This window comes from Dipteris shenzhenensis, chromosome 8 (genome assembly GCF_047967505.1).
Source record: "Dipteris shenzhenensis isolate YYH24624 ecotype China chromosome 8, Dip_SZ_1.0, whole genome shotgun sequence".
In the NCBI taxonomy this organism is placed as follows: Eukaryota; Viridiplantae; Streptophyta; class Polypodiopsida; order Gleicheniales; family Dipteridaceae; genus Dipteris; species Dipteris shenzhenensis.
Genome location: NC_141603.1, coordinates 3,103,255 through 3,175,343, shown reverse-complemented (window position 1 = coordinate 3,175,343; position 72,089 = coordinate 3,103,255). Strand labels below are relative to the sequence as shown.

The following is a 72,089-nucleotide window of genomic DNA, read 5'->3' as shown; positions in this document are numbered from 1 at the left end:
TTCCTTTTTGTGATACCTGCATACCACTATCTGCATTGCTTTGAGGAGATTCTTCTGATCTCAATCTGCCTGTCCATGGTGAAGTATGTGAACCACTACTAGAGGACACTGCAGGTCCACTAATATTTTGTGATTGCTACTGTGAATTCTGTGCAGCATTACCATTTTGTGCATCTACATCATCAATCACATTTACTGGTTTATACCAGCTGCTCATCTCATAAAAAACATCTTTGCTCACTGTAAACTTACGAGTAGAAGGGTTATAGCATCTATACCCTTTCTGCTACAGAGAATAACCAATAAAGATGCACTTCTCAGCTTTTGGATCCAACTTGGACCTCAACTCATCCGGCACATGAACTTAGGCAATGCAACCAAAAATTTTCAAATGAGAAATATCTGGTTTCCTACCAATATACATCTCCTCTAGCATCATGCCATGTATTGCTGCAGTGGGAGTCCTGTTCATTATGTAAACTGCTGTAGCAACTGCTTTAGCCCAATAATAATCTAGTAGGTCTTTTTCATTTATCATGGCCCGAGATACCTTTCCAATATGCCTGTTTTTCCTTTCTGCAAGTCCATTTTGCTGTGGGGTATGACTACATGAATATTGCTGCTTTATGCCATGCTCCTGTAGGAACCTTGCAAACTCATTTGAGAGGTACACTCCCCCTCCATCTGACCTTAGGCATTTTATTTGCAGGCATGTCTCTTTTCCAACCATAGCTTTAAAAGCTTTGAAATGCCCAAACATTGACTTTTCTTTTCCATAAAATACACCCAAACTTTTCTGCTGTAGTCATCAATAAAAGTGAAAAAATAATGACAGCCTCCAATAGATGCAGCTTTAGTAGTCCACACATCAGAGTGGATTAATTCCAATGCTTCTTACTCTCTTGAACATGTCTAGGAAATGGTTTCCTTGCTTGTTTTCCAAATTGACAGGCTCCACATACCTTATGCATTTCTGCAACCGTGAATTTAGGCAATCCTGCAATAACATTTTGGGCCTGCATTGATTTAAGTCATTGTACATTAACATGACCAATGCGTTTATGCCAAATATCAATATCTGCAACTACACCGGTCCCATGTGCAAACATTGCTGCACTCAATTCAGGCATGTCCACATCCAATGTAAACATCCTACCCTTCTTCTTTCCTTTTGCTATCAAGTGACCGTTATTTTTCATATCCTCAACAAAGCATCCATGAGGATTAAATCTGACCTGCAAGCCTTGCTCAACCATTTGACCAATAGAAACCAAGTTCTTGGTGATATTCGGGACATGAAATACATCAGACAGGTATTTCTTTTTCCCATCCTGGATAGACAAAGGAATTTTACCAATCTGCACAATAGGATGTGCAGTATCATCACCAGTCTCCACAAATCCTAGTCTTTCCATTTTCCTTGCATCTTGCATCCATTCTACATGACCTGTCATGTGGTTTGACGCACCTGAGTCAACATACCACACATCATTGCTTTCTTCTACACTTGTCACAGAATTGGTTATGTGCTGCACCATAAACAGATGCTCATTTCTGTCATCACCCTATCCACTAGAAGATGCATAATTCCCTTGCTGCAATTTTCCATTCATGATGTCATTCTGATTTTTATAGCAGTCTTTAGCCATATGACCCATTTTACCACAGTAGTAGCATTCAACATTGCTGTTTGCATTTTGGCCTCTCTGCCATCCACCACGACCTCTTTGGCTCCCCCTCCCTCTAGAGTTACCACGTCCTCCTCCATAGGACTGGTTTTCTTGAGTTTGCTGCATATTCTGATTTCTACCACGGCCTCCAAATCGGCCTGCTCTACCTCTGCCTCTACCTCTTCCAGCATTTGAGTAGAAGACAGTTTCTGCCTCTACCTCTTCCACCACCATTGCCGTCCGTGAAAAATCAGGAAATTTTTCACGGATGGCAATGGATGTCCGGAACTGTGCATAATCCTTTCCTAGACCATTCAAGGTCACAGAAACTAAATCATCATCTTCCACTGGCGACCCAATGGAAGCAAGTGCATCTGCAATTTTCTTCACCTTCATGTGGTAGTCATTGATGCTCATATTTTCTCTCTGCACATTGTGCAACTCCTGCTTGAGGTGCATTTTCCTGGCTTCTTGCGTATTTGTGCAGTATATTTTTGCCAAAGTATCCCATGCCTCCTTTGGCGTACTTGCATCCTGAATATGCACAATCATAGAATCTGAAATACTGATAGACAGCCAGTACATAACTTTTCTGGCTCTCTCATGCCATCCTTTAAATGCTTGCATTTCTTGTTGATTGGGAACATTAGGAAGAATTGGTTCTTCTTCATTTCCTGTAATGAACTCCCAATAGACTTTTCCCATAAGGAAATTCGTCATTCTAAACTTCCATGCTTGGAAGTTGTTCTTGTCAAGCTTTTCAGTGACAATCTGTGAAAGAGAATCAGATGCCATTACAGAACAGTGCAAAATATTCTATCACTGCAAAAAACACAGCTTCTGCCTCACAAGGGCAAATCCGCAAAACTGACGAGAGTAGTATTTGACCACACAGCCACTTCCTAGTGATGATTTTGCATGAACAGGCAATAAGGATGATTCTGTAACTCCGAATATCTTTGCGCACAGGCATATGATGCAATTTCTGCGGCAACTTTTCAGCGACCTACAGAGCAGTGGTCGCACAACAAAACAGGGCCTTTTTCTCAGTGCTTGCGGAGAACTTCCGCCTCCAAAATGGGCCTCGAAATGGCCACACCGTGAAGGGCATCTCAATCTGAGACAATGCACTCTTGCACTTTCTGACTGTGCTACCTGCAGAGATTTGCTTCCAAACTCGAAAAAGGAAAGCAACATTGGTCCTCTTACCAGGACACCGCGAACTTGGTTTGCTTTCTTGAGCTCCTTACCATGAACCAGGCTCTGATACCATGTGAAGATAGTGGGAGAGAAGGAAGGAGTCTCACTTGTGGCTTTCTCACATACACAATGGGGGAATACACACAAAGGTGGAGGCTGAAAACAGTTTTCCTCTTCTTAGTTGTGAAAGCCAAAAGAACTCTAGTACAAAGAAGTAGAAGAACCCTATATGTGGGTCTCAAACCAAACTCAGCTAACTAAGGTGGCATACTAACTGAGCCACGAACTAGAGTACATAAGGATAGCTGTCATCCAGCTATTATTCATGGGTGGTGTACCAACCACATCTGCAGCTAACAAGTTGGTGACATAAATGCACAGCGGTCACCCTGGTATATCACGAGTGGAGCTCAATATCTCAACAAAGCTTGATCGATAGTGCACTCATACAAATCTTTTTAGTACTCCAAAACAAGGATGTTCTGAGACAACATATGTGTTTCTTTATTGACATTGTGGTTGGATAAGGATCTCCTTGCCTTTCCTCCACCCATGGACACACTAGCAAGAAGATTTGGGTCTTTCCTAACATTTTCTTATCCTTCTTAAGATCCACATGGCCTCTATGAAATCCCACTTGTAAAAGTAGGTCTCCGCCTTTCACAATGCAATGTATAGACACATCTTCTGGCCTCAAATTCCAAGCATAAAGTAGGTGGAGATAGAGTAACTTGTTAAGTATGCATAGTTCAAGATGCAAAGTACATATGTATACTCTCTCCAATAAGATTAGAAAAAAGGGGTTCCACTTTTTTTTCACAATAAGGGATTTCCCTTTGGTCGTAGGAGAGAATGCCATTTCTCCATTGTGATTATTCCTTTTGCATTCTTTGAAAGTGGGTGTAGTACAAGCTTGTGTATTTTGCATTTTCACCTATATGAAAATGATAGAAGCACTTAAGTGTATTCAAATCACCTACAAGATGCCATTCAACTTGAAATACTCTATGCCCATCCATTGATATTGGTTTCCATTCTTCTCATCTTTAAATAGTTTATGGGTTGTTGGTTCAATGTAGAACCCACTACAATGTCACCTTACACTCTTTTGGAGTCTTAAATATAGCAATCAACCATGTTTCATTTTTAGATTGGATTGAGAAAACTTGTATAAGTTTCTCATCCCCTTAAACAAAGGACCAGGGCCCCGGGACAAGGCCTTATTCATAATGCAAATGCTTACCTCTCCAACTTGTGCCCTTTGACCAATTGAGCTTCATCAATTCTGATAACAACAATGAGCTCACCATTGCACGAATAATAAGCTTCTTATGATACCTAAATCAAACTAAGAAAAGTGGATTTGTCTGACATCTGCTCTCATTTTGTAGAATTTGACCATGGCACAATTCATTGTGCTGGCTACATAATAGTATTCTCCAACCATATCTCTGACAGGATTGCTTGTTTCCTATAGAGCAAGATTTACGGCCAAGGTGTTTGTAGTAGCACTATGGACTTCAAACACCTTATTGTAAATATAAGACTTGAAAATTTTGAATGTAGTTGTGTAAGCTTCACAGCTTATGCTAGCAGCATCACGAACTCCAAGCATCTCCTTTGCATCCACAATGCCCTTGAAGTCCTTCATCGCCTCTTGAAAAACTTGCACACACAGGCCTTTGTGTCTTTAGACCTTTAAAATTGCAAGGATGTGATATGCCTTCAATAAATCTCTCTAAGGGTGCTCCCATCCCATCCTCCATGAAGTTTTCAAAGAAGAAGAAAACCAATTCGCTATAAGAATCAAAGTAAGATCGTGGATGAGTCATAATAGAGGGTTTTACAGGAAGAAATTTACACCAATCTAGTAGCCAAAATTCTCCTCTTTGAGCATCATTATCTATTGATAGTGTGTCCATTGGCTCAAGATGTTTTTTCCTATCCTTTACCAAAAGTGTTTCCTTGAGCTTTGGCACTCTTTCTGTCATCTTCTCCCAGGTGTTCTCCAAGGATGCTTGAACGTAAAAATGTTTAGATCTTTCCAAATTGTGTTTTCACATCTCTAATTTTGAGAGTGACTCTTGCAACCCATCTTGCTCTAAGGTCAGCACAATTTCTTTGTCATAGATATCCCTATTCTCTAGCCAAATGTGTTATATGGGCTGTTGCATTGTGACAATTGTACTATTCCCAAAATTGCAAGTTGTTTCACTTGGGCTCTTTGTAATTCACTTGCTTACATAGCCATGGTCTGAGCATCGACCAATTGATTGAAATAACCTAGCAATCCCGCATTCTCGCCCCCAACAAAGTGAAAAAACTCATGCATGGTATGGAATGGAGGGCTCTCCTATGTGGATCTACCTTCTATCCAAATATCAGAATGCTTCTTTCCTTTGTAGACAAAGATTATGGCACTCACTTTTAGCAACTCATTTGACCCCCAAAATCCATGTGCTTTCATATCGAGCCTCCAACTATAGGTTCAAATGGTACTTGTTTGGAGCTTATTTGTGATGTATTTCAATGGAACTACGACTAGATTAAAAGTGAAAAGAGAGTACAGAGGGCCCTAATAGTGCAATTAAATAGAGAAAATAGAAGATAAGAATGCGCAAGATGAGGTTAAGGTAGGAAATGGAGGAGGAAATCAAGAGGTCAAGGCTAGAGGCAACATGTACGAGAGAGAAGGAAGGATCACACAAGTGAAAAGATGGAGGAAGAGGAGAGGAGGAGGATACCCTTTAATACTATGATATACTAGTACTATGTATGGCTTTAAACCATGTCGCATGTTTTAGGTTCTTCATCTTGCATAACTTGCTCTCCTTCACTAGTAGTATCATCCTGGCTGCTATGTCTCTTACTGAGCTTCCTTTGCATGTGTCCAGACTAAGGCTGTCCATCATCTATGCGGACAGTTTCACTCTAGTTTGGTAAAGATGTCTTCAACATTGTGTTTGCTATTACAATGTTGCAATGTGATGTCATGAACTAACAGTATTTCTCCTCTAAAGTGCCTTGACATCAATGTGTTTTATCCTTGAATGATATACTAGATTCGTGGCTACATCTTGATCTGATTGATTATCATAATATATGGTTGTTGGCTTTGTATCACCATACTAATTTATTTTTAACGATAGTCTTATGAGTCATATAACCTGACATGCACCTACTATGAGACCTCTATATTTTGCTTCTATTCAAGATAAAGAAATAGTTGGTTGATTGTTGGACAACCATGATATTGCATATCCTTGTGTGGAACTCTTGGTGTTAATAATCTCCTCCATAATCAATGTCACGCTATCCATGAAACCTCAGATGATTGCGTGTGTTCTTATTCCAAACTTTGTTGTACCTCTAATGTACCTCAAGCCTCTCTTGGCTGCATTCCAATGAGAGTATTTGGGACTCACTATGAATTGTTATAATGAGCTTATTACATCACAAATATCTAGCCTTGTGATAGTCAAATACATAAGACATCAAGTGAGCTACTAATAGAGCTTCTCATTTACTATAGGCCTTTCTAGGTCTTTTGTAATTTTTCCATTTTGCTCATGGGATTGGTTGCAATCTTGCAATCTACTATATGAAACTTCTTTAGAAGACTATCCACATATTTATTCTTGCTCATAAAGGTGTTTTTGGATCTCTTTAAAAACCAATGCCAAGATAATAATGTGTAAGTCCAAGATCTTTCATGTTGGACTCTACAAATAAGTCTTGCCTCAGCTTGATGATGAAGCTCATTTACATACAAAAGTGCAATACTTATGTCTTCCTCGTGAACTTTGTAGTAGAGATTATGATCTGTATTGGAGTTGATGTATCCCAAATCAATAAATGCTTGTCAATTCTAATATATCAACTTCTAGGTGTTTGCTTTATCCATAGAGGAGACTTTTTTTTAGTCAATAAACTGAAGTGTTTTGAGTCAACAAACTGACGTGTTTTGTCATGTTCAACATACTTCTTCATCTAAGTAGCAATTGAGAAAATATTATTTTACATTTAGTTATGTTAAGTGTGGCTAGAGATACCAAATTAATGATGGAGTCTGTCTTGGCCACTAGAACATGAGTCTCATCATAATAAACAAGCCTAGCTTTATATCTCTCAAAGTCACCATCTAGATTGTACTTTACTTAGGAAATTGACGTGTTTGCAATCACATTCTTTCTTGGTAGAAAGACACATAAATCCTACAATTGTTGTTCTTCTACAAGGCATCCATTTCTTCATTCATAATAGCCAACCATTCTGTCTTTTCAACTACATCCTCAAAATACACAGCCTCTTGTATTAATAATAGCCATAATGGTAGTCATGTAGAAACAATTGGTGCTTCTAGTTTAGATAGCTTTGCATTTTTTAGCATATGTCAACCTAGATTGTGGCCTTTTTTCTCTTATAGATCTTTTTTTTTTTTTTGGGCAAAGAACTCTTATAGATCATCTAGGTCGTTGCTCTTCTTGGAGATCTATTAGCAATGCTAGTTGGTCTTCACATCAACCTTAGTATCTCTTATGTATTTGACGACTTCCATTTTTCATTAAACACTACATCTCTAGAGATAATGACCTTTTGATTGATGGGATCAAAAAAATTGTATGTCTTGCTCTCTTCATTGTAGCCAATGATGCATATTTCATAACTTTACATCCAACTTTCGATGTGATCATCATGTATGTCCGCCTATGCTATGCATCCAAAAATGTGGAGGTGCCCAATCTATGGATTGCATCAAGTGAATGCCTCGTAAGGTCATCAAATTCAATGGGTTTGGTTAGAAGCCAATTAAACAAGTAATTAACAATGTGGATTACTTTTTCCCAACACTAATTTGGAAGTTGCTTCTCACTGAGCATTGCTCTAGCATGGATGTGCACATTTTTTGAGCAAAAACCTACGAGCAGAAAAGTCTGAGTGATAATGTTTAACACCAACTATGCTAGTATATTTCTCAAAGGAATATACAATTCTTTCTTAATCTCTCATTTATGGAACCATATACTTACTTATTTATCATTATAACCCTCATTTAAGAGAACATCAACTATATATGAACAAATAGTGAACACTTTAGAAACTCCTATAAATCCCTCCCTACCATACTCTCTTTTGAGGATTATGGTAATTCAATCGATTTAAAAGGCTTTCCCTTAGCTTTAGAAATCCCATATTTGAAGTATTGAGAAGCTATCAGTAACAATGTATACCATATTCCTTCGATGAGTAGGAAAACGATATTGAAAATCTCATAATTGAAGCCATTACTATCGATCATAAATTAATCTCTAATACATTATCAAATATGGAAAGGCAAGCGAGGTATTTTCAAAATATTCCCAACTCTCCAAACCTAAGTACTTTTAAGGAAATGTGGTCCCTACTGAACTCCTTTGTACCATAATATGAATTAGGAAAAAGTTGTAACTCTCATATACATCTTAAAATTTCGAATTTATCTCTTCTATACCTATAAAAATTATAATTTTAAGCCTACCATTGCATAGATCATGAAATTTTGAATATTTTTCCATTTTACAGCTCCTTAATCTGTGTTAAAGAATGTAAGATCATGCTAATCCTAGTGCATCTTATTGAGTAGAAGACTACGGAGGCTCAAAGCATAGAAGAAACTCCATGAAAGAGATGATGAGCAACTACGAATCAATCCATTCCAAATCTATGCTTTTGCAATACAAGAGATAGGCTTCTTATAGAGAGAGCCCTTAGAATAGTCAACACTTGTGTGATCCTCTCATCCACATCTCTCCTTGTGGATATCCTCAATCCACATCTCCACATCATGTAGTCCACATCCTAGGGTGGCTACTTTAATTCTTTCCTATACCATACCTTAGCCTTTAATTATGTGCTCATAGCACCATATCTCTCAACACCTCCCCTTGGTGCCATAATCCTTTGGCTACTATAAGGTGGTCAGATGTGAGTTACATTCCATCACCTCCCCTTAGTACATAAATTGCTACTTAAGGTGGTCAAGTGTGGCTTTTACAAGATCAAATCCTCCCCTGGGTGCTTTCATAGCTACTCTCAGGTGGTCAGGCTTGATTTACAAAATATAGGCAAGGTTGGCAAGGTTTTTGTTTCTCAATACATTTCATTGATGTCACCTTTTGGCTCATGGCTTGATGACGATGCTGTGTAGTTGACCTGCTAGCTCTTCAATCTGCAATCTTCTTCCTTGTGTAGCTTCATGCATGATGCTTTGTTCTTCCATGTGCCTTGATGCTTTATGTGTGGATACCATGCTTCGTGCTATGGTCATCTCATGCACTTGTGCTTTTGGCATGCTTATGACAATGATGTGTGCATTCATGCTTTGATTTGTCATTTGTTGCAAAGGTCTTACCAATTGATTTCTTTCAATATTGGCAGTGTCTAATTGCATACAATGATTATGACTTAACAGGTGCGTAGAGCTCAAAAAGACGATCACTTTTCCCTTTTGGAGCATGTACAAATTCTTCTTGGATTGCAAGTTATAGCTTGTTGAATTTTTGTGAAGAAGAGGTGGCATAGGGACTCACATGCTGAATTCCATACTATGCTTAGCAAGGACCTCTGTGCTTAGGTGGCACTGTGGTGACTGTGCATGCTTATGTGGCAGTCTTCTAACCTTTAGACTTAACCATGGTATAGTGTTGAGTTAACTTAACCATGTTCACATTAAACCATGCAACTAAACCTAACCATACTTCGATTAACTACACTTATCTACCACGTGTCCTTTTTTTTTTAAATTTGCTGCCACGTGTCCTAAGGTCTATACCTTAGGATAAGAAGCTTTGAAGCTTCTATGCGCAGAGCTGTAAGGCTGGTCGGCCGGTGGAGCTTGGAGGTCGAGGTGGGGAATCGGCGTTGAAGAAGGCCTGAAAACATGCTCCCACCTTCACACGACATAGTCAACTCTGCGGCTCGATGGAGTCAGAGGCGGCATCTAGGTCCCATTGAGCACGCTACACTGATGTTTGGAGGAGCTCAACTGTGGGAGAGCCGGCAGCAGCAGCTTCTGTGGACAGCTTCAGGCCGTAGGTGTCGAGGGAGCGCAGAAACTGCTGGACAACGAGGCTGTTGGTGGTTGCTGGATACACAAAAGCATTGCTGGAGCATCGAGGAAGCTTTGGGCTAAGGTTTTGAGGTGCTGCAGGCGTAGAAGCTCGGTTGGCTAGCTCGTGTCATCGTGCGGGGGAGCTCAGAGGTCGTTGCATAGAGGCCGCCTTGCCTTGAGGGTCATACAAGGCAGAGTATGAAGGCTTTGGAGGAGGCTGGTAGTTGTCTGTGATGGTGGAGTCTATTGCCAGCTAGTTGTAGAAGTGTTGTCAGCGCTGAGCCACGATCCTTGCTGGCCGGTGTAGTTGCTAGGCCCTTAGCTTGTTGCAGTCGACTGCATCGAAGTCGATGCTTGTGCTGGCTACTGGTGAATTTGCTTGCTGCATTGGAGGCATTATAGGTTGGCGTTGGAGTACATGGTTTTTCGATGGAGAAGCGCTAGAGCCACTGCTAGTTGGTACTCGTTGGAGCTCTTTGAAGTGGCTGCTGTCGAACAGGCTGGAGGCGGTTGCTACTAAGAAGTAGATGGAGCACTACTGTGGCAGTTATGGGCTATGGAGCTGCAGATAAGTTTTTAAAGTCTCAAGCTCTTGGTCTTAGAAGCACTCCCATTTTAAGAAGTCTGGGATCCGACATGAGCGTGGAGGTGAGGAGTGAGAGGCTGAGTCCAAGACTAGGATGACTGGGGCATGGTCTAAGAGTGTCGTCCCTGGAACCACTCCTGACTCTCCTCCTCTGCCAAGCGCCCAATCGCTGACATAGAAACGGTCCTTGTTGATGGAGAGCCTTTCTTCCAACCACCTCACAGATTAGAGTCTTTTCCTTAAGACAAACACACTCTCTTGAATGAGATTTCTCAAAGGATGGAATGGAATCCTAACAATGAAATCTCAATGCTAATCAAAGAATTTCCTAACTAAGAAAAACATCTCTCTCTCAAAGAACGGAAATCTCTATCTACCTAAGGATTCTTAGATCTATCTCTCAATGACCTTAATCTAATCTAGGCTTAGCTAAACCTGCTCTGATACCATGTTAAAGAATGTAAGATCATGCTAATCCTAGTGCATCTTATTGAGCAGAAGACTACGGAGGCTCAAAGCATAGAAGAAACTCCATGAAAGAGATGATGAGCAACTATGAATCAATCCATTCCAAATCTATGCTTTTGCAATACAAGAGATAGGCTTCTTATAGAGAGAGCCCTTAGAATAGTCAACACTTGTGTGATCCTCTCATCCACATCTCTCCTTGTGGATATCCTCAATCCACATCTCCACATCATGTAGTCCACATCCTAGGGTGGCTACTTTAATTCTTTCCTATACCATACCTTAGCCTTTAATTATGTGCTCATGGCACCATATCTCTCAACAATCTGAGCTAAGGAGCAAAAGTTATGACCCATTCTTTGTAGGCTCTCCAAGGGTATTCTGCCCATGGAATAGTGTTGGGGCAAGCTCTTCAAAACCATATTCCTCTAGCAAAATACACTTATAGGGTCTATTAAAAAGATGTTATATATTGTTCTTAGCTCATCCTGAGGAGCTGTAAAGAGGATATTTGCTCAAAATTTTATGATCCAACCAATGGTGAAAGGAAAAGAAAGGATATTTGAAAGTCATAAAATAAGTCGCCATTTGGACATTATATATGAATATTATATAAAGGTATATTTATATGTATCTCTATTCATCAATATTTCAGATTTACTAACATATTCCTTGAAATAATTTGGAATTTTGTGCTTCCCAAAAATGACTTGAGCCTATATTTTTTGACCCCTCCCACCTTTTTTCCGCTCGTCGCACGGAGGCTTTTGCTCGGAAAATGGAAACCCCCGCTCTAGCATTATTGTGCTAAAGTCCTTTTCTTCCTTTCAAGCATGGCATTCTCTTGAGGAGTCTCTTCACATATGAACTGCCTTTGGATTTCATAACCTTTGCAAAAGTTTATGAATGCGGAAGACATGTGTCCACCTCCTATATCTATTTCATGTTTGTTCGTATTCAGTTCTCTACCATGAATTTGAGCTCTTGAAACCTAAAAAACTTTGAATTTCTCTTTAAGGAAATATGACCCAAGAATATCCATTGTAGTCATCGACAAAAGTTAGATACTATACTAAACCATTTATACTATGGGTTTGTGCACAACCCCAAATATCTAAATGAATAAAATTAAGGTGATTCTTCCAAATCTAGCTCTTGAGTGTATGTTGAAATTTTCCAAAATGCCAAGTACCATATTCTAATTTCTCAACTACATTAGACTTTTGAAATTGAATGCCCATATCTCTTGTGCCATATTGTAGAAGTGCCATACATTGATACTTAGCTAACAGGGTGTCCAAGTTTGGCACTAAGGCTAGCATTATAAATAGGTGCCCTTTCTTTTGATGCTCTTCCAAGCTAACCTCATTTGGATTTTTCTCAACACTCATCTTCATCAAAGATGACTTAATAATTATATTTTGTCATTGTCTAGCTAATAAGATATTCTTGCTGTGTGGCACTAGATCTCAAGTATAGTCTAGACCTCAGGAGGAGGAGGAGGAGGAGGAGGAGCAGGAGGAGGAGGCATATGGAATGAGGGAGGAGGAAGAAGGAGGAGGTGTGTGGTGGGATGGTTGCAACAGGAGGGAGGAGAAGGAGGAGGTTTGCAAGAGCGAGGAAGGGAATGAGGCATGTAAAAAGTAGTAGGAGGGAGGAGGATGGTTGCAAGAGGGATAGGAAGCAATTAAAATTTTAAAATCCCAAAATTTTGAACTTGGAAGGCGTGGTGCCCTCCCAGAATCATGTGTAAGGGTGTTAGTGGTGGGTTCAATCCTGGGGTTAACCCACCTAGGTAGGGGGTTAGGCCTGCTTGGGACTCCACAAGCCTCTTGTTAGCATGCTAATCCTTCCTTAGGAGGACCTTTTGAGACCCCATTTCTCTCCTAATGCGTTTTGGCCATGACTTGTTGCCAAAGATGGCTGCTAGTCAACTTCTTCCAAGGGGAGAAATGGTCATCATTTTTCATTACTATAATTGGATGAAATCGTGCTGGTGACCACCTCTTTCTACCCCAAATTTTTACTGATCCATTATTTCTCTCATGATACACCTACTACAACTAATTTAATTTGATTAGCATCTTTGAAGCATTTATCTTTGTTGTACTTCAAGGAATTCTTGATGGTTGGTCTCTCCCCCTCTCGCTCTTCCACCCTTGACAAATGCATTAGCCAATGATTGGCTATTTTATCTTTGTCTAAATTTTATTGAGAAGTATTTGCTCAAGGTTTCTCTAATTTAATAAGGCTCTATCTTTAACATGTTGTTATCACTTTGAGAATGACTTGCTTGAGGTCGAGATTTCTTCTTTGGAGTGGTATATTTGTTTTCTAAATTATGGTAGTTGGCACTGGATTTCTAACTTGGCAAAATAAGATGAAACTCACACAGACTGGTGGTGTTTGTATTCATGACTTTGGCATTCCTGCTTTTCATTGCTACAACAGTTGGTCTAGCATAGATTACTTTCATCTCTATAGAATTCAACTCCAATTGGTCACTTGCATAAACTCACTTGACTAATCTGAATCAGTCCTGCGCATCGAGAAGCTCAGCTCTAAAGTCACCAGTCTCCGTAGTGCGCCAGATGTAGCCAATTTTTTGCATCTAGGATTGTTGCACCTCCTCAAAGGCCAACATGAGTGATGCATCCTATTCCAGAAGCTACTCCTCGTCGAAGCTCAACTAAGTGTAGCCACCAATCCAGTAGGGTTATGAGGTGAGAGCTAATAAAATGTGAGCTTATGCAATAATTTTGGGGAGAATCCCATTTTGGATATCAGGCATGCATGCAAGCATGTGTGGCTAAATAGCATTACCGCTAGGAATTTATATAAAGAATTCTTGCTCATATTGGCCTATACTATGAACTATTGTTTTTGAAGTCAAATAGATAAACACTAGACTAGTTTGGCAAATGGTAAATTAAGAAAACACACATTTGGCCTATGCTGTATCACCTTCACATAGTGTTCTATTGAGTGTCATGTTATGAGAAATGTTGTCATTAGTCTAGAGGAATTCCTCGATAGAAGGAAGTATTCAATGGAAAGGTGTTTCATTTCCTCCCCCCATGTGCAAGCTTCACCAAATCTAAATACGAAATGCATTCCTACTCTATCGATGAGTGAAACATGTTTTTGAGAAGGTTTTGGACCATGGCGACTCTCTAAGTGGGCGTTCCCCATGGTAACTCTACTAGGGAGCTATTGGCATTATCGTTCTTGGGGATGATTATTCTAGCAATAGAGTTAGTTCTCTATTGCCTAGCCTCTCTACACTTTTTGTTGACACCTATAACACTGCGCTTACATCATATAACACTATTGGCATTAGAGTTGTCGAGATGATTGTCTTAGTGATGGAGTTGATGCTCTTTCTCTCTCACACTCTCCCTTACACTTTTGTTGGCTCTCTGTTACCTAGTCTGTCACATACTTTTGTTAGCGCTTTATTGCCCTCTCTCACATACTCCTAGACACTTTTATTGACACCTAGAAAACCTTACTTATAGCACATATGTAAACTTTATTTGTGACTGGTGAAGACTTCTGTTCTTATAAAAGGTCCTAGGAGGCACGAATCTAGTTTAATAGGTCAAAAATGCATCTCATGTACTAGGGGAGCAAGTATAGGCCTCTTAATGATGAAGGATCCATAAATGAGAGGGAGCTTTATATACCATAGACGAATTTGGCAACCATGGTTATGAAGTGCAAGGGAATGAGGGAGGATCTTAAAGCCTCTTAGATAGGTATAATAAACTCATTTTAAGAGAGTTGATGGTCAGGGTCACCTACTATAGGTGAATAACCATCTCTGTTGACCCAAATGTAGGGGTCAATTGTCATCTTGATGCAACAATGTTGCCCCTTATTACACTTAGCCACATTGTTCCATATTGCAAAAAAGCGGTTACTTCATACAATGATTACAAGATTGTTACCCCTGTTGGGTACAACAATTTTGAAAATTATTCGAAAAAATCTTAGGTAATTGTTCCTCATACCTTCGACTTTCCAAAGAGTCCTAGATGAATACTCCTTAAGCCTTATGCACATGGGGATGTGCTTCACTATTCCACTATCAAGTGGTTCGTTGCTTGATTATAGGTCACTAGTTAAAGGTGAGTTGCTTCCATTGTTGGGTTAGAGCTACATTGTTGTAGACACCAAGGGGGCAATCATGAGGGTAAGGGAGTTTGTTGCTAGTGATGGCCCATTGGAGCTATAACCGAGCATAGGACCATTAAGAGGTTTAACTCTCAATACACCCTCTAAAAATAATATTTTCTCTCATGTAAGAAAATAAGGTGAGGAGTCTTCAAGGTACATTATATGGGATATATTTAGGACTTTAGGAGTTGGGGGTACCCCCTAACTTCTAAAGTTTTAGGGGACATATTTAGGACTTTAAAACTGAGGGGGTAGACCCTTTGGGTGGTAGGTAGGTAGATGAGGCTTTATTTGTGCTAGGGAGTGATGGGAGTCATTTCATTGGTGGGTGTAGCATTTGGAATGCGTCGAAATTTTGTGTGGAGGAGGAGATTTCAAAGAGGAGGTGAGCCGTGGGTGCTTCATGTCAAAAAAACATTGGGAGACACCATGATGTGACGAAAACTTGTGCGTCATATGAGAGTAAACCTTCAACAATGTTACGCTCCTTGATAACTTGTAGAGGGCATGGGTCGTCCCCGCTGGACGCCAAGAGGTAAAAGTGAGGGACTCTATGGCTTGGCCGCTCTCGCGAAGTGTACCGGGTCAAGTGTAAATACAATCTAAAGGACGAGATCCATGCTCAAAACACCCCCTCATCCCTTCACCTTCACCTTCACCTTCACAAAATCTACCCATTCAGCTCACAACCTTGGCCTTCCCCCCCTCTCCGCGCCCCTTTGCTTGCCCATGCAATTCTTCCTTTGCTCGCATTTCCCCCTCTCTCGCTTGGTCGAGCTCACACTTGATCTATTTCACCTTCCAATCGCCTCCCACCTCGTGCCGCATCTTGCACTCCTCAAGTCTCTTTAGGCGTACTAATCACAACTATTCACCGTGCAGAATAAATTCGTATGACTTCTTTAACAACCAATGACAGGCAGAAGGCGTGCGACAGGCCGGACAAGCTGCTCGCCTCTGTCTGCCAAACAATTGCCGAATCTGAGAGCGACTTCCAATATTATGACAGCCAACGGAGCAAGAAGTTGTAATAAGGCATGTTGGATTGCGAATTGGATGCAGGATTGTCCGCATTGCGTGTAGTACAAGCACAACCTACTATCGAATCCCACATACTGCACAGGACGCCGTCAATGGATAGAAAATGGATGCTTCCACTGCTTGCAAGATGCGCATTGTCGCTTATCTTTTTTGCTGTTTCAACACTTCTTCTCATTGCTTATTCTCATAATGCCGCTTTGTCCATCCTCCAATTTATTCCCGTCGGAAATATAAATCGGGTGCCGGCAATTGACACCTTCGAAACTGAAGTCCCAGTATACAGCTTTCCTCCTCCCCCGAAATTTGCCTATGCCATACAAGGATCGAAGGGGGATGGGATGAGGATGAAAAGAATTCTGCAGGCTCTGTATCATCCCAGAAATGAATACGTTCTACATTTGGATTCGGAAGCCTCTCCCCAGGAAAGATTGAATCTTTCCAGGTACGTGAGGACGGATCCAACGTTTGTACAAGTAGGCAACGTGCACGTGATCTCAAAAGCAAATCTTGTAACCTATAGAGGTCCAACTATGGTCGCATGCACTTTACACGCAGCTGCGATCTTACTACGAAAGAGCAAGGATTGGGATTGGTTCATCAACTTGAGCGCCTCAGACTATCCGCTTGTCACTCAGGACGGTCTCTCTCTCTCTCTCTCTCTCTCTCTCTCTCTCTCAACCTCTTGCCAAACCTCCCAGGCCTCTGTGTGTATTATTGCTACGCTAGTGATTTTTGCAGAAGAGTGCGATCAAGACGATTCCCCTACTCTTCAGCCCTCTATAGGATTAATTTTGAGGTTTTCTGGGGCTTCTATCGTTGTCATTATCTGCTGTACGGGATTAAGAAAGGCAATCACATTTTGCTGTTTTGTAAGTAAATGGATAAAGTAAGGATGAAGTACAAGAAAGGCCTGAGACAATAAGCGTTATCTTTTACTGGGTAGCGACCTTTCACAAGAAACTTTATCCTGGAGATGAGTGAAGAGAGATTGTGTTCGTTTCGTTGACGCTAAATTGAGAACAGTAGGAGATCTTCGATCTACGCTACAGACGTGTTCTGTCGGAGTTTTGGGGGTTCTAGAAAAAGTATTCCCTTAACCGCATTGTTTACATTGTTTATTGTAGTATTTAAATTTTGTATTCGAAATCACGGTTGAACCTTGTTCCTGCCAGATTTGCTTCATGTGCTAGCCTATGTTCCAAGAGACCTAAATTTCATCGAACACACGAGTAGACTTGGCTGGAAAGAGTAAGTTGCTTCAATGGGAATCTGGTTTATGAGCCGTATCGAATTGCTGTGTTATCGTCAAGACAGGATTGGGTCTGCACAGTGTAATTGGGCTTTTGCATGAAGGTGAGGTGGACATGGGTGCCACGTCTGAGATTTTTACGACTCTTGACAGGAATCAAAGGGCGAAGCCTATAATGATAGATCCAGGGCTTTACACCTCAAAGAAGGCAGACCTTTTCTGGATTTCACAGAGAAGGCCATTGCCCACTAGTTTCAATTTGTTTACAGGTAATGAATTATTGATTCATTGAAGTCCTCGTTCCTTGTCATAAGCGACCAAGCTGATCATTATTTTAAGTTTTTTTTTTAATTAGAGGAATCCAAAGCACAGGTTGGGGTTCCATTTTCATCAAAGTGCATGTAAGACATGTATACAGGCAATCTGGAGAGGATTTCTGTATGACGAGCATGATTAGTCACACAACACCTGAATGGATCAAGGTCTTGGGTATCATGTTTTTCCTGATGACGTTCGTGGAACTGGTGCCTAAACTTTGAAGTTTTGGTTTATTGATTACAGAGGAATGAAAGAAGTAGCTCAGAGGGCTCTTGAAATAAACTTCCATTGGTTTGCATCCTTACCCCACATATTTGTGTGTGGTCCGATAACAGAACCTGCAAACCTGATTGACTAGCTGATATCTACATCAGTGGCTACCCATGGAGAAGTCGCTGTGGGTTTTTCTGATTTATGTCCGCTCATTCTAGTGTTGTGACTGTCAGCTTCTTTGTGAGGGCATTTGCATAATACAAAGGGAAATTAATGCCATTAGAATCTCTGAGGGATTAATGTAATGGGGATAATTCCCCTTTAAAGCACTTCAACCTCTATTTTGTGGCCTTCCATGACATTCAACCATCTTCTGCTCCATTTGCTCCCATATCTTGCCCTTTCCTGGTATTTTCCTTTCTGTTTCAGCTGTTAATATGAGATAAGACATTCTATGTATTTCTTTTCTCTCTTTAGAAACCCTGGACCCCAAGCTTCACGACCATAACTGGAAGCACCAATGCTTAGTAAATTTTGCATTTCAATTACCAGCTCCAAATGTTCGTCTCCAGTATTTGGCAACTTGAGAAAGGCCTTTTGTCCACCTAAAGTCGTCTTTCAATGCATTTGTTACACCTGCAAAGGGTCTCGAATTCTAGCCCTGTAGGAGGCCAGTATTTCAAGCTTTTGGCAGAGATAGAATCTGGAATGCATACTGTTCTCATGTTGCTGCCCTTGTGTTTTCATTGTGCGCAATTTCATCTAGGACTTTTAAATAGTTTTTTTTTTTTTTCCTTACCACGAACTCCTGCTAACTGATACAAATCATGGGGACGATGGCACATAGTTGTTCCACCAGCCAATCTCTGTGATAGCATGCTCGTATGATTCTCATGTATGCTTTTCCTGCATGCTACATACAAAGCCCACATTTCCCTAGATGATTCTGCATGCCACATGTCACAATCCTAGGGTCATTCCTTGGTGTACCATTTACCCCTCTCTTGAAATAGCATTTAATTCCATTTGCCCCTTAGCAATTACATATTTTTGGTGCCCCTAGACCCCTGCCCTTTAGAACTATCTAGTCAGTGGAAATTCGCCCTCGCCAAGGACCTTGACATTGATTCCTTTAGCCATATGCTTGAGGCACAATGAAATACAATACGAAAGTTGATCCTCTAAAGGAAAATGTCCACCGACCCTTCCAAGGTCATATTATCTCAGCTTGAGCATCACATTTCTATTTTGGTTTCTTCTCAAGTATATCGTCTTTCCCTGGGCCTTTTTTTGTGTCTCTATGCCTTTTCTTGTTGTGGTGCAGGTTTGCAAGCGTTTTCCACCTCTTTAGACTCATAGTCATGCCCATACTTGTGTGGGACTCAATGTTCTCTGTCTCTCGACTTAGTCCAAAACATTACTCAACTATTTTGATAAATTCCTCTGTGAATTTTCTGGAATTTTCCGCTCAGTTTCTCTACCCTTCTGCACTCTCAGTCTCCTTCACGTCTGCTGGTTTTATTCTCTTGATTGTTCTTCTGGTTCCAAAGATTTCTTTTTTCCTGTTTTGTTTTCAATGTCATTATTTGGGTTTGTTCCTCTTTGATGTTCTTTCTCTTGGATCCTTTTGTGCTGAATAGTACGGGCTAGTGTTGGGATTTTAGCATCAAGTTCTGTAGCTTGAATTGTCCGTAAGTCTAGCTTTCTGATGTAGTCAAGATTGACTGTTCCATGCTGTGTTTGGCATGTGCCATGGAGAGAGAGAGAGAATGGGTGAGGTGTCTAAGAAACTTGCAATCTGCAACTTGGAATTGTAGGATCAGCATGGATGATACTGACTCGTGCATTCATTGAATACTGTATCTGGGGTTGGGACAACCTGCCTCGCCTCATGTTAATGTACTATACAAATTTTGTTTCAACACCGGAGGGATACTTCCATACAGTTATCTGCAATAGTCAGGACTTTCGGAATACAACAGTCAATCATGACATGCATTATATCAAGTGGGATACTCCTCCAAAGCAGCATCCCATTCCCCTCACCATCGAAGACTTCACAAACATGACTGCCAGTGGTGTCCCGTTTGCAAGAAAGTTCAACAAGGATGATCCAGTACTGGACGAGATAGATGCTGTACTTCTTGGCCGCAAAAAAGGTTTCTTTACGCCAGGAGCATGGTGCATTGGGGAAGACCAGGATGGAAAAGATCCATGCTTAGTGATTGGTGACACTAATATTCTGAAGCCAGGATCAGGAGCAAAAAGGCTGGAACACTTAATTCTCCAGCTTCTTTCTGCAGAGGTTTTCCGTCCAAAACAATGCAAGGCTACCTAAACTTGGAAATGCTATTGGCACGGTTTGGAGATTTGCTTCTCTCTGAAGGTAATATGCTGTACATGCATGTTGTTTTAACTAGAATAAAAAACAAAGAATGATGTAACGGGAACAAAAGGATCAGTTGCAGGAGAGAATTATGAGAAGCTTTACTTTTCTCTGATCGTAAGAGTGTGAATGATGTAGAGGGATTAAAAGCAGCACGTAGGGCCAGGCATTACTCAACAATAAGCATGCTCGTGATGCTAACCTCTGTTGGTCCTTGTTTGCAGTGTTCCACTGATACTTTGTGACTTTCTTGGACAAGTGGCCCTTTATTGACTCTCTCTCAGCTTATTGCAGGTAGTTTGGTTCAAAGAGCATCATCTATCTCCTTTTGCATATTGTAACTGCTGTGTTGATCTCTATTTGCTTCAGGTAGATGTGATCACACACCTTAAATATATTCCCAATATATTAGGTCTGTGAGTTGGGGCTTTCTGTACTTCTGTTGTACAGAAGGCTCTCTCTCTCTCTCTCTCTCTCTCTATCTATCTCTCTCTCTCTCTCTCTCTCGTTATTTTGAAAACCAAAAGGCAAATGCGGCCATTTTCAAGTGTTCATTGACAGGATTATTAACAAGAAAAGCTGAAGAACTTGTTGGTTGTTTAGCAGGTGCTTTTCTTTATTTCACACTTTTTGGGGAAGCAAAATGTGGAAATCAATCTCACAGCACAGTCTTTTCAAAAAATATACTGAATTCAATGCTATGGAGAGAAGAGACTATGTTTGGGTGGCTTTTAAGCATACACTTTAGTCAATAAATGTGTCGTGCTTTACAAAGACACACATGAAGGCTGTAAGTGCAGTAATGCAAATGACATGCCACCTGTCAAGACACCTTGAAGCTATGTTTGTTGATGGAATGCTTTAAAGACTTGAGGATTGATATGTAAATTGCAGTGGTACAAATGGCATACCACCTGTCAAGATGTTTAACAGGACAGTGGTCTAATGTAATTTTGGACCGCTGCATGAGAATGTCTAGCTGGACTTTGTTCATTGCAAGATATTGTGCGTCTTCATTGTCTCTAACCAGAATCTTTGTAACTCAAAGTGCAGCTTTATGCTTGGATATTGATGAGAACATACTTCGGTAAGGAACAATCGTGTAGATCGTAGGAAGCTTCTCTAGATTGAACCTTGCATTTGAGAGTCCTAGAGCTATGCTTCAAAAATATATTTGCAATATAATAACCTAGTGTGCCCACTTCAGTCTATAGCAATGATCAAATTGCAACAACAAAGTTTGGCTCATTATGATCTAGATGGAACCCTGCATTTTGTCTACCATGCTTGGCCCATTATCCCCAATTATCCTTTCCACATTATCCTTCTATGCCTCTTGGACCAATCCCCTTGATATCTTTTTTTATCACTCTTCATTTGAGTCCATCTCTACCTCTCCGTGTACATTTGTTGATCTTCCCTAGCCTCCGTTTTTTCAAAGGGTTAGTACATAGACTTGGTTCATCTCTAGATCCACCTACTTCCCTTCAGTTTGTTTTTTCACAGCCCTATTGAGCATTGGCCTTGTTTTTGAGAGTTATTAAGTGATCTCCACCACTATTAAAGTTGTTTAGAGTTTTCCTTCATCTCCACTATTTGACTCCTTCCCTTCACAATCAATATTGCATGGCTAACAGGCATTATATTGGGTCCCTAAGCTTTCTCTAAGCCAATGGATTCTTGAATCTGTGCATATTTAGAGAAATAGGATGACTGAATAGCGCTTGAGCAAAATCATTCCTAGTTTAGCAATGACCATTGGCAATGCTAGTTGTGCTTTTCCATGCAACCCAGGCTACACCAATTTTCAACATACAATGCAATGAACCTAAAGTCAGGGAAGAATGCCACATTTGTCAAGTTTGAAGTGGATTGGATTGGAAGGGTGGTTGTTGGAGTAGATGTTCTTGTTAGAGATAGAGATGTTTGGAACATGTCTAAGGAGAAGGTTTATATCATTCATTGACACTTCAAGATTTACGAGTACCTTTAATGCTTTAAAGCTTTGAAAGGAGGAAAAATATTCAATGCTTGAATCTTGGAGAAGATTAAAATAACTAAAAGGCTGACTAGATGTTGTTGTAAAACACACAAATAACTTGTGATGCTCAGCATGTGTAGAGATTAGATCGTTGGAACAACAAAGAATAACACAAGCAAAGGTACTAAAGTATGAAGAATCATGAAATCTTGTTGAGATACATGATTCATGTTGATAAATCCAATCGCTTCATGCAAGGGGCTTATGAAGCATGTTAATTTAATCGGAGAGAACTCAAAGGATGTGACCTTTTGGCATGTTGCAGCCATGGAAATAATTCACATGAAAGAATTAATCCTTATGTCTTATTTATCTATTAATATGAAACTCCACGCGCCGAACTCTTCCCACTCCACTGATTAATGGGGATTCCCTTCTACTCCAGTGCAAGATAATTTGTTCCGTGAGAGGATTGCCAATGTATTTTACCATGCCCCATAACTTTAAGGAATTGTTCGATCAACTTCATCTAGCTTCTACATAATCTAGCTATACGGCTTGCCACAAGGAAATAAAATGCTTGCGTGTACACCATGCCAAGAGATGAGCATGTCAAGACTACGATCACGAGATTGGAGGTGCAATTGAAATCTTTGATTGAGGCTAGCATTCACTTGAGAGAGGAGTGTTGGGATACACCTAGTTGGGTGGGGATGATAGCCTAGATGCAATGTGTCGTCAACAACCTTATGCCATCTATCCTTTTTCCATTGGATAGTGCTAACCTCCTCCCCACATTTCCTTCTTACAATCAAACAATTTGGAGATAACACTTATAGGATGAATTGCCACAAGTAGAGAATATCTTCGAAAAATCCATTCAAATTTTGGCGATAACATGTAAATCCAAGCATGGAATTTTGAGCATGTGCAAACTGTAGATTGCCTTACGATTTGGTGTTCCATATTTGATTTCTTCTTTCTTTCTCTCTATTCAAATTTTAATCCATGCAAATTGATTTTATTCTATTGATGTAATTTAAAATGTATAAATAATTGCATCATCAATCAATTGAATCCATATTACAACTATATAGTAGCAAGTGCAGCATACTCTTTATCGTTGCTATATTCAGACAAACATTTAGTGATTTTATCCATGTGACATTCAATAAAATCAACTTCATCTAGCATTCAACATTTATCCAAACATAAAAAAAGTTGCAATTGTATAATGATAATTAATTTCATCCATCCATCCTACAATCAATTTCATCCATTCATGTGACATTCAAAAAAACTTCTGGTACTTCACAAAGAACATGGAAAGACGATCAAGAAGCTGCAACAGGATCTGATGAAGTCCCAAAGGGAATTGTGTGAGTTTTGCCAAAGGTTGGAACAGGATGCCGAGCTGCTCACCGTCTAATTGCAACAAGATCAAAAGGGAGCGCCAGTTTGCTATGGCTATGAAAGAAAGCGGATGATTTCTCTTAACAATTGAGTGGCAGAAATGTTTTGATGCCAAACGAGATTTGATCGAACCGTTGTGTGCATGGATTGGGTGTTACAGGGATTACATGAAACGCTCTATTTCACCTCAAAGCACCCAAATCAATGTTCAGCCCACGAGCAGACTAAGCAAAATGTGCAGAGTTACTCCCATCACGAATTCCAGGTTTGGGCTGATAATTTCATGGCCTCTCCCCGGGTCAACTGATAGAAAGAAGCTGTGTGAAAAGAACAGGGAGGTCTTGTTTGCGGTGAACATCCAGTGCCCACCCATGACTTTCTATTTCTTAAGACTTCCCTCCTTTGTTCCTTGATGTCCACTTTTTCTTGCTTGTGTACAACCCTTGGAGTCTCCACCACAATGTCATCATTCCACCCCTTCATTATGCAACCAATACTCATTTCTTCCATAGCTATGTACTCAAGCCATGCCCACTTAAAGGTGCACTTAATCCATGTGTACTCATACGAGAAGATGCCCTCAATCCATGACTTCACGTAGGTGACTATCCCCTTAACCTTGACTACCTGAAGTTGTTCTCAACCCATGAGTACTAAAGATTGCTCTTTCCTTGAGTAGTAGGTGCCCACAATCCATGTATTAATCCAGTAGTGAATAAGGTCTTCTAAACATAAAAGACAATCCATATTACTTCCAAATTCAAAAATAAAAACTATATGTTTGATGATACAATACAAATTTATCAAATGAATTCTAGATAGTTAATAACCTTCTTTTCCTCTTTGAGTTGATAAATTAATCAACTCAAAGGAGGAGTGACATCTTTATAAGAAATCTTAGTCTTCATCAAGAGATATATACCCCAACCTAAAGGTCTCACTCTTTGCCATATCTTTGATTTTACTAATTGGTTTGAACACCAATCTACCACTTGTAGCCCTTTGGTAACATCAAAGACAACTCTTCTAAAATTGGATCAAGTTTGATGATCCAAAATTAATCCTTGACAGTGCTTACTACTATTTTTTCCCACAATTCATCACTCCCCTTTTAATGGGTTCCTCTAATTTGAACCAAAAGCTTCTTTATATTTCTCAAAAAGCTCTTTTACGAGTGGTTTGGTAAAGATGTTTGCACATTATCTTTGTTGTCACAATGCTATAGTATGATGGCACCAAGTAGCACTCATTCAAATGCTCATAGACATCAGTATGTTCATGGAATGATATACAAGACTCTTTGCTAGTGCTTGAGCTAATTGATTATCATAATCTTTTTGCAATAATAAATCTTCTAATTCATTTTGCTTCACAAGACTTCATGGTAAGGGCTCTACATTTAGCTTCTCTGGAAGACAAATAAACTATTTATTGTTTGTTTGATAGAAATTGCTCCTTGATGCACAAGCTTGGATTTATCTTGTTGTGTTGTGACTACTGGCATAGTCATTATCACAATAGCCATGTAACTTGAGATGGCTACCTATTTATTTTAATCCAAACTATCTTGTGCCTCTGATGTATCTTAAGATTCTTATAGTGGCATTCAAATGTGCTTTCTTTGAATTTGACATAAATTGTGCAAGAAAGATAATGTCATGACATATATCTAGCCTTATGTTTGTTAGATCTTTTGAAAAAACCAATGAAATGTCCACCACAGGCTGACTGGATGCCAAGGAAGCTTGGATGAAACCTTTTGGAGCTTGCTCTCAAATCCTTTTGGATGAAACCTTTTGGAGCTTTGCTATTATGCCCACTGCTTAGAAACACATGAGACAATCAGGAGACCTATCTTGCAATCAAATCCACCATCTCCCATACGATATCATCCCTTTAGAAGACTTGAGTGTAAGTACTCGGCCCACATTATATATACATGAGAAACCAAATGGCCAGCCCCTGATACCTCTTCACTCACACGGTTGGTTTCTCTTCTTCATGGTGCAACCCACGGTCCATATCTCCTGCTCTTTTTCTTCATGTCCTACACTATGGAGATTTTCCAGAACCTGTTGTACATGCATATGGGCAAAAGACCTTTGTTGCAAGTCACCAACCAACAAGCCAAGTCTCTTACAACTCAGCAATAGCTCAGCTTCCAAACAAGTCATCAAATTTCACAATTCATTCTGGTACTGCCTCTGTATAATATGCCCCCATAATTCCATAAGGCCTCCCTGAAATACCTCCGGACTTATACAGCCAACCCCACTTGCCTTCTCACATCCACAACAAGAATTGTCTACTGCCCACAGTGCAATTATGCATATACTTCACTAGAGATGGTGGCCAATCCGCATGGGCCTATCAAGCTCTTAGGACTACTCTTTGAACACCAGGCTCTGTTGCTGAGACCAATCCAGCACATACAGAGCCAAGCATATTTCACACAACTACCTAGCAAGAAATCACCCGAACATATCTTCATCGAGAGACCATTAGCAGTTCACCTCAAACGACTCTCAGAAGAACTGAGTACGAGGCCAACCACCTCTATCCACTTGAGCTACAAGCGAGTTGCTTCCACGAAAATCAACATAGATATGCGCTCTACTTGCTGCTTTGAACCGGTACACAATCTGGGCTTCTATAATCGACCAAAACTATCACTACATGCATCCACCAGGATCTCAAACGTGAAGGAGTTCCTTCCCTCTTTCATAGTTACCTTCCATGACTTTCTATCCTTATTACGGCCGCCAAACTCAGCACCTGGCTTCCTTGATCACCAGCAGCGTCTACTGGGACAACCAGAACACCTTGAATCCTTAGAACTTCTCTGTCATCAATCACGATCAATAACAGTGCTGTCACCTTCCACTAATTCAGAATCATGCAATCTCATACACAAGTTCGTCAAAAGAGCTTCCATCTACTCTCACAAGAAGATCATGCTCAACCACCGTTATCAAGTGCTCGCAATAACTAGCAAACACTTTTGGATCTCTGCCTTTTCCTTCTTGAAACCATGTGAGCAACTGCCTGCTGCCCACACCTTAGTCAAAATTATACTCCATGAGAGAAGCAAACACCATGAGGAACCCAATTCTCACCCAAGACAATCAAGGGCACTGAAATGACCTGCAACCAATCCCATATCCTTTGCTGTCAACTCACAAACACACTCATCAGATCACACACTAACAATAACAATGCTTCCCTACACTCTGCAAACGAGTCATAGCTCACTAAAATCCCTCTAAAACGAGAATAAGCTCATGAAATCTTGATCAGCTACCCTCTGCAAGATGAGACAAGCAAGAAGATGCCTTGAAATGATCTAGTTGCCCCTACTTATGGATGATCAACTGATAGTCTGGTCTTCACTTCCATCACTTCTCGTCCCTTGCTTTTCATGCAAAAGTTTGGATCCTGTTTGTCTCTTTTCCCATGATCAATATGGACCATCGTTTTCGTTCCTTTCCTTGTGGCCCACTTTTTTCGTCTGTGGACATGCAAAGTACTTCTTGAGCTATAGTCTTTTTAGAAAAGTACCCGTCTTTCTTCAGTGGCTCAGCAACCATTCCCTTTACTGCCCTTCTACTGCTAGTTCCTTTGACAACGCACAGTCTTCACTTAGTTCACCATCCATTCCTTGTCCCAATGCAAGATCCAAGCTTGGTCCACATCCAAACTCCAATGGCTATCCAATCATCAAATTGGCATCAAAGCCCAGGTCATCATTTCCTACAATCAGGGTTCTCCATACAAGCGCATTTTTATTTATAAAAAGCATAGACAATACAAAACATTGTCTCAAAAAATAAAAAAGACTATTGTTGTGCTATACACTAGCTACCATCTCCTACCCTATCTGTGCCAACTACAAGTGTGCCTATCAGTGTTAGTTTCTCAAACACATGTGTGCTCCTATACATAGCCTATATAGCATTTTATTCTTGTACAAAAAAATATTAGTCGCACAAAAAAAGCCCATCACATTTTGCCCTCCCCCAATTGCTAGAGCATGCACATGCTCAGCAGCACATATCATGTCGTGCTTGCTTTCCTTAACACATTTTTGCCTCCAACTTTTACCTTCATGAGAGAGCCATATCTTGTCATACTTCACTTCATCATCAATATGTGTATCCCCACTGGGTAACCATTTGTATCTTCCTTTCCCCTCTAATTGTCCAGCATAATCCTCAACTTCTCTCTGGTAATAGCATCCCTACTTCATCTCCACTTAAATTTGTTATTTCACTCTCGCTTTCAGTGCCCTCCTCACTTTCACTGGAGCTTTCTTCACTTTCTTCTTTTTCTCCGTTTCTTCCTCAAGCAACTTCCTATCCACCATACGAAACTTTCTCCTCAACCCACTTTTATCTAGAAGAGTGAGTGTTCCTGTCCCCAGTCCTGTACTGCCTTCACCAATCTTAAGCATGGCCTACCCAGAATGAGTGGAAAGGCTCCCAACCCAGCAAGCATAACATGACAATCAATCTTAACATCAATACCAAGACCTCTCACATCCAACTTGTTCAAAATTCCCAAACATCTTACCTTAGCATGGTTTGCTAGCCGAATCTTGCCTAAAACTCCACTTACCTCAAAGCCTAGCCTTTCAACGCAAGATTGTGTAATTACGCACACTTGGGCTCCGCCATCAACATAGGCTTCACCTATTGATAAATCATGATCAGTTGCCCTCTACAAGATGTGACAAGCAAGAAGATGCCTTGAAATGATCTAGTTTCCCCTACTTATGGATGACCGAATGATAGTTTGATCTTCACTTCCATCACTTTTCATCCCTTGCTTTTCATGCAAAAGTCCAGAGCGCACAGTCTTCACTTAGTTCACCATCAGTTCCTTATGCCAATGCAAGATCCAAGGTCCACATCCAAATTCCAATGGCTATCCAATCATCAAATTGGCATCAAAGTCCATGTCATCATTTCCTGCAATCAGGGTTCTCCATACAAGCGAAATTTTATTTATAAAAAACATAGTCAATACAAAACATTGTCTCAAAAAATAAAAGAGACTGTTGTTGTGCTATACACTAGCTACCATCTCCTACCCTATCCATGCCAACTATAAGTGTACCTATTAGTAATAGTTTCTCCTACACATCTCCTATACATAGCCTATATAGCATTCTCCTTCTTGTACAAAAAAATATTAGTCGCACAAAAAAAGCCCATCAGCATATTGTCACTGGCTAAGATGTGCATTTGCATTACTTCTTATTCTTCCAAGTGTTCTCTTGGACCTTGCTCTAAGATTTTTTTTCTAGTTGTTGGGGGCTTTTGATCCTTGGAACTTGTTCTAAGATTTTCTTAGTCGTTGGTGGCTTTTCTCGCTTTGTTGTCAATGACTGTATTGATTTGCCAATTGTATTGCCAAAAGTAATCTCCATGCATTTGGATGCTTTCAAGAATGTGAATGATCTTTTTCCATTGGTCACTAGCAAGTCAAAGTTTGCATGCACTTTTGCATTTTGCGTTTTGCCTTTACATATGGACATGAATTGCCTTTTGCCATTGACTACTAGTTGGCTATTATTGAGTCAAAGTTTGCATGCACTTTTGCATTTTTCCTTTGCATATGGGCATATATTTGCATTCCTTGTGATGTCTAGGATTTTTTAATGCTTACATGCATTTGTTGCATTAGCATGACATAACTTTTTATGTCAATTTGAGCAATTACTAGCCATTCTGCATGAAAATTGATAATAGAGTTATACTTAACAACTTTGTGCCAAAACATTTAGAGTTTTGGCTCTATGTTAATTTGTATACAGAATGGCTAGTAACCATCCCAATTGCATGTGCTCTTCATTATGGCCCCTAGCAACCACAAAGTTGACACTAGGATGAAAAAGTATTTATTTGAAGTTATCCATTCTAGTTACTGATTCGGTTCCATTTGAAGTATTTATTTGAAAATGTCCATTCTAGTTATTGATTCCATTCTAGTTACTGATTCTATTCCATTTGTTTATTTCTGAAAGAACGAGACAACCTCATTCACTATCTTTTATCTCTTGTCCATGTCGATTGCAACATTAGCCTAGCTTGCTTCAACCTTGCTTTCTGTCAATGCTTTCCTTTTTTGGTTGCAACCTCATACTCTATGACACCTTTTTAACGCTTGTTCTTGATGGGTCATTTGTGTTGATGTCCTTGATTGAAATCCTTAGGTGCTAAAGACATAATTGTTAGTTGCACCTACAAAAAAATAACATAAGACACCAACACATACTAGCACGAGGTGCATTCTTGAAAAGAAAAAACAACAAGTGGGTCTATGATAATTATAGGCAAGGCTACATGCATTTGATAAGTTGATACAAGTGCTTTCTATCATTTTGCCAACCAACAGAGAAAGAACAACCACCAACGAAGAGCTATAGGCAAGGAATAGACAACCCCAAAAGAGAGAGAGAGAGAGAGAGAGAGAGAGAGAGAGAGAGAGAGAGAGCTTGCAGCAAGGGAGAGACATAGCTCTAGGCCAGGGAGAAAGTAGCTTGCAGGTGAGGGAGAGCAAAGGAGACTAGCTTGTAGGTGATGGAGACACAAAGATTGTAGCTCAGGGAGAGATTGAGCAGCCAATAGAGGGAGAGGTACAGCAGCCAAAAGAATGGTCAATATAGGGAGATGAGGTCGTTACAAGTCTTTTATTTATTGAAGCAAGGCATGCATGTGGGACATTGCATGATGCTTTTTAGACACCCATTTGCAAATTTCCATTTGGAAGTGATTCTACAAGCACTTAAAAAGAAGATTCTATGGACACAAATTTTTAGCACATCCAATTGTGCTTCCACCCTATTACTATAGGTGGAGCTATATCTCAGGTTCAAGTTCCAATTTCCAAGAGAAAATATTTGTTCACATTCTTTTGAGAAATTGAAACTATTCAAGATAGGAATACATGTTGTTGCATCTATCATGTGCAAATGCTTTACATTAAAGGGGTATTGAATCGTATTCACTCTCAAAATTTTAGGTTGCATGAAATGTCATGCAAATGTGACTGTGATTTCTACTTTTTTTAATATGAATGAGATGGACGTGGGGACCATGACCACATACACAATTGTATCACCCAACTATGGGAATTTGTTCTTGTCCCAAACTTTTAGGTAATGTTTTTCATCATCTAAAGTGCCTTATAGGGAGCTTGTACTACTGTGGCACACAAAGAATGCATTTTTATCCTCGTGAATTATACAACAAAAAATGAGAAGGTTCAAATAAATTTGCTTATCAGTTGCTCTTTCTGGTGATCGTGTTATGATGAGTCCTTGTGGATTTTTTGCTGGCTTGTTATCTACATGTATAACAATAGCATTCTCCACCTTTTTTACAAGGGTCTCCCTAGCATCCTCTGTCTCCCCTTTTTTTTCCTGTTCAGTCAAAATAACCTCTCCATCATGAGTAGGTGTCTTATTCATATTCAACTCTTTTTCAGCTATTACTATATTTGTCTTAGATCCCCCTTACTTAAACCTCATTGTCATAATCTTTCTGGTACTAGCGGTAGGACAAGGTGGTGATGGTAAAATATCCTCTACCACTTTCACCCTCTTGTATGAATCTTCTAGGTCTTGATCTGTATATCTGATTTTCTCTCAACTCTTTCTTCCTTTTTCAAAGGCACCTTCGAAGGACTTTCTGACCCTCTTATTACTGTAATAAGTCTTTCTAATTGTGCTATCACATTAACATACTCGTACAAAGCAACTAACATCTGCCTCAACCTAGATTGCATGACATTTCTATGTCTTTCTTTGCCTAGTACTTCCCCCATAATTCTGGCAAGGACAATGCCAGCCCAATTATACTGGTGGCCATTTTCAATAGAAAAATCAACAATTAGTCTGCTTCTGACATATAGTCATATTTTGTGAGAAACAAAACCCATTCCAAAAACCAAAACAATTGTTTTTGCCTCACTTGACTCTTGCAATTATTAATCATTTAGTATAACCTAGTGGTTTGAGGCATACAAACTTTACTACCATCTACTATGTTGTGCGTTTCACTTTGCTTTGGTTGGGGTATTAGGATGCAGAGGCAACTGAAATACTTTTGAAACAACCTCCTATGTGAGCTGGATTCCTTGGGCTAAGTAACCCCTTGACACTTGCAATTTTGCAAGCTATTCATCTGCCTATAGATTAATCTGCCACTTCCACCATGGACACTAGTGGTACCCTTCCAACCCCATTTTCTACAAGCAAATCTACTTCTTAGGTTCGTTTTAATCTAGGTAGAACTTAAAATCAATAAACGGAGACGATTCAACAATTGTGTATTGTCGTGAATCATCTTCACCCTTTTCACCACCGACTGACTTACTCTCCTAGAACATTTGTCTTCCAACTCTTTGAGCTTCTGTGCTTTGGAATGAAGGGTCCAATATGGCTCAAAACAGGCGTTGCACCTGCCCATGCTATTAGATAGTGTCTGTGAATCTGAGTCTGCTTGTGTTGCTACAACTACGGTATCACTTTTGCTGGTGATGATTGACTTTTGTTTAATAGCCCTCGCATGCTGAGTTTGAAATGATTGAATTGACCTCCCAAACACCAATTTATCTCAAGGCTAAGGTGTTGGCTTTTTCCTTACACAAAATTATACATGCAGCTAAATTAATCAAATGATTATCACACCAAACTATAGAGAGATAGAGTTATCAAATGACTCAATAACTTCCACTGAAAGATGACCCAATTATTCACTAACACAGGAGCTCATCCCTATGGGCTTGTTGCTCATTACAATTCTTCAAATATGTCACAAAGACACTACCACAAAGGCACAAGACCCTACTATAGCAGACCCACTCAATTGACCTCTACAAGGTTATAGTTACTAGCACACCCACTCAATTGACCTCTACAAAGTTATAGTTACTAGCACCACCAAGAGTTTGTCGCCCTATAAGATCACATCCTCCAGCACACTATCTGGCCCCTCAACCCTGCATAGAAGCCAAGAGACACACCATCTTTCTGAGCTTGCAGGAGTTGACCCTCAAACTGCCTTTTGGATAAAGCAAGAGCAAGCTCGATGCTTCATAATGTCCTACCAACTAGCTAAAGCCATGCAAAGTAGTCCACATAGTCCTTCATGTACAACTCATGTGAATAGACCAATCACACTACTTCTAGACACTTCATCACAACCAATGAAATAGAAGCATCAAGACCCCTCACTAACCTTAATCACCCATGAGGATGACGAGCTAGCATAAGGATGATGCTAAAATGAATACTGGAATCAAATGTCTGTAGCTTTACCATCTCTTTGAAGGTGACACACAATGTAGACTATCAGTCAACTGAATATGAGCCACCACCACCACTGTATTATATATGGATACCATCCCGACCAAAACTTTTGACTTCAGATCCTCCAACTAGGATGTTGTCTCTCATAATCCTATAAAAGGCTTCATGTAGAGTCCGTTAACTGGTGATGGGAATACGTTGCCATGTAAGTCTACAATCCAGAATGGTCCCTATTTTCGATCCTCCACAATCCAGTATGGTCCCTAATATCTCAGCTTTAGCTTGCCTAGAAATCTTCCCAATCTTGAGTTGTATACTAATACCAAATCATCCACCTTAAAAAGTTTGAATTTGATATTATGGTTCACGGATGCTCTCTGTCATTCCTGGATGACCTGCATTGTATGTTGACTCTAAATATTGTCCTCCTCCATTCGAAAAAATCGTTCCTATTGGAACTAAACTGGCTCTTCCAGACTTATCTTCTTGGCTGCAATTTGCAGACTTGAGGATATAAATCCCATCGGTACTACAACCTCCAAGCCATAAACCAACTAGAACGGTGTCATTCCTATGGTGACTTTAAAAGCCATTCTATATGCCCACAAACTTGAGTCCACTTTTGTATCCCAATCCTTCTATTTCTCAAATATGGTCATATGCAAAATCCAATTCATCATCTTGTTACTTGTCTCCACCTTCAATTGCCTTGTGGATGATATGTCATAGCCATCTTGTGAACCACCATATGCACATCTGTCAATTACTTCACTGTCGCATTTAGAAAGTGAGTTTTATGATCTCTGATACCAATTTGATTGGGCATCCAAACCATGTAATGATTTTTGGTACAAGAATTTTGCCACCATATTATCCCTTAGCACCTGCGCTTCAACCCATCTGGTTGAATAATCCATGGCCATCACCACATACTTGTTCCCTGTGTATTGTGCTATGGCTTAAATGGACCCATGATGTCTAGGCCCCATTTTTTGAATGTCTCCAATGGAATAATTGGATTTAGAGGCATCCTATCTACATTCACTGGATGACCATCTCTTTGACAGTATCAGTAATGCTTTTCAAATTCATGCACATCTTTGATGATAGTCAACTAGCCCACAACCCGGCTTGAAAAATCTTCTTCACTAGATTATCTCTTGCAAAGTGGCCACCGGATACTCACTGATGTGCCTCCATCAATACCGCATTTTGCTCATGCTTTGATACACATTGTCGCAATATTCTAGCAATCACAATGAAAGGTCTGCTCTTCAATGCCATCCCTTTTCTTTGGTCCTGTGACATCTCCTTCAAGGAAAAAACCATCCGTCAGAAACCAAATCATGCGATCATACCAATACATGCCCCCAATGGGTTCCACGTCAAACAAATCTACATTTGATAAATCATCCAAAATGCCCTCCAAGGGTGGTTCCCATGAATCCAACCTACTCAAATAATCCACCACCAAATGTTGGTTTCTTGGTGGGTGTACTATTGTATAATCAAACTCTTGCAACAAGAGAATCCATCTAGCCAATCACCTTATTGGTTGCACCTTGCTGACCAAATACGACAATGCTTGGTGATCCACATGAAACACAATCTTGTTTCCTAGTCAGTACTGCTGTAATTTCCCCAAGGGATAGATTATGCCTAAACCTTCCCATTTTTTCAACGAGAAATTCCATTCTACACTGGTGAGCATAGGACTTGCATAATAGACAAGTTGATACCAGCCCTTCTGCCTTTTTTGCATCAACATCGCACCAATGGCAATATCCGATGCATCCACAAAAATGTAAAAATCCAAGCTCTAGTTTGGCGGTTGTAAAACTGGTGCAACAACCATGACCTTTATGAGCAATTGGAATGCTTTTTCCTATTCCTTCCCCCAAATGATCGGAACATCCTACTTTGTATGGGGCTGGCAAACATATGATAGGTAGCGTAAGAACCGGTTATTGCATTTCACTTGGCCCACAATCCTTTGCAACTCCTTGACATTGTAGGGAACCTTAGCGTTTTAGATGGCCTTGACCTTATGGGGATCAATCGTCATTCCTTCTTCTGAAATGATGTTTCCTAACAGTACTCCTTTCTTCACTACAAAAGTGCACTTTGCCAGATTTAGGCTTAATCGAGCGGTCTAGCATTTGTCAAAACACAGATGCAATTGATCTAGATGTTAGCCTTTTTCCCAAAGACACAAAAGTCATCCAAAAAACCCCGCATGAAGCTGGAAAGGTAAGGTACAAACACCTTTTGTATCCAAGACAAAAATGTCAGTGGTGCATTCTCAAATCTGAACATCATAATGTTGCTAGCATAAACCCCCCATTCCATAACAAATGCCATTTTATCCTTATCCTCTTTAAGCCATCTAGATCTGGTTGTATCCATTGAAACCATCCAAAAACTATACATATCGTGCCTAGCAACAACATCCCAACAAAGTATCACATAACGGCAAGGGAAACAGATCCATGATTGTGGCTACATTCAGCTTTGGTAATCCACACAAATTTGAAGCTTCCCATTCTTCTTTAGAAAGGTGATTATTAGGGATAGCCAAGTCACTTTATCCATTAGATAGATAAATCCCACCCTTAGCAGTTTGTCAATCTCCTTCTTGACCTACTTAGAAAAATTCAAATTCATCCAATAACACTGTTAAATTACAGGCTTGGCATCTTTCTTCAAATTGATGTCATGATGAACATAGAGGGTCGGATCCACTCCTTTACTGGTTTTTAATTGTCCTCCATTCCCAGATTAAATTCCACCAAATCATCTTTTTTAACACAGGACGTCTTCTACATCTATTCCTCATATGACAATTCGGCCTTCAAAATTAGTTCTTCTCTGTATTTTTGATAGAGTGCTATTTTTCCCTCATTTAATTCTGGATCTATCATGGCGGGTTGGGCGTCCTTTGGTACAAATGCCTCATCTGGCATAGGATCTTTCATTGTTATTAGTAGTGGGTTGTTCCCCCTAGATCCTCTAGTGAAACACTTCTACCACAACTATCTCAAGCAGTGGAACCACTGACAGATTAGCATCTAGGAACTTTTGTCCCTCATCATCATCAAGCTTTTTCCCCATGTTCACCCATTGTGCCATGACGTCATTCTTTTTCCTTCAGAGCCACACTCGAGATCATTTGTGTCTTGAGCTTCTTCTTGCCATTTTGTATTGCAATCATTGAGAAACCCTCATCCTGCTTTACTCTAGCATATTTAAATGATGGTCTACCCAACAACATAGCTATCACATGATTATGATGGCTGAATTCTTCTTTGATCCACCATGCAAACTTGAAATGAGGCTGGCTCTACTAGTCCAGAAATTCCCAATCTTTTGAACATGTACTGAGGTAATATGTTCACTCTAGAACCTCAATAAAGCAACACTCCTGTCAAAATCCGGCCATGGTATTGCACCTTCATTGCTGGTACCATATAATCAATGTCCTCGAGTTCAGCCAGCATGCAATTGGTGTCCTCATACAACTGAGTTGGTGGTATAAACTCCTGGGGTCTGAATTGTTCATGGGGTTACATTAGATCCACTTTTAGCCTTTTCTTAACTTCATAAACCATCCATAATAGGTGCTCTATTGGGATCTTCACTTTGCCTTCTTCAGAGCTGTTAGTAGCCCTTTTGAAAAGCTTTCCAATACAAGATTTTTATCATTAACATGAATCATAGGTCTTACCTTCATATCTTTCGATGGTACTACACTAGTTCTAGGGGAATTTGGTTTGGCTTCTCGCAACTCTGGTGTGACTCATCGCTCTTCCTCTTATTGCTTGCCAGAAGCTTGCATCTTCTTGATCTAATTCAAGGTTGTTATTCGAACCTCTTCTTATGGAATGGCATCTTTTCTCTACGTATTTAGATAATAACCCTCACAAAAATCAAGCTCACACTTGCACCAAGAGTTTGAAGCTGGCATTCTTGGAGCACCTTCAAATGACACGGCCATGGTTATCTACCACTAGCTTCCATCTTAAGGTACTTTTGGCAGGCAACAAAGATTCAGTATTATGCTCAATTTGCCATCTTCTATTCCACCTTGTTTATTTGGTGTGTTGCTTGTGAATGACTAGCGTGTAGGTTTGAGCTTCCCCATTCACTGTATATGGTTTTCGGACTCAAATACTAGTCGATATTTACCCCAAAGCTTGTAGTCAAGAGAATAAAGGTTTGAGGATTGTAGAACAATTATGCTCCACCTTAGGTGCTATATTGAAGTAGAACCATTACAAAAACATACTTAGTACTTTGAGTAATAGAATCTTATAAAATTATTTACTATACCCATAAAATAATTTTTTTGCCATGAGCTCTTTTTTCAATAATTTGGATAATTGTTTTCAAGTGTGGATGTTTATGTTCCATTGTTTTTTACATTGAAGATTTATTTAGATCTTTAATACTTTAATGGTTCTAATATTACCATGCTTCTCAATTGGTTGAAAGGTTTGAATGATTGAGCTATAATTTCCATTATTTTAATATTATGTTTATTACATAAAATAGTTTAGGCTTTCTCATGGTCTTTTTTCAAGTTTTTTGTAACTCAATTTATGATGATTGCATTTATAATGAGATTGTAGAAATGCATAATGTATAAAACTTGAACGATTACTTTTTAATGTACATGACTGCACTATGTACATAATGAAGCACATTACATAAAAAATTTAATACTTTTACATGCACCATCAATACAACAAATGTTAAATGATGTTCACATTACGTGATTACATGTTCAAATATCCTAGAAACAATGTCTAACTCCTAAGACCATGAATGGGTAAGCTCAAACCTAGAGGGGGGACATTCTATTCATTTACAAGGCATTTACTAGAACCCTTGGCATGTCTGGTGCTATTCTATGCCAATACTTTTTCATAATCAACACGACTAAAAGTACAATGATATCCATGAAAGTCATGTAGGAAATGTAATTTTATACAGTGTATGTTGATTGGGTTGAGGACACTGATAAGAACTGTTCTAGCATGAGGTATTACTACACACTTGGTAATGGAGGTGTTAGCTAGTATAGCATACTACAAGTGGCTATTGCACTTTCTACTTATTTTTATTAAAGATGAATATAGCTACTTGCTATGCTGCATGATAACTAGTGTTGCTAAGAAGGTTACTTTTTAGGAATCCATTACTACCCCAACATGCCTTCCAAATCATAATCAAGGTGCATTGTTTCAGGGAAAGAATCCAAGGATTTACAAATGATTTAGCCATATTGATATGTATATCTATGTGTCTGCTCCGAGAGTGCTCATTATATTGTGTTGTATTTATTAGATCTAGGGGTAAAAGGAGGGATTAGTGACTCTCAACATAGGTTGGTAGATTATAGAAGTGGTTTGGAAGACCCTTTGATGAAGAAAATATTGACACATACAAATGACATGCTTATTGAGGGGCCAATGCTAGTTAATCTCCCTATGTTTTGTAGCATTGAAGAGCCTTCTTATATGTTGCTTATCTAGTTACATCAATGAATTTCTAGCTATAAGAGCTTGCTCTAAGTTTCTAGTAGGGCATCCAAAGTTTTCCAATGGTTAGGAACTTTGAGTCCCAAGGTCAGAATGCAAATATGATAGACATCATATCTTCATGACATCCTATCCTTTCCTTAATGACATTGTAAAAATATCTAGCCAATTTGTTCCTTGGGTGACACATCCACTCTTTGAAATGTGTCTATATATGTCCCAATGAAAAGTTAAGTTTTTTTTAAAAATTTTTAAACTTATTACGTTTTAATCAATAATTGCAATGTATAAGACTATGTGAAGAACCTTGCGAAAGTAGGCAACTATAACAATGTGGACCTATCCCTTTGCATATATATTATCTCTTGTCATTCACTTATCATACAAAATTTATTATTGCATGGGCATCATGTGTTAAAAACCATGACATGCTTGTAGTAATCTTTCAACACTTGATTCAAGGTGCATGTTTAGCACAATGATGCATAAAAATTCACAAACTCTCTATCTAGTATTCTAATGACCTTTTTATACAACTTTTCACCTTGTTGATGATGATCTACACAACTTTTCTAGGATTTATCTTCCTTATAGCTTTTGCTAATTTACTCATTACATTAATCCGTATATTTTTCATTTTTTGAATCAAAGGACTTATAAAGGTCTGTCATCTTGCTAATACAATCAACACATTCAATAATGGGCTTCATTTTATATTTTTCCATTCATAAAAAATATTTCTTTGTCTCACTTTATGCAAGAGCTAAAAAATGCTATGATAGATGTGAGTTCTCTCTTCAACATATGCTTTGTCCATTATAATCATTTGTAAGGTAGGAATGTGGGAGGTCTGAAGCCTAGTTTATGCTGCCCAGTAATGAAATGCCATGCATTTTCATACTATCCATCATATTCATTGGACATCCAAAATTCAAAATCTATTGGGCTTGGATTTGAATACTTAGTATAATGGGGGATTCCTCGATGTATGGCTTCCAATCACTATAATCGTTTTGGTTCCATGTAGTGTAGATACAACCATGGAAATATATCAATCATTCATATCTAATCATTTATATTGGAGTAGCTTTACTTAAGAATAGGTGGATTTTTCAAAGACTTGTAATGTTATTGCAGACACTGTTATGTGCTAGAACCTTTTCAAATGCCTAATTTTTATTATGACTTTCTTACATGAAAGAATGATATAATTTGCTAGAATTTTTTAGTGTTTCTAAAATAATATATTGTGCACTCTTATTTTTAGAAAATTGTAAAGGTATCTAAAGTAAGGTCTTTTAAAAAATGAGAATGTTGATTTTTAGCAATTTATGGGAAAAAAACCCCTTTTTTTGGCATTTTTGAAGGGAATCTTTAGGAACAAGGTTTGCAATTATCGAAAAAGTCTTGAATATTGTTTGTGCAAGTGACCCAAACATGCTCACTAGTATAGAAGACTTGTCTTGTGTTGCAAGTGGCTCAAACATGCTCGCCTGCATAGAAGACTTGTCTTGTGTTGCAAGTGACTCTTTCATGCTCACCGATATAGAATACTTGTGTTGATAATGATAAGATGGGACTACCAAGAGAAATAAATAAATTTATTATTGGGATAAGTGATTCAATAATAATAATTGATTATATATTTTTATGGAATATGGGTGATGGGATGTTGGAGCTATCACTCATAACTTTCAAGATTGTAAGTATGGAGCTCTAGTAGTACTTTGACTCAAACTTTCATGCATCATTTACACTTGTAACTATGGACCTTCATCTTGAATGCATTGGCATTAGCACTTAGTATTAACACCTTTAATCATAGGTTTATCAAGGATAGTGTCGATAGTTGCAACTTTTGCATTATAAAGTATAGTTGCAACTTGCCTCTTTGTTAAAAATATTTCTTATGATTGTATATAACTCCTTTTGGATACCAATTGTCTTGTTGTTATATTTCTTGTACCCACATGTCTATTTATTCTCTCCATAATTATAGCTTTATATATACAATGCACATAAACACACACACATAACAATCTAACCTCTCTATATATTTCTAACACCTATAATAGCTTTCCAAGAAAAAATATTAGCACTACTCCAAAAGATGTACAAAACCTATCTCAATGAATTGAGAAAGAAGCATTGTTGATGATCAATCATTAGTAAACCAGTTCATACTTGGATTGCAAAGTGCATGTAAAGGCATCCTAGCAGTGTAGGAAAATGTGCATGTAGTGGACTATTAAATCCTAGGGAGAGCCAAAAGAAAAGCCCATCACCACCTCATCTCCTCTTGCCTTGTTTATACTCCTTATTTAGTTTACTAAAAGGAAAAATTCTTAGAGCAAGAGAGTGTGAATATTTTAGCAAGAAATCTTGGTACAAAGCTAAGCACAAGGTCTTCCTTCCTTTCTAATTGCAAGTGTGAATACATTATGTGCATTATTTTGTAGAGTATACAACGTTTTGGATCCTATTGTCTCCTATATTTTGTGCTTTAGTGTATACATGAGAGAGAGAGAGAGAGAGAGAGAGAGAGAGAGAGAGAGAGAGAGAGAGAGAGAGAGAGAATGAAATCGTGTACTTGTTTTCTTTAGTGGACTTCTATGTGTGTGTCAAGCACAAGGAACTTTAAAAGAGGAAGCTTGATAGCCCAATTGATATGTGTGGTAGTTTGCAATCACATAGAGAGGTGATGGGAGTATTAGGCCTACTAATTGGTGATTGATCTCTTTGATCCTCTTTAGATGTCTTTTTGTGGATGTAAGGCAAGGTTGTAGCTAGATTTGAGCTCTAGTTGATGCCCAAAGAAAATAGATTGAGGAGTAATAACAAGAACCTTGAAATAATGATACTCCTCTATGAAAGATCTGATGAAGGAATGCCTTTGTTGGCACTTGATCCATGTATGGAGCATAAAATTTTCAAGTTCCATTCCATGTAGAGGTGTGATGCGTGAGTTATTCTCTTTTTTTCACTTTGTGCCGCTTATGTTAAACAACCAATAACTCAAGAGTGCAAGCTTGCTTTGGCATTGCATGTAGTTTGGTGGCCAAATAGAGGCCACCAAACTAGGCTAGCACAATTGGTTTATTACAATAAACAACCCACAATTCAATTAAATTTATTTTGGAATTTAGTTTATTGGCCACCTAGGATATACAAGCTATTGGACTAGCGAGGTGCCTTTAACAAACAAGCTAGGTGGTTCAAACATTGACCCAACTAGGAAGGTGGTTGACTAAGCTAGTGGATCGATGATCAGTGACCCATACTAGCATGGTAGTCCTTGGAAGAGACTTTAAAATTTTTTTCTTATGTTAACTAGTGTCTAAGAATAGTTCCAAAGAGCTTGTGAGACTATATAATTTGTTATAAAAGCCCATTGAGATTGAGGTTCTCAAGACTACCTAGTTGTGATCAATGCGAGGTTGACCTTCAAGATAATTCTAGATTGAGTATGAATCCAGATAAGGAAACAAAACAACAAAATATTGATGAGTTGAAGAAGACTAGTGAAATGGAGAAATTATCGGAAGAAAAACTAAAGAGGTTGGGAGCGACTAAGTTAGCATCCTAGATAAGGTGTGCAATTTCCACAAAAAACCATCCAATGGAGGTTTACTGGCACAAGCAGAATTCCCAAATGAATCTGTCGTATAGCAGGTACCCCATAGGCTGGCAACATCAGCCAATCAAATACTGATTGATCTAGAGGCGGCACAGGTCTAGAGAACAATTGGAATCAGTGATGCAATTGGAATTAGAGAGGTAATTGGAATCTGCAAATAATGTTGGGCCAGAATTTTAGAGCAGATAAAGACTGTAAGTATTGTTTGGAAAATGAGCACCGTCAAGGCCAAGATTGGCCATTCAAGGTGCAAAACACAGAATAGAGCAAGGATTGGAAATCACACATTGGCCACCAAGACATGGACTGCCTTAGCAAGAATAGCCACCAACACAAGCAAATGCCATGCTGTACACCTGTATCCCCAAATCTCCCACTAGTTGATCAAGCTATATAGCCTCCTTGCAACTGCAACATACTCAGCCTCTGTGGTAGATAATGCAATGCACTTCTGTGCACAAGACATCCACGACACTGCACCACCTGCAAAGGTGAACACATAACCAGAAGTGTTGGATCTCCTACTATCCACATGCCCTGCATAGTCTAAATCTATGTACCCAAGTACATGCATTTTTCCTCTATCAAAGCAGATGCACATCTCCTTGGTACCCTTCATGTACCTCATGATGCACTTGACTGCCTCCCAATGCCTCTTTCCTCGATTTGGCTAACAACTCCCACTGCAAATGCAATGTCTGGTCTAGTAGCTATCATAGCATACATAAGACTCCCAACCACTGATGCATAAGGAACCTCGGCCATCATGGCCCTCTCATTTGATTTGGGACTATTTGTATGACTCAGTTTCACATATGGAGGCAATGGAGTACTCACTGCCTTCCCCCCCTCCATATTGAAATGCTGCAATACTTTTGTAACATACTCCTTCTGTGAAAGCCAAACGAGTTTCCTACTTTGATCACGCGTGATGCGCATACCAAGAATATGACCTACAAGTCCCAAATCCTTCATATCATGCAACTTGGCCTTTAATGCATCTAGCTCATAAGTATTCTTGCTAGCTAATAGCATATCATCCACATATAGTGCTAGGATTATCAGGCTATTATCCTTAGCCCTTTTAATGTAGAGGCAGTGATCAATTTCACTCCTAAATCCCTGGGACCGAATGAAAGCATCAAACTTCTGATACCATTCTCGAGGCACTTGCTTAAGACCATAGAGACTCTTCTTCAGCTTGCAAACTAAATGCTCTTTGCCCTTTTCTTCAAAGCCTTCCAACTACACCATGTAAATTTCCTCATGTAGATCCCCATGCAAGAAAGCTGTCTTGACATCCATCTGCATAAGCTTCATATCTTCTGTTGCCACTAGTCCAAGCATGCATCTTAGTGTGGTCATCTTTACAACGGGAGAGAATATCTCATCAAAGTCCACACCCTTCTCTTGCTTGAACCCTTTAGTGACCAAATGGGCCTTGTACCTAGGCACATCATCACCTGTGACCTTCATCTTGTAGACCCATTTACATGGCAATGCTCTCTTTCCATGTGGCAAAGAAACCAAGTCCCAAGTCTTATTCTTCATAAGTGAACTCATCTCTGATTGCATAGCATACTCCCACTTGCATTGATCCTTGTGCATCATAGCCTCTCTGTAGCAAGAAGGCTCCCCACAATCAGTAAGCATCACATAGTCTACCCCTGGAACAAACCTATAGGTGGTCTAGACAATCTAGATGATCTTCTCAAGGGCATTTCAGCTTGCTGTTCCACCTGTATATCAGCCACATTTGGCTCATCATTTCCACCAATAGATGATCCATCATCTGCCCTTGATTGTATACCTATGGGAGTACTTGGTGGTACCATTTCTTGCACATTTGGTGCATGGACAGCTTGCTGTCTATCAACATATGCAGGTGGATTCACATCTTGGAAAGTGATTCTCCTCATTTCCACATCCCTCATGGGTGCCTTATGCATCTTCTTCTCATTTAAGACTACATCATGGCTATGTATGATCTTCTTTGCTTCTGGATCCCAGAGATGATAGCCCATCTCTCCACTTTCACCATAACCCAGAAAGATGCATTTCCTAGACTTAGGATCTAACTTCTTTCGAAGCTCTTTTGGCACATGTGCATATGCCTCACACCCAAATATATGCAAATGAGAGTAAGATGGCTTCTTGCCACTCCATGCCTCTTCAGGAATACCACCATCCAAACTCTTACTAGGTGATCTATTGATCACATGCACTGCAGTATTCATTGCCTCAGCCCAAAAACCACCAGAAAGACTTGCATTGGAAAGCATGCATTGAACCCTTTCTTGAATAGTATGGTTCATCTTTTCTACAACTGGATTTTGCTCTGGAGTACAAGGGGATGTGAGCTCCCTCTTAATCCCATGTGTATCACAGAAATGCTGAAAGTCATGAGAGAGATACTCTCCACCATTGTCAGTCCATAGGCATTTAAGCATTCTACCTGACTGATTCTCAACCAAGGCTAGCCATTTCTGAAATACCTGGAACACATCACTCTTCCGAGCTATGGCATAAGCCCACACTTTCGTAGTTGCATCATCAATGAATGCCACATAGTATTCAGCCCCGCCTAATGACCGTGTAGGCATGGGACCACATACATCTGAATGCACCAAATCAAACTTTTCAAACTCTTTCTTTCCCCTTCGTTTATGGGCTGATTTAGTTTGCTTCCCATAGAAACAATGCTCACAAAATTCAAAATCAGAGAAACTCAAATGCGTTACATAACCCAAATGGCATAAGAGTTTCATTCCATTCTGGCTCATGTGCCCCAACCTGCAATGCCACAAAGAAGTACTTGGTTGCTCGGTTATTGCAACAACATGACCAAACACCCCTGATACATGTAAGATACAAAGTCCCACACTTGGCACCCCTGGCGAGCACCCTTGGCCAAAAGCATAGAGCCCTTCTGAATTTTCCAACTTCTAAAACCAAAGTTGGTTTGAAAACCAGCATCATCTAGCTGACCCGTTGAAATGAAACTATTGGTCAGCTTAGGCATGTGTCTCACATTTTTCAAAATAAATGCAGACCCATTTGCAAAAGAAAACTTTATGTCGCCTACTCCCACTATGTCACATGCATAGTCATTTCCAAGATGCACACAACCTATCTTTCCACTGTCATAAGTGGAGAACCATTCCCTATGGGGAGTAACATGGAATGAAGCACCAGAATCCAAAATCCAATCCTAGGAATATGCATCATCTGAAGTGGTAAGAAACTTTGCAGATAAACTAGACATGAAGAGAATGTCATTGTCACTATCATGTGTGACTGCATTGATCTCCTCGATCTTCACTTTTCCTTTGTCCTCCCTTGGACTCTCTTCCTTCTGATTTGCACCCCAATTTGCATTCTTTTTCTTATCCTTTTGCTCTCTTTTCAGCTTGTAGCAATCCTTTTTCATATGGCCCTTCTTGCCACAGTGGTAACACTCAATGTTCTGTGCCCTGGATTTGCTACGAGACTTCCCTCTTTCTTGGGACTTCCCCCTGAACTGTGATCTGCCCCTTTGCACATTTAAGGCTGCATCCTACTTGTTGCCATCCATAGACTTCTGTCTAATCTCCTCAGCCAACAAGCTGCCCACAACATCATCAAACTTCAGTATTCCACTAGGTGCAGAGTTACTGATAGCTGTACGAAAGGTATCCCATGAGGATGGCAATGAACATAAGAGAAATATTGCCTTAGTCTCCGCATCAAAATTCATCTTTTGAGCCTGAAGCTGGCTGAAAATAATATTGAATTCATTCAAGTGAGAAGCAATGGAGACCCCTTCCTTCATCTGCAGCTCAAACAACCTCTTCATGAGGTAAACTTTATTAGAGGCAGTTTCCTTCTCATAAGTGGCACACAGTTTCTTCCACAAATCTTTCGTAGTCTGCTGTGAAATAAACTGACTCTGTAAGATAAAGTCCAATAGTAGACTTTGCTAATGCATCCAACTCATTCCAGTCATCCTCAGACATTTTTTCAGGATTAGCTTCAATCCCTACTAAGGGTTTAATCTGCTTCTTTTGAATAAGCACATCCCTTATATGTTCTTTCCACAAAGAAAAGTTTGTCCCATCAAACTTTTAATGTTGAAAAACTCTTTTCAGACATGGAAGAGGATGCCATGATGCAAATAAAGCAAAATCCCAAATGCTAGTGCCTGTAAGAGAGAATCACACCAAATACTAGGTGCACCCAAATGTTATGCCACAATAGAGTGAAATATCACCAAAACTCAAAGCTCAAAGCATGAAAAGATATAGCTGACTCATGTGCATGTACTATGCATCCATATGAGCAAATCTGGCCTAAAAGAAAATGCCAATTGCAATGGCAATCCAAAATGCCAATAAGTGCCAAATGGCTCAAGCATAAACACCGTCCATGGGCATATGCATTACCAATATCTCATCCAAGAGAGCATAACACTATCAGTGCATCACCTACAATGTGTCAAAGCTATCCCTCAACATAAAATAGCATCCATGTGCAAAGCGTCCATAAAAAATAGCATCCCACAAGGCAATCTAGGCCTATCAGCGCATCCAATAAGGATTGCAATGCATCCAAATGGCCTATAAATCATCCACTGCAACCCAATGCACACACGAGTGAGCGCACATGGCTCAAACTACAACCAGAGTGATTTGCATAAGGTATGCTCAAGAAATCATGGTCCCACAGCAATGATCGCTACTAAAAATAGAACCTGAGATGCTTCAAAACATGGGCGCCATTGCATAATCGGACTCAGCAAGAAAATCTGCAAATATCTCTCTTCTACTGGAACTCCAAAATCTCAACCAATGAGTGAGAAATGGGAGTCAACACCACTGCCATGTGGCATAATGAAAAATACATAACAGAGAGATGAAATCCAATATACAGAGATCTATAACTCTAAAAATACTCCACCGAATTATGCAAGAACTGACAGGTAGGGGTTTTCGGGCGTTCGAAATGCAATGGGATAGACGGTTTTGGAAACCGTGGTCTCAATCACTGGGTCCAACACATGGACTAAAAAACATTTTTGGAAATAGAACTGTTTGTAAACTCCATCGGAGTGCGAATGATGAGCAACATAGAAATTTTAGGACCTCCTGAGTCCATCGGAAGTGATAGATCTGCAAATGGTTGCTCCAAACTTGAGTTCCAACACCCGAGCAGAAAAACATAGAAACTGACATAGTGAGTCAGAAATCCAATGAAATGATCCTAGATTCAAGAATAAAGGTGTTTCCAAACTCGTGAAGTGAAATGGACACCAAAAACAAGTAATAGTTGCCTCTACAAGTCAATACGGAGTCTCTGTCATTGAACGGAATAGGGGAAAGCTTAAAAAACGACTTTTTCTTTGAAAACACTTAACAGGCTCTCAAAACCACTTCGCAAATCCAAAGTGACTTTTCCAAAGGTTCCTCCAAGGTCTTTGCACACTCGGATGCAAGTAAAGTCACCCATAAAGCTTCCCACAGAGCTTCTCGTTCCTCCCACAGAGCTGCTGAACTTCCAGGCATTCATGCACACTCAGCTAGATCACCCGGGCTCTAATACCAGTTGAGAGTGCTCTCAATGGAAGCAAGAATGGAAGATGGAGAGAGAGAAACATGGAGCCACACAAGTTTTGGTGGGTGCAGAACACCCCAATCTTCTTTTTCATTCATTTATATATGTGTTTAAGTATTATACATAACTGGGGTAAAGGCACAATGACCTTTAACCCCCACATAGAGCTCATAAAGCAATAATTATAAATTGTGTCAGTGTAGCATGGGGAAGGTAATTGCCAGCAGCAGTAGCAAGAATGTTGTTTTGGTTGGATATGTAGCTTTGCCTTCGCTAGCCATTCAAAAACAACCTTTTTTACATGCCTCGAATGTGTTTAATTCATTGTTGCCCTCTTTCAATGAAATACATATTTAGATCATCTCTTGTAGGGTTCAAATCCCGCAGCTTATAGCAATTGCCCATGTTTAGTTGGATTTTGTCATAGCTTGATGATCATGCTATTGAACAGGTAGATGCATAGGAGAGGGTGCTAAAATTAGTCCCTAGGTGGCTCTTGGATACCTTTAGGGATAGCAACCAAGATAAATCCTGGATACCCACACTCAAGGTGCACAAAGGTAGATGCATAGCAATTTTTTGGAGTTTGGTGATATTTCCGCCACCTACACTACCAAAATGGCACATGGGGGTTGTGTGACTTGCCTCTTGGCAAGCATTCCATAGGCACTATTTCAACTTACAAGTTGATGGCAATATAGACCACTACAAAGCCCACCTTGTTGCGAAAGGCAACGTGCTCAGCAACACAGAATTGACTTTGAGGAAACCTTTGCTCCCACATCACGCATCACTACCATATTGTGCCATAGCTATTGCTTCATACACACTTTAGGAGGTCTATCAACTCAGCATTAAGATTTCTCTCCTTCATGGTGATTTTCTTGAGGGAGTCTATGTTAGCCAACCTCTTGGTTTTGAGGTTGAGGGCTCTGAAAACAAGGTGTGCTACCTAAAAAGGCCCTTTATGGATTGAATCATGCACACTCATGCATGGTATGCTAAAATACATACACATTTGATATGCCTTGGATTTCAAAATAGTTATACAGAAGCAACTCTTTACTTCTAAAAGAGTGCAGTAGATTTTCTCATCTTAATTATTTATGTGGATGACATGCTTATTACTGAGAAAGAAACTCAACACATTGCTACTTTCAAGGTTGATTTGAAAAAATCATTTTCCATGTCAAATATGGACCATTTGCATTACTATCTTGGCATCCGGTTTGTTCAATTTGAGGGGGCATAATCATAAGCCAATCAAAGTATTGTAAGCCAGCTTTGACACCATTATAGCCTAGCTTCCATTTTTTCCTCTAAGGATGGGAGTGATTTATTTGATGCCACTCTTTTACTAGTAGGTTGTTGGCTACCTTATCTATTTATGTCACACTAAGCTTGATTTGTAGTATGCAGTTTATCAGCTAAGGGCATTCATGTACAAGCCTAGTACACAAGGTTGGCAAGAAATGAAATGTGTCTTCTGATATTTGAAAGGCACACACAACATTTGGGATTGTTACATGATGATAATTCTTCATTGGTTATGCATGCTTTTCCAGATAGTGATGATTGGGCTAGTTGTTACAACAGGCAGGTGTCTCACGGTGGCAATTATTTCATGCTTGGGCCTTCATGCATTTCTTGGTTCAGCATGAAGCAGCCTACAGGCAACTTCTAGTTGTGAGGCTGATTATAGGGCAACCTTTTAAGGCTTTTTAGGAGCGTACTAGCTCCATAAGCTATTGTAAATCTTGATGTCTATGAGACCTCATTTACTAAGCCATATCATAAATGGGTGTTTATTGACATTTTAGCCCTATTATGGCCTTGTAGGCTCACTTAGAGGTTAGTCCTAGTAAGTTCACTTAGGACATTTACACCTAAGTTGGTTTGTCCATACATTGCCCAATACTGTACTTTCTAATTATCCATTTGCAACTACACTCCATTGCATTCTCTTGTTGTCTTCCATTCCATTTCATCCAAGACTAAAGTCCAACCACAATGTTGTATAACATCACTCCTAAATAAGTTTTTTCAGGTGTAGAGGTTTTAGTTGACCATTTAAGAGTATTTGGCCTCTCTTGCATATGCACACATTGAATTCATAACAAGCTAGATAAGAAATCTATTAAACGTGTTTCCATAGGATACAATGATGAATCCAAAGCATGTAGATTATAGGTTCTACTTAAAGAAGCTCATTCTTTCTAGAGATGTGATAATTTATGAGACATCATCATACTTTGATCATTCTATGATTGTTTAAGTCCCATCTTCATTAATATTAAATATTTCAAAAATAGTTACATTCAAAAAGTGTTCAGTCCACAATGACCACATAGGGCAAAGGAAAGCATAAAAAGTAGGAGAATTTGGATACTACAACAACCAAAGTTAGTAAAGACATGCTTGAATCATCCAATGCATGATTGAGAAGATCATCTGGAGAAAAGAAAGCGCCACAGAGATGGAATACAAAAGTAGTCTTACATTCATGGCTAAAATCATGGAAATGGAAGAGCCCACATTATTGAAGGAAGCATCCAAAATGGCAACATGCCATGGATGTCCTAATCAAACACCAAATATGGTCATTATTCAATCTAATAGCTTAAAAGAAGCCCATTGGTTGCAAATGGGTATACAAAGTCAAGGTCAACTTAGACAAAGCAATTGATACGTACAAAGTTAGATAGGTTGCTAAGGGATATGCTCAAGAATATGGAATAGACCTTTGCACCAGCTATAAAGATCATCAATATTAGAAGATTTATTGCCCTTTATTAACATTTTGATCGGCCTATCAATAAATGTTAAGTATGCTTGACATATTTGGATGAAAAAATATACATGAGACAATCTAAAGGTTATATTGTCCAAGGCATGGAAAAGATTTTGCAAACTACAAAATTCCCTTTATGGTTTAAAACAAGCACCATGTACTTGGAATGCAAGGACTTTTAGACACTTTCTTGAAATGGGATTTCAACCATCAAATTTAGATCCATCACTTTACGTAAAAAAAGATAGCAAAAGACATTGTTCTTGTTGTTCTTTAAGTTGATGACCTAATCATCATTGGTTCTAATGGACACCTTATTTCTAAGTCAAAGGCCAGATCAAATAAAAGTTTAACATGAAGGATATGCTCCATTATTTTCTTAGCATATAAATATGAAGAAATGACAATGACAATTCTCAAATATACCCAAAAGGTTCTCAACAATTTCATTTAGATGATAAAGCCTCCCTAATCCAATGGAGTGCAACACCAAATCATTAGCACATGACAAGTCTCCTAACACAAGTCCTTGATAGTATAAATAGCTTATTGGAAGCTTGATTTACTTAACAATCGCAAGCTCTTAGTAGTTGGTGCATTTAGTTAGTTCATGCAAAATCCCGAACATGAGCTCAAAGTGGTTCTTCTTTGACTTCAGTATTCTGCCCATCTGTAGAAAGGGGGGGGGGGGATATCATCATTATTCCCATTAGCTATTGTAGCTCTCTCAGGAGTAACTTAGGAATGGGGTACACTGATTCCTAGTCCATTTCTGGAGAATTCTCCCATCTCATCCTACAGTTGGTCCACATATTTGTTAAAGATGTTTACCATATTGATGAATCTCTCCTGTCTGTTCCTGGATCACCAAGATACAAAAGCCACTTCTAGATTAGTATGAACTTGGTTGAACTACAAATTATTTCTAGCTATGCAAATACACGACAAGGCATTTGCTCCAATCATTGTCCATTCTTCCTACTTGATTTTGCATGCATCTTGCAAAGGAATTGCCTTCTTGCTGAGTGGTTCTTGTGTATTGATTTGAATATATTTTCCATATTGCTCTCGAGCAAGGGCATGCCATAAAAACATGGAAAATATATCTTCTACAAAGTCCATCTCCTTTACCTAAAGGCTCCTTGCATTGGTCTAGAGACTGCTGCCATGTGTAGAATGAGCCACAAGAGGGTGCAACATTTCTCTAGAATTTTCCTAGTCCGAATTTTATCAAACCTGCTTTTTCACTTTTCTTTGCTATCATGAATGTTCCACCTATTGTTCAATACTCTAATCTATGGATAAAGAGGGTGTAGGTACAGGAAGGATCTATGTGTTGCCTATCCAATTGAACTCTTTGCTATAATTTAGATAAGCTCCCCCTTTCCAATGTCTGTCACAATACCACAACTCTATTCTTCCCATGACCAATGCTTGTAGATTGTTATTCAAGGCAAATTCTCTCCTTATAGCTAGCAAGTCTTCCATCTTAGATTATCTTTGTCCCATAGTTGACCCCAACTCTAAAGACCTTTCTTAAAGAGAAGTCTGGCTGTCTCAAGCTCTATATCTGTCAAGGGGTTGTTTTTGTGTATTACTAATATCTAGATGGAGTCTAGAGCCATAAATGCCCCCTTTCTCGTAAAAAATATCTAACTTTTTATATCCTCTAAGGCATACCATAGAGACCTCCATTAATGGGCTTTCTTTTGTATAACAGAGTTCTGACCCACAAAGTGCAGAGAGTAATGGGAAATTTTTCCATTTGGGGGCTCTAATTGGTTAACGTGCTTAGTGTTTCTCATTAGTAAATGTGCCCAGTCCTTGTATGGCTTTAATAATGCTTTGATAATCCATGCTGCTGCTAGCTTCTTGGCTACTTGATCAATGTTCACCACCCCTAAACCACCCTCAACTTTTGGGCTTATATAGGATGACCATCTAGCTTTTGAGATCTTGTTGTTTCCTCCCCAAAGAAAGGATCTACATAGTCTAATGAATTTATCAAGTCCAGCTTGTGAAGAAGACTAGCAAGAAAGGTAAAAGATCTCTATGGGCTAAATACACTGGTTAAGGACTAGTTTTCTTCTTGCAAGGTTAGATTAAAAGCCACTCCACCTATCCAACTTCTTCTTAAATCTTTCCAAGAACCATTCCCATCACTATTTCATAAAAATATCAAACCCCAAAGGTATCCCCAGCAAGCTAAATAATATACCTTTATTTATCTTATGACATCCCTTGTCATCTACACTTGAGAGAGTTGAATATCTTGTCTTAGTATGGTTGATAATTGAGCCAGAGATGCAGGTTTAAATGTGTCTAGACAGTCCATTATACCTTGGATCTTGAGTTGTGTTCCTTGGAGGAAGGTTGGTGTCATCTACAAATTATTGCAATTGCATACAATAAAAGGGCTAGATGGCCACCTTGTCTTATTGACCTTTTTAATTGAAATGGCTATGTCATTTCCCCATTGACATCTACCTTAGCAGAGGCATTAGCTAGGAGAAGTTGCACCCAAGAAACCTAACCCCATGTCTTTCAAAGACTATATAAGAAAATCCCACTCAAGCCTATCATAGGCTTTTGTCAAAGCCGATTTTAAGGAAGTAGATGTCCTATTTGGTTTCTGTTGCATACTCACACCCTTCCCAAATGTTGATTATGGCTTATAAAAGGTGCCTCCTTTGATGAAGCCTTTCTACTCTTTAAAAATCCATATGTCCATTCTCTTTTGAATTTTAAGGGCCAAGGCCTTAGCAAAAAATTTATACTACATTTTAGAATGGCTAGAGGTCTCTAGTTTCTGATTTCTTCCTTGTTCCCCTCCTTGGGTATCATCTTGATAATGCATGCACTAATGTGATGTGAGAGTTGATGATTTGTCACACTCTCACTCCATAGCAATAGTTGAGAAGAACCTATGAGTTTCAAAAAAAACTTGTGGAAATCAAGAGGAGTCTCCAAGTAAAAATGATCAAAGTTTTGTGCAATCTTTTGTCTAGCTTCCTGGCATACTTTCCGTGCCCTATGAATAGCCTCATTAGGGACAATGGATGTAGAAACCAGCTCTCTATAATGATCATATAGAGCATCCTTATTGTCCTCAGAGTCTCTTGCCATTGTTCCATCCTTTCTCATAAGAAGAGGTATTTCCTCATTTGCTCTCTTTCTTCTTATAAGTTTTAAAGGTTTCTTTGTTGGTCCATCCATTTTTCATGCCCACCATTCTTTGAAATAGACTTTACTCTTAGTGTCTTAAATTTTCCTATATTCATAGATCCCTTTTGGCCTTTAATAACTGTTTTTGAGCTGTTTGGTCACCCTTTCTGGCCCTCTCTTCAAGTTACACCATTGATCGTTGGATGGCAACCATTCTCCTAGCTCTAATTTTCCTTGTTGTTTTCAACACTCTCTAAGTATGTGTTATAGCCCTATCCCAAGCTTCTGAGGCTAATCTACTCTCTACAAAGCAGCTCCTCTAGATGTATGAAATCTTTATCTACACACTCTTGAGTTTAAACAAACTAGGATCTGCTTTAAGCCACTTCTCCATTACCAAAATCAAAAAATAGCAGCACAGACTTGTGATCATATAAGCTAAGGAGGGGAGAGAAAATTTGACCTGAAATTTTAACTGCTTGGTTAATCATGTCTTGTTTAGCAACTTGGTGGCTCCTTCATTTGCTTTGGGGTCATTTGTGGCTCCACTTGGATGAGCTTCAATGTTTTCGTTTGCCTCCCCTGGTGCTTGGAGTATCTCCTGCATGGTCAGTCTCCCTGGTTCTTCATTCTATTGATGTAAGTCCTCCACCATGCGTGGGTTCATTGGCTATCTCAAGTCCTCCTTCGAAGGAGTCGTAAATTCTTGCTTTTCTACCTTGCAACGCTTGGTGCCCTCCTCTGGAGCTTTCACTTGTTCCTCTTGCTGTGGGCATAATGGTGTCCTCTCCATCAAAGGCAAATCTAGAAGGAGCCATCACTTGCAACCTAGGGGGAAGTGACTAAAACCCTATTGTAGCTGACTTTGCTGCATGCACATAAGAGGGCCTCCCTCCTTGTCATGCATGGTCACCCTAGAAGGAGAACGAGCTTCTTTCTTGTCTTCCATAGCCACTTTGAAAATCCATGTTAGTTGTTGCATTTTGGGCCAACTGGTCTAGCTCCTTTGTTGTTTTTAGAGGTGGAAAGCTAATCTTGTCAGCTATGTCCTTTTCCTAAGAGAAAGATTTGGAGAAGTCAGGAATAGAGCTTTACTCTGGTATGAGGGGAGATCATTCGTTGACACAAGAACAAGTTGTAGGTATCTTCATAAAGCTACTTTCTCTTGACAAGTTCTTATACTTTCAACAGCTTGGAATATGCCAACTACAGCTTAAGAGGGGGAAATAATGGCTAAGTTGTACTTTTCGGTACAAACTTTTGTTGCAAAGTTATTGTGCTCATACTTTGATTCTTAAAGTCTCTTCTCTAACACTTTTGTTGCCATAATGCAACCTTTTTTAGTGTTTACAAACCCCAAGATATCTTTGTATATGCCAATGTAATTATGCAATGCAAATTAAGAGATAGTCAGTGAGAATAGTGTAAATTTCACCATATACTAAGGTTTAAAGAGGACCCTAAAAAGGGACATGGGGAAACCCTAACCCTAGCCCTCTAACCCTAGCCCTAAGGGGTATTTTGTATATATTCATCTTTTCACTCTATTACATAAATTGAGGAGAGTGACTTATTGTGGAGATTTTATTCTTGCATCCCCCTCAATTGATTCAAAAATTGATTAGAGGGAGGACTCCTTATCCACATAAGCTTTACTTCAAATTGTACTAATTGTTTTAATGTCTACACTTACATAGATCAAAAAGGATTTCAACCGCACACCACCAAATTTTGCTCTAATTTTCCCCAACTAACTAGTGTTGCAAGCATTACTACGAATGCTCATGTGATCCCATATTTTATATTAGTCTAGGTAGCATATGGTGATGCAAGGTCCCATTCCATCCACTATTTTAAGGTCTATCTTACGGAATTGAAATTTAAATCAATAATGAATCCTATGATACATATGGTAGCTCAGGTGAAGTTGATGTTGTCCCCCTTATTCTTTGAGTCGACATGCTAACTATAGACATAACTTTTTCATTTTGTATTTTTATGTTTTAATGTTTTTTTGGAGGAAAATCGCTTTCCTTTAATGTTTTTCCTCTCTAAAGATAAAAAATCACGTGTATGTTTTACATATATTGGTAAAATCATATGATACTAAACAAAATCATTCTATAAACTACACAACTTTATAAGTCAATGTACCTTTTTTTTGTATATGAATTACCTTTATCAAATGATAGCATTTTGATTTTTCTCCTTGAGTAATAGTGAAATTTGTAAGCCAATAAAAGCATCTCTCTCTCTCTCTCTCTCTCTCTCTCTCTCTCTCTCTCCCTCCCTCCCTCCCTCCCTCTCTCCCTCTCTCTCTCTCTCTCTCTCTCTCTCTCTCTCTCTCTCTCTCTCTCGCGTGCACACTAAATACATACATACATACATGCATGCATAAATAAATAAATAATTAAATGTGTATATATATACATACATACATATATGCATGCATACATATATACATACATACATATATGCATGCATACATACATACATACATACATATGTATGTATGTATGTATGTATGTATGTATGTATGTATGTATGTATGTATATATATATATATATATATATATATATATATAGTAAGTCTGCCACATAGAATTTTCCATTATTGTAGCTTTGATCATCTTTAAACACTAAGTTGACTTAGTGTCATTGTGTTGGATATATGCCAATTTATTTTTGATTGTACACATATTTTAAAACTTAAGTGAGGAGAGAGTAGTAATGTCCCATCATTCCAAGTTAGAACAATACATGTTGACACAGACTCAATTGTTATCCTATCATATTTTAGAAACAATAATGATGTACATTTTAAAAAAAATGGAAAGATATTTTCTTATTTGCATTTTTTGCTATGCTTTATTCAAATACAGCCATTAGCTTTACATAGTCACAATTTAGTTGGAGATTATCAAAAGGTTATTTAACCATTTTTTAAACTACTACTACATGAGTATTAGTAGATCATGCATCCTTCTCCATCCACTTTCATTGCTTTTGGCACTCTTATCTATCCATTTGACATTCAATTGTACTAAAATTATTGAAGGTTGAATAAGTGCCCTCTGATATGAAAAAATGGCATTTTTGGAACTAAAATTATTGAAGGCTAAATAAGTGCCCTATAGAGTGTGTGTATGTGCGTGTGCGTGTGTGTGTGCATGTGTGTGTGTGTGTGTGTGTGCGTGTGTGTGTGTGTGAGAGAGAGAGAGAGAGAGAGAGAGAGAGAGAGAGAGAGAGAGAGTAGCCCTTGATCATTAAAAAAGCACTTTATTATGTTAATAGCCCCCTAATGGCTCTCGCCTAATTCCTCCATTAGTTTACTCTTCCACTTTCTACGTACTTATTCTGAAGGCCCTTAATCTCAACAAGCTAGTCCATATGGAGAAAGGTAATTGAAGGCCTAAATTTTTCAATAGAGAAACTCAATCAATTCTTAGGTGAAAAGGTGGAGTGCCCTAATTAAGCTAATGCCAAAGGGATAGCTTCAAAGCTTCATTCAAAGGGGGGACTTGAATGTAAGACATCCATTTTGGACTCTTAAAAAACCTCTAAGCTAAATGAAGATATGAAAGAATTTGAGTGTCGGTGTGATAAGAGGGATTTTCTCACTAATTACTCTCATTTTTATCACTCCCCTTGCCTTTCCACTCCTCCTCTTGTTTTTCCACTAATTAATACATTTTATTTCTGTTATAGCTTAATAGGACCCAAAGGGTAAACTCTTAAATTACTCATATTGAGCTACACCTTATCTAATGTGGAAGAATAATTCATCCCATTTTAGCTCCCTCATATTGTCCTTTAAGGCCATCTTTTAAGGATTCTGAAACTCCTCTTCTTTACGAGCCTTTTGTTGGACCTTAGCCTAAAATTGTGTAGAGGGTCCTTGTCACAAGTTAGGTGAACCATCTTGTGAGAAAAATGTGTGGCTACACCTTGCTTCCATTTTTTGAAAGAGCACAATATTAGAAGTGCCAGTTGAAGGTAGTTAGCACCATCTGTATTGATAATGTCTAGCAAACAAACCAATTTACCAATGAACACCCCAACATCCCTTTAGATCTGCTGAAGTCATAACCAAGTACACCCTTTTCACTGATGAGAGTGGGATTTTCAGGATATGAAAGGCATTCCACAAGTTAGGGGTAATTAGCATTTTGCGATAGAAAATTGTTCACGTTCTTGACATTAATACTTGTGCATATTTTTGGTTTCACTAAGGTCATCCTGAGTTCTACCAATGCTTTACTTAATGCACAGGCACCCACAATAGGGGGATTTCAAGTCTTGACCATTTTCTGATTTAAGGTAGTATCACACCTTAGGACACAGAAGCAGGGAGTCAACTTGAATGGTGGAAGAATGCCCTAGGCAACTCGCTAGAGTTGCACACTTGCCCAACTGTCAAAGCTTTGACATACCATCTCCAAGCCAGACTGCGTGTTCTTTAATGTTGTTGCTGTCCTCGAGTATTGAACATTGTGGAAGGATGCCCAAGCACCTAATCATCCATTAGCTTTGTAACCTAATGGGAGGGTAACCTAATCCATTAGCTTTGTGCAAATGAAGGTGCATCCTTCCAAACTTCAAGCATATAAATTCAATTCTAAACCGCCTAAATGAAATTCAACACTGGGAGAGAGACACAGATCCGTTGCCTCCAAGCCAAGCTTGTGAGCTGAATGATCTCCAAGTAAAGCACATCTTTCCATTCCTCTCCCCATGTGCTCTTTTAGAATTTCTGTTTGTATTGTTACCAGCCTCTGCTGTGCTTACCTATCAGCTGCCTTTTAGGGTTTCATTTCCCTTTCGCTTTCCCCCCCTTGTCTCCTGCATTTCGTCTAAGCTCTCGCTTTTCTGTACTGTTTGTAGCTATCGATTTGGTTGAGACCACCTTTGCTCTACTTTGCTGGACGCTGCGCTTCGCCACCATGCAGCCCTCTGATGAGATGCTTCACACTCTCTCCAACTGCTTCTTGCAAACGCTAGCTCCCAGTCCCGAGCCAAGAAAACTAGCAGAGGTTTTTTTGAAGCAAGCGGCGGATCAGCCTGGTTACGGAATAGCTGTTCTCAGGCTTCTTTCAGAAGTAACTCTAGATGACCAGGTCCGACAGGCTGCTGCCGTGAACTTCAAAAATCACGTCAAATACAGATGGGAGCCTGTGGATCCTGCTCTGCCGGACATTGGGATCACAGAGAAGGAGCAAATCAAGTCGCTTATTGTTGGGCTGATGCTTAGTTCGCCTCCAAAGATTCAGAGCCAGCTCAGCGAAGCCTTAGCCATAATCAGCAAGCACGATTTTCCCAAAAAATGGCAAAGTCTTCTACCTGAGCTTGTATCCAGTTTGCAAACTGCTGCAGATCATTCTGTCATCAACGGAATCCTTCAGACGGCTAATTCCATTTTTAAACAGTTTCGTTACCTCTATAAAAGTAACGAGCTTTTCACTGATCTGAAGTATTGTCTTGACAATTTTGCTGCTCCTTTGTTGGACATCTTTGTCAGGACAAGCCAGCTTATAAATTCACATGCCCAGTCATCAGGCATGCTGAAGCCACTCCTTGAGTGCCAGAGGCTGTGTTCCAGGATATTTTACTCTCTTAACTATCAGGAGCTGCCAGAGTTCTTCGAGGATAACATGAAACAGTGGATGACACTATTTCACGAATACCTGGTTTATGACAACCCGTTGTTGAAGGAAACTAGTAATGATAAAGAGAGTGTATTAGACCAGTTGAAAGCAGCAATTTGTGAAAACATTAATCTGTATATGGAAAAGAACGAAGAGGAATTCAAGGGTTATCTACCTGGATTTGCATCTGACGTCTGGGATTTATTGATGAAAGTTTCTCTTTCCCCAAGTCAAGATAGGCTGGCCACTACGGCAATCAAGTTTTTGACTACGGTTAGCAAGGGTGTTCATCATGACCTTTTCAATCAGCCAGGCGCACTGAAGAACATCTGTGAGAGCATTGTGATTCCAAACGTGCAGCTTAGAGAAGACGATGTGGAGCTTTTTGAGATGAACCAACTGGAGTACATCAGGAGAGACATGGAGGGCAGTGATCTCGATACACGGAGGCGAGTAGCCTGTGAGCTAGTAAAAGGGTTGTCTACTCATTACATTCAAGAGGTTAACGGCATGTTCTCATTGTATGTTCGAGGGATGATGGAGAAGTATGCCACGAATCCTTCAGAGAATTGGAAAGAAAAGGACTGTGCAATATATTTGGTGATTGCTTTGGCACCCAAACAACCTCCAGGGGTTGCAACAGGATCGAACTTAGTTGACATTGAACAATTCTTTGCATCAGCTATCCTACCAGAACTTCAGATGCAAGATGTGAACTCGCAACCTGTTCTCAAAGCTGACGCAGTAAAATTTGTGACTACTTTTCGAATTCAGCTTCCAAAACAGGTGGCACTGAGTTTGATGCCTCATTTAATGAGGTTTTTGTTGTCTGAATCCAACGTAGTGCATTCATATGCAGCTACCTGTATTGAGAAGATGCTCATCATAAGGGATGGAAAACAATTGCGCTTTGGTGCACAAGATTTGGCTCCTTTTGTATCAAATCTTTTAAATAACCTTTTCAGTGCATTGAAACTACCTGAATCGCAAGAGAACGTTTATGTGATGAAATGCATTATGAGGGTCTTATCTGTTGGAGACATTGTCCAGTATTCTTCTGGTTGCATTGAACAACTAGTGGCCATTCTCTCTACGGTGTACAGAAACCCAACCAATCCTAGCTTCAATCATTACTTGTTTGAAGCAATAGCCGCTCTTGTGAAAAGAAGTTGTGAAAAGAGTCCCGAGTTGGTGAGCAATTTTGAAAACAGGCTTTTTCCAGTTTTCCAGGACATATTAGCCCTCGATGTGGCTGAATTTGCACCATATGTTTTCCAGATTTTGGCTCAGCTTATCGAGGCCCACAATCCACCTCTTCCTTCTGCCTACATTGGACTTTTTCCTCCTCTGCTGAGCCCAACTCTTTGGCAGAGGTCAGCCAATGTGCCTGCTCTTGTCAGGCTGCTGCAAGCTTACCTACAGAAAGCTTCACAAGAAATCATTCAGGCAGACCAGTTGCAGCAGGTGTTGGGTGTGTTTGAGAAGTTGATAAGCTCTAAAAACACTGACCACCATGGGTTTTTTGTTTTAAACACAATCGTTGAGTACTTAGACTACCAAGCAATTTCTAAGTACATTGATGCGATATGGAAGCTTTTGTTCATACGCTTGCAGACTCTACGGACCGGGAAGTTCATCAAATCATTGATAGTCTTTATGTCACTTTTCTGTGTCAAGTATGGGCAGAGCGTTCTTATTGATTCCATTAACGGGGTTCAGCAGAGCATAATGATGAATATTCTTGAGACATTTTGGATTCCCCACCTGTCCTCTATCACAGGAGATCTTGAAGTTAAGCTGTGTGTTGTTGCTGCTACAAAGCTTCTTTGCGAGTCTCCCATGTTACAGACAGATACTGCTGCTCCAATCTGGGGAAAACTGTTGAACAGCTTGATGACATTGCTTGTTCGACCAGAGGATGAGAGGGCTGATGAAGAATTAGAAATTCCAGATTTTGATGAGGGTGTTGGTTACAGTGTGGTTTATGCTCAGTTGAACAATGCTGGAAAGAAGGAGGATGATCCAGTCAAGGAAATTCGGGATTCAAAGGAATTTCTTGTGACTTCCTTGTCAAAGGCGTCTGCATCATTACCTGGGAAGTTTCCACTTCTCATTCAACAGAATGTGGATCCAGTCAATCAAGCTGGATTGGCACAATTTTGCAACAACTATAGAGCTGTCATAGCTTAACTGTAAGCTCTTGTCTTCCTTGTCTTTATGGGAACGGTTTCAAGTGCCATCATATATATACAGACTTTGCATGCTGGACAATGAATGCACAAATTTTTGCCCTGCCTTTGGGCAGGGCCACAGAGAGAGAGAGAGAGAGAGAGAGAGATTCCCTCACTGCCTATCATTTGAGGTATTGTATGCTGTAATAGGGTGAGCTCTCTGCTCGACGTTGGGATTAATTGTTCTGAAAATAGCCCTTTGTCCATAACTGTCAGGCAACGCGAGCCTATTGGGTGAACTAATTCTCGATGACTGGCCATTTCCGTCCATTTCATTTCATGGATGGCCTATGGTTGCAATCAGCTTGCAGGCATCAGATAGTCCATTCTACTTCCTTTTTTTGGGCTGACCTTATGGCAGGATATATTAGATTGCAAAGTTAGGACATCAATATCTTGTTTCTGCTATGCATGATTGAGGTTATGGTATTTTTCGAACAGTGGCTATCCCCTCCCATCTGTGCTCCTTCATAGGCTCTAATGGTTGATGTCACGGGGACGTGAAAAGTGATGTTAAGTAATCTTGTAACTCAACCCACACTTAACCCAAGGTTAATCGTGGTTAAGTCTAGCAATAGTTTGGCCGTGAGGGACTGGCTAGAGGAAGTGCAAACTTCCTAGAAGTTCCTAGGGGCAAAGTCTAGGTGCACCACTAGGTCCTAGGGGCAAGGCAAAGGCACTAGAGAGGGGTTTAAAACTTGGGCCCAAGGACAACCAATGTTGTTCTTGGTTAGGTGGGTTAGAGCTTTAATGAAGGGACAAGTGTCATGCATGCAGGTTCATGCCCTTCTACCACCTACCATCTCTCTCCCCTCACCCTCCTAGGACATTGTAGGCCTAACAGAAGCTCCCTCCACAGATTTCTTTGCATTTTTTGGCTCTCCCACTTGCTTTTGCTGCTCCTCTGGCTTTTTCTTCAGCTCTTGCACACATTTCGAGGCAGCCCAGCTGATGGCATGCACCCCGAGGTAGTATACAGCTGCTGATGCGCTTCCCGAGGCAAGTTCGATGCATTTAATGCAATCTGTACGATTGTATGGACTGCCAACACGGATTCGAGGCACAGATCCCAAGGTCGAGGCTTTGGGGAGATCTGCAGGCCGGTGTCCTCTTCAGCCTCTGTGCCCGGACAGTGGGTTTTTGGATCTGGACTTCCATTTGTTTGCTTTTGTTACTTTGAAGCTTTTTGCAGTGCATGTGTGGTGTTTTGCAGTCCTTTCTAGTTTTTCTCAGGTTCTAGCAAGCACCCAGAGGCAAGAGTGTTCCTAGGCAGGACGGTGTGGATGCATGTGATAGCCTTGAGGCTACTTTGAGCACAGTTTGTTAGTGGTTTGCATGCTTGAATGCCTCTCAGTTGGGACAGGTCAGAAGTGGATGCCTAAGATTGCCTTGCCACTGGGATTCTAGTGGTGCACTTGGTTTAGATGCCCAGAAGATAGATAGGGGATTTGCAGAGAGGAACAGTTTTGGGGTGAGCCCCTGGTGTAAAGCATTTCCATTCAGAAGCATTAAATAAATATTGAAAGGGGCGCCGATGCATTTGGGGCTAGTGGGTGCATTGTGTACTGTTTTCACTGAGCAGGGGCTTTCTAGCCTCCCCTTTGTTGTTGTTGAAGTTTGTTTCTAAGTTTTGTTAAGTGGTTGAAGTGACTGAAGCTTGCATTGTGGCTATTTATGAGGTTTATGATTGAGTAGAAGAGGATCACTGCCCTTTAGTTTGTTGAAGGCCGGTTACAGTTGACTAAAAAAACGAGCCAATATGCTTCCTATTTATAGGATGAGGTCAGGCAGTCTCAGGTGGATTACCTGATCTATGATAGCCAACCAGATTTGGGACAGACTGACTCCAACCTGGGCCCTCCATGTGTGCCTGCCTGTATAGGGCAACACCCAGCCAGTCTTTTCCTGCCCCATGTGGGCTCTTGGTCAGCCCCACAAAGGGTTCTCTCTATCCATAATGGACAGCCTGATGTATCTTCATCAGATCCAATGCATTGGTCATCATCAGTTATAGAGATCTCATTTCCATGGTAATATGCACCATGAGTTCATTTTCTGTGATTCACACCATCTTGCTATGCTGGTCACAGCTTTCGTGAAGGTAGCCACAATTCACACTTTCCACAATATACTAGGCATATCTTTGATAGAGGTGATGCTCATTTACACCTCATGCATATCGATATTTCTCAATTTCAATCTCTATTTCTGTGTTTTGAGCTATGTATGATTTGGTGAATGTTATGTGATTGATTTTTTTCAATTTATGGGAATTTCAAATCTAAATGTAAATTAAATAAATAACCTGGAAGGAGTGTAAGTCTTGAAAACACGACTCACACAAAAAACTTACACGTGTGATCTCTAAGTATGTGCACAAATTGTAAATAAATGAGAAATGGCGGGTATTTGGTGAGAGTGTGAACATGTTATGCTCCTTTTCAGAAACCTAAAAACATTGGGACTGTGTCAAATAGCCTTCTTTTAAAGTTCACCAAGGCTGTCTGAATGGCTATATGATTAACATTTATTTCATGATGGCTGCACACGAAATGAGAAGGCTGCGCATGTAAGGAGAACAGATGGTGGTCATCTTGACTTCATGAGCAACAGTCTCCTTGTACTCAATGCTATGCTCATATGCATCCCTTGTAGCCAAAAGACGAGCCTTGTACTTCTCAATGATATGTAATCCTATATTCTCAGTTAGTGCCCATGATATATATCATATTTTCCTTTAAGTAGGTCCACCAAATCTTGCGTGCCATTGTTAACAGTGGATTTGTCATGGGCATCTACAGCCCATGGCATATCTGCCTTGCTGTCAGCCCCACAGATGCAGGATGCAGTTAGCAAAAGATAAAGCATGTAAAAAATGTGGAGTTCACTTTCCCTATCAAAAAGGCAACGTGTTGACTTTTGACCGACCTTGTCAAACACTCAGCCAGTTCTACCCTAAAAACCTATAAAAGTCTGCTTCCTCCAGATTTGGTCTAGGGCTTCATTAGCAACAAGTGCCTCCAGTGTAGCAAATTCAGCAGTAGGGAAGAGGGCACAGTGAGCAGATCATCACCATTGCCATCTTCCATCTATAGGAAGGAGGAATCCTTCATGAACAGCCGTAATTCCTTTCAACGTTTTGGCTCAATTGCATTCAGCATTTCATTCAATGGTTAATAAGTGAGACTTCTTCCTATTTTATTGGTATCAGAGCTCTTTCAGTTCTATAACTATTTTAATAGGGGTTTTGGAGCATAAATCTTGATGCATATCAGTCTATGCTACTGTTCCACCATCTTTATTACCTGGATTGCTTATCTAGCTTGATTTGGGGTGTGCTAGAGGCTGGATTTGATAAAAAAGGCATCTGGTCAGATTGGGATCTTCTCTCTCTCTTCCCGATGCCATCATGATACTTGCCAAGATATTCAGAGTTGACCAGGAGGTCACCCACTTGAGATATCATTGGCTACTTTGGGACTTGCCAGGATTGGCCAAGGAATTGGACACTGAACGGTGATTGCTATCGAGATATTCAGTTGGATGCTCTATGGACAGCTATCAGGTTCTTCTGCTGTAAATCTTTGGCCATCTGAATATAGTAAAATACCCAAAGGGGTGCTAATGTTTTAGGGCCAATCGGGTGTTTGGCTTCACTGCAAGGAGCCCTCTAGCTCCTTGTCTTTCTTTTGGTTTATTCTGTGGTGATTATTTTAACTGTTATTATTTCATGGTTGGCTGTGAATAAGTTACTTGTTGATTAATTCAAGCGTTAAGTTGCCCACTGGGTTCTCGAAGGCCGGTTTCATTGGTTCCATTGTTGGGACATCACCAACTTTCTCTAGGGATGAGTCGTGGTTTTGTTTGGGCAAGCAAAGAGAACAAGTTATTTTCTACAGCTGTCAGCCAGTAAGAGACAGCCCAGATGGCCGATGTCTATGAGGATTGGGGGAGGATACACAGAGAATCCAGGGATGACGTAGACGATAAAGAGGAGGAACAGCATGCTCCTCGAGAGAATCAAGATCTGGATGAATGAAAAGAAGACAATGAAGAGGTGGATCATGATACAATGTTCAAAGCTCGTTAGCTAGTGCTGTGGAGACTTTTGCACAGACTTTCAGGGAGCTTTTGAATGCGCCTCCGAAGTCCAAGAAGACCAAGAAGGTTCCTGCACAGCCGTCAGTGGACCATCACTTTGTTCTAGGTATGAGTTCCGGTAATAGTTTTCAGTCCTTCAATCCAAGACAGCAAGCTCTTTCCAATTCTTCCATGCACCCAGGATATTTTGGTGGAGGATCTGTATTTCAGGCTTTGGTTGGACAGCCCGAGGGTGTGTCTGGTTTCCATCATGGAATGCAAGGTCCTCAAGGCCCAATGTTTGGTACTATTCCAAACATGATGTATCAGAATGTTGGCATGCAGCCAGGCATGCAATCATTGGCATATTGTACTAGCCTATTGGGGTGTTGTCTTGGCTAACTTGTTGACGTGGCCAACTTCCATGTGGAAGTCATCCGATTGCATGCTGATGTGGTTGATTGCCACATAGCACTTTTTGGCTTGATGCGCTAGAGGAGAGAGAAACAACGCTAGTAAAAATACCCCTTACTCTTTGGGAGCAGGCCTCAGAGGTAAGTTGATAATTTTTGTAGGCTTAGTTTTGGCCTCACAAAAGACGTTATAGGTTATGGGTTGATCTTTGCTAAATTTAAGCCCTACAAGTCAAATTATTCTAGATTTCTAACTTAGGATGTGCTTAAAATACCTGTTAAGGCTGCCGCAAGGGTACAAGTGCGTAGAGTCATTGGAAGAAGGGGAGATCATGCTAGAATGGTCCACAAAATGTGTTGTACTCCATATCAGCAAGTCGTTGCAAGAAATGTTGCAAATCCATCTTAACACCACCTATTTGAGATGAATCAATTGCCATGGGTTGGTGCCTACATCGAGATGACATCATCTTCGGCTCATAAAATAGGCGAGGGAAGATTGAAGGCCTCTGAATGTTTCCATTAACATAAAACTTTGGGGGGAGGGATCGTAAATGATACGCCATCATATACTGGCATAAAAACATACAAAGATATGTAGAAAATACTCAACGTTCCATTCCATCTTTTAAACTTGCCTTTCCTTTCTTTTTATTACTTGGTTCCTAAGATTTTGCAACATGTTGGCCTAGTTGCCAAGAGTTTGGAGTTCTCATGGCCTCATCTCATTATGTGTATCCCCTCTGCTTCCTTGAAAGCCTTTGTTTTCCAATTGTTGATCAAGGCATAATCCACCACATTGGCTTGGTCTTCTATAGTCTAAAAGTGTTCTGAATCTTGAGATCATGTGTAGTTGGCCTTAGAGTCATCTATGATTTACTAGACTCCTTCAAAGTCGTCTCGTACAAGTGCACAGACTAGACTAGCAATTAAGGGTAGACATAGGCTCAAGTACTTGAATCCCATTGGAACATTTGCTGCACTGGCAAGACAAGAGACCCGTCAGACTGTACTCATGTTTCCCCCTCCCCTCGGTTCCATCCATGGATTCTGCGCCATGTTGGCCTAGTCCCCAAGAGTTTGGAGTCCTAGTGGCCCCATCTCACTATGTGTTCCCCTTTGCTTCCTCAAAAGCCTTCATTTCCCAAATCTTGATCATGGTGTGATCCACCACACTGGCTAGTTCTTTTTGAGTCTAAAGTGTACTCCAACTTGGGGTGCATGTGCAACTGGTTTGGAGTCATCTATGATTACCAAACTCCTTCAAAGTCTTCATATAAAATTGGGGAAGTGAGTTGTTTGATTGCAATTGGGGAAGAGATTTCCGCACTTGGGATGCATTTACAGCTGGTTTGAAGTCATCTATGATTTACCGAACTCCTTCAAAGTCCTCATATACAATTGTGGAAGTCAGTTGCTTTTTTACAACTGGGGAAGTCAGTCCTCATATACAATTGGGGAAGTGCTTGAACCTGCGTGCATTGGCAGCTGGTTTGGAGTCATCATGATTTACCAAACTCCTTTAAAGTCCTCATATACGATTGGGGAAGAGATTTTCGTGATGATTCCTCTTGAGGGCAGAGGGGCTATTCCTCGTAGTAGGCATGCTGTCATCAATGGACTATTCATCACCATTGAGGTACACAGACAGTGTAATGTGGTATCCAAACTAGATGATTGTGATAGTGGTGCTTTTAGACACATGCCATACAAGAAGGAATGTTACAGCTCTCTCTCTGTGCACATTTTGCATGAGTCACTGACCAAATTCAGAGCATTGCAGGACATGCACTGCACCAACCTCGGCTCAGACGCATGCTTAAAGCATTGAAATATTCTTGAAGCATCTCCTGAAATATACTATATTTGTATTACATTTACGTGTGCATATATCATATGGTTTCAACCATAGGGTAGATACCAGATCAGTTGTCACTATGGGGGAGGGTCTAGGTGCTCGATGAAAGGGATAGGTAAAGAATTTTTTCTTGATTGGCACATGCGGGACCAGGTTTTTGCCAGAGCTACTTTGTGTGGGTTCGTGTGGTAGCCGTCCTTGTCATTGTCTTCTTTGTGGGTTCCGTTGACAGTTCTTCCAAGATCATGGGGCTGCTTGAAAGTGATTGGCTGCTCCTTTGACTATAGCAAATTCCTGAGGACTGGGAAGAAATTCGGATGCCAACTGATCTCTTATGGCTTCTTTCTGAGAAACTCCTTCACCTCATCTCCTTGAGACCTTGAGAATTGTTCATGCATCATCAGCACTTGAGGCTAATGTTCTGCGTTGTTTGACCAAGGACAACATATGCATTTGTGTACTTTTCCTCTTATGCTTCAACCATTGCTCGTTTGGCAGTGTCACAGCTGTGACTATGACGGTAGGACTTGGCCTCTGGTATGTGTCTCTGTGAACTTCCGTAACCTCTATGAGGTTGACCCGGACTTCCACAATGAGTAGTTAGTGGGTAAGTGGACCCATCAAGCCTATCTTCTCTAAAGTTGGGGATGGGAAGATACTTGCAAGTGGCCAAATAATTCACTGCTGTGTAAAAACGGCAAACCCTTGAATACCTTTGTCAATGAAGCAATCTGCTTAGATAAGGCCACCTATGATCAGGGAATTGGAGCAGATTCTTCCACAATGGCTTGGACTGTTGTGAAATTGTGCAGGCAATTCTTGATGTTGTGTGGGATTGCTGCCCACTTTCTTGCAGATCTGCAAATGGGTTTCTTGTACCTCTGGGGAGTATCTTCTTCAAGTCACGTAATTTGCTTGGAGTCCCCCTTGGCTTGGGCACTCTTTCAAGTCAACTTCACCTGGTGTAGTGGACAACTGGGCCACTATACTATGGGAGAGATTCACCATGTACATATAGAAGCAAGTAAGGCCAGTTTACAAAGCTAGAAGATACATGAGCAAGAGTAGATATTTCCCTTTTCAAGATGCCATGGGGCGGGGGGACTGCTACTTATAGCAGAGGTAAGTAGCACTTCTACTCATAGTAGGGGGGAGTGCCTTCCTTAAGAGCTGACCAAGAGGCTGACTTGGGTCAACTCCCTGCACGTGGCACTTTTGTGGCACTTTTGCCTGGACCAGGGCCGATCTGATGCTGATATGCCATGTGGCAGATTGCCATGCAGCAACCCACCCTATACTAGCTGACATGTGCAGTCCTCCAACTGTCACTGGTTATCGAGGTCTCGGCAATCTGGCCCATCTGTGTCTGGTTTGAGTGGGAATGTACTTGGCATTCTGGATCAGCCTGATTCTCTAGGATGATATCCTTTCTTGACATCTTCTCATGGAGGCCTTGCAAATTGAGCAACTAAGGATTGATTTAGCATGCGGAGGTTGGAGCAGCATCGTGGTCTAGGTAGGTTTGTGCACAGAAATAAATGTTAAAAGTAAACCGCTTTACTTTCTTGATATAGTGTTGCTCGTCTTACTGTTTTAGAGGTGTGTTCAACGTTGGGAATTGCGTGGCAATTGCCACCTGTGTTATCACACATAAAAACGAATGTATGTCTTTTCGTGTATTGGTTTGATCTAGGGTGTTGCTATGTTCAACTAAAGAATCTCCATGCACGTGCTTCGTGTTCCTCCATGAGCTGTACCACTTTCAATGTGTGTGGAATTGATGAAACTTTGTTTTGGAATGGGAAACTTTGTGGGACTTCATCAATAAACATGATAGGATTCCTTTGAACTGTCAACGGGTCACTGACAACTGATGCGTGAAGTCATCCTCTTTCCCTGCGGGAGGGTTTTCAGTGGTTTACTTTGTGTGAACTCAAAGCCCCAATACAAAGTTGAGCACGCTGAGTGCAGTCAAAAGATGTCTTTCGGGTACTAAAATTTTTGGGCTGCTGTAAGCATTGTAATTTTCTGTCACCACATGCACAAGTTTGCGCGGCTGTTCCGAAATGTCTGTTTGTGATGATTTGGGAGAATTTGATTTAATTTATTAAAGATGATGAGTTGTTTTGGCCCTTGAAAGGCTCCAATTGGATGTCTATACTTAGCTTGGTCCTTTTTGTGTGTTCATCGTAATCAGCTGGTCAAGTCAGATTGTGTATGAAGACGTCACACAGCATATTGAACATGCAATTCAGCATTGCATTACTTGTTAATATGGAAACATTGGAGCATATACTTGGTTAATATGTCTCCCTTCGCCATAGTTTGTGCATGCTTGTAGCTATATTTGACAATAGTTTATCCTTAACAAGAATGTTTTAATTGAAGTAGTTTATTTTTCTCTGTGTGCTCAATGGTATGGTAAAGTAGAACTGAAGTTTCCCATCTAATCCGTTCCAAGTTGTGAAGGTGGCTTGCTTGACGCAGTTCAAATACCCTTAGATGGTTTTATATGGGTCAACTACAATTCTCGCGTTTTGCACTCTGTGTGCATGGTTAAACATTCTGGGTTGTCTTACTTATTTAAGAATGCCTTCTTTGTTGTATGAGCTGATATGTATGATGTTGACAACCAAGAAATCTTTACCTGGTTTCTCATTTTCGGTGTCTATAATGCATTGTCATGTTACATCTTGCTCTCTATGATTAACTTTCGAGTGGGTGGATCGAACTTGGACGTCCTTGTTGGAATTCAACATCCCTTGGTTGAGAAGGGACTATTCATAGGCTCTTTTTTTTTATAAAAATTCTAGATGTATTCTGTGTTAAAGTGTAGGCGCTATTTATTGGACTTAGGCTGTGTGTCTACTTCTCCCCTTTACAAAAATGCTTATGAAAGGGAGACTATGCTTGCCAAGCTTTTGGTTAGTTTGTCTCATGGTGGTATTCATTGAAATGCAAAGTTCCATGAGAATACTAGAGAGAATGGTGGTGGGGTGAGCAAATGTGACATGTGGGGTCAAGAGTGGCATGAGGGTTGGGTGAGATGGTTTTGGAGTTGAGAACCCATTTATTTTAGTTTTATATGGGAGCAAGCGAGGAGAGGCTTGAAGTATCGAAGCTTATATATATATATCTCAAGACATTAAAAAAATGAACAATCGACTTAGAGATACAAAACAAGGAGATGAAATGCTATTAGGCATTGAGAAAATAAATCAAATACAAAAAGAACAAAATTTTTTTTTTGGAGAAACAAAAAGAACATATTTGAAAGAAGCATTACAAATATTAATTTTTTATGTTACTACAAGGAATGAGCATTGATATGAACAGAACACTCTAGAACTACTATTCTAGGTCATGATGAAACATGCTCTATTACTAGAAGCAGTGGTACGAGTGGAATTTCTTGTGTCGAGTCTAATGGTCACCATCCAACATATGAAGAACCGAGAAGAAGTCTATAGGAACAATTAGCCGAATTGTCTGAGATCAACAAATTGTAGCTTAGGGTAGTGTGGTTGCAAAACATAATCCAATAGAGGAGAAAGATGTTGCATGGTTGTCCCATCAAAAAGGGATCATTATAGGGAGGCATGCTCATGCTACTGTAATGTGCACCATTGGCTATATTGAAGCAAGACTTCCATCGTGTATGGGTCGAACCATTGATTCATTTTGGCAATTCGTTTTCGTCTAGGTCTTCTAAGGTGATGGTCCTATTGTCAAAGCAATTTTTGATTTGCCTTTGCACATTTTTTACCTGATTGTGATGATCCATTTCGATCCTTACGTGGGCAAGGCCACCTTCAAAGCTACTACAAATAAGCACTGTTTAGCTTATAACAAGGGGACACTATGTAATCATTGCTTGACACATGTGTAAGTGTACCAATGAAGTCCCTTGAATAATAGCAGTGTATTCCACTTTGATGATCCCTTCTTTCGATATCTATAAAAGTAGCCCATTATTTATCATGTGCATGACAATATTGTTAAATTGCAGATCGCTATTTTTAAGAGAGCATAC

The 72,089-nt window shown here is 39.9% G+C and overlaps 2 protein-coding genes across 3 annotated transcripts; both read left to right on the top strand.

Moving 5' to 3' along the window:
• Positions 1-15,846: 15,846 nt before the first annotated feature.
• Positions 15,847-21,424, top strand: LOC147898969 (beta-glucuronosyltransferase GlcAT14B-like). The gene is made up of 6 exons (XM_087377811.1): positions 15,847-16,873; positions 17,407-17,482; positions 17,637-17,752; positions 19,832-20,400; positions 20,625-20,694; positions 21,007-21,424. Exons 1-4 carry the CDS (start codon positions 16,231-16,233, stop codon positions 20,350-20,352), a joined length of 1,356 nt encoding a protein of 451 aa, XP_087233937.1. The 5' UTR covers positions 15,847-16,230; the 3' UTR covers positions 20,353-20,400; positions 20,625-20,694; positions 21,007-21,424.
• Positions 21,425-58,402: 36,978 nt separating this feature from the next.
• Positions 58,403-70,026, top strand: LOC147898968 (cellular apoptosis susceptibility protein, putative / importin-alpha re-exporter). Of its 2 annotated transcripts, XM_087377978.1 has the most exons (3): positions 58,403-58,534; positions 58,714-61,664; positions 69,914-70,026. In XM_087377978.1, exon 2 carries the CDS (start codon positions 58,773-58,775, stop codon positions 61,662-61,664), a length of 2,892 nt encoding a protein of 963 aa, XP_087234104.1. In that variant the 5' UTR covers positions 58,403-58,534; positions 58,714-58,772; the 3' UTR covers positions 69,914-70,026. The 2 variants fall into 2 exon arrangements, with proteins under 2 accessions (XP_087234104.1, XP_087234103.1); XM_087377977.1 differs by lacking the exon at positions 69,914-70,026 and having other exon boundaries at positions 58,714-62,817.
• Positions 70,027-72,089: the final 2,063 nt, after the last annotated feature.

Bases quoted from the DNA above. Each gene is read 5' to 3' on its own strand.
- LOC147898969 (XM_087377811.1), top strand. From the start codon at position 16,231: ATGTTGGATTGCGAATTGGATGCAGGATTGTCCGCATTGCGTGTAGTA. The intron at 16,874-17,406 runs GTCTCTCTCTCT...TGTTCCTGCCAG, and splicing joins TCCGCTTGTCACTCAGGACG to ATTTGCTTCATGTGCTAGCC. The intron at 17,483-17,636 runs GTAAGTTGCTTC...GACTCTTGACAG, and splicing joins AGTAGACTTGGCTGGAAAGA to GAATCAAAGGGCGAAGCCTA.
- LOC147898968 (XM_087377978.1), top strand. From the start codon at position 58,773: ATGCAGCCCTCTGATGAGATGCTTCACACTCTCTCCAACTGCTTCTTG.